Source organism: Neoarius graeffei, chromosome 2 (assembly GCF_027579695.1).
Source record: "Neoarius graeffei isolate fNeoGra1 chromosome 2, fNeoGra1.pri, whole genome shotgun sequence".
Taxonomy (NCBI): Eukaryota; Metazoa; Chordata; class Actinopteri; order Siluriformes; family Ariidae; genus Neoarius; species Neoarius graeffei.
The window spans coordinates 99448611-99520699 of record NC_083570.1 but is presented as its reverse complement, the minus strand read 5'-3'; the positions used below and the strand labels follow the sequence as shown (position 1 = coordinate 99520699).

The 72089-nt window shown below is 41.2% G+C and overlaps 1 protein-coding gene across 2 annotated transcripts; it reads left to right on the top strand.

Moving 5' to 3' along the window:
• The first annotated feature begins 23908 nt into the window (after positions 1 to 23908).
• Positions 23909 to 54961, top strand: zgc:92242 (uncharacterized protein LOC436899 homolog). 2 transcript variants are annotated; one of them, XM_060915279.1, is made up of 6 exons: positions 23909 to 23997; positions 27888 to 28284; positions 42185 to 42332; positions 43984 to 44074; positions 47742 to 47955; positions 54403 to 54961. In XM_060915279.1, the coding sequence occupies exons 2-6, from the start codon at positions 28107 to 28109 to the stop codon at positions 54561 to 54563; spliced, it is 792 nt and encodes a 263-aa protein (XP_060771262.1). In that variant the 5' UTR covers positions 23909 to 23997; positions 27888 to 28106; the 3' UTR covers positions 54564 to 54961. The 2 variants fall into 2 exon arrangements, with proteins under 2 accessions (XP_060771262.1, XP_060771261.1); XM_060915278.1 differs by having other exon boundaries at positions 23924 to 24001.
• Positions 54962 to 72089: the final 17128 nt, after the last annotated feature.

Genomic DNA, 72089 nt, shown 5'->3' with positions numbered 1-72089 from the left:
CAATGCAAAAATGTAATGTAATATTTGAAAGTACCCCAACACCAGGGTTGTTTCTAACTATACAATGTTAGGAGTATTTGTTTACGGCCCACAAACTACCAAAGCCCCTGCAAGTAAACAGGCTACTTTAATCTTTTAATAGGAACACCTCTACCCATGCTCATTCATGCCATTATCCAATCAGCCAATCATGCGGCAGCAAGACGACACAAACTCATGCACATGCGGCTCAAAAGCTTCAGTTAATGTTCACATCAAACACCAGAACGAGAAAAATGTGTCACCTCAGTGACTTTGACCTTAGCATGGTTGTTGGTTCCAGATGGGCTAGTTTTAGTGTTTCAGAAACTACTGAGCTCCTGGGATTCTCTAGTTTTTACACAGAATAGTGAGAACGCAAAACTCCAGCAAAAGGCAGTTCTGCGAGCAGAAATGCCTTGTTGATGTCAGAGGAGAATTGTGATACTGGTTCAAGCTAACAAGAACTCTACAGTAACTCAAATAATCATTCTTTATAACCATGGTGAGCAGAAATGAATCTTAGAACACACAACATGCTTAATCTTGAGGTGGATGGGCTACAATAGCAGTAGACAACATTGGCCTTCACTCCTGTCAACCAAGAACAGGAAGCTGAGACCACAGTGGGAACAGGATCACCATAACTGGACAGCTAGAAATTGAAAAAAGACCAGGCGATATACTATAGAGGCCTAATTAGACACAAATCTTATATCAGAGAGATTAAAGATTTGTGGCTAATTCATAAGTTAGGAAATAGTTATTTAAAAAAAAAAGCTACTCACCTGAAATGCTCATTTCTACTGTTTAGGCGATAATAATTAAAAAAAAAAAAAAACAGGGACTGTTACAGACTTGTCTGGAAGAGGACGCAAGTTTATTTTCCCACTATACGCAGTGAGGAGGAGAGTAAGAGAGGCAAAAAAAAATCCCCAAGGATCACAGTTGGTGAATTTACAGGAAAAAGTAAAATCTTGGAGTTTCCAAGTCTCCAAAACCACCATCAGACGCCACCTCCATGCCAACAGATTATTTGGAAGGTTTTACAGAAAAAAAGCCTTTTCTGTTAGTTAACCACAAACGTAAGCACCTGAGGTTTGTGAAACACTACGAAAACTTTGACTGGAACCGTGTTCTCTGGTCTGAGGGAACGAAAATGGAGCTTTTTGCCAGTAAACACTCAAGGTGGGTTTGGTGTGAAAAGAAGGAAGGCTATAATGAAAAGAACCCGATCCCAACTGTCAAATATGGTGGAAGCTTTGTGATGTTTAGGGGCTGTTTTCCTCCAAAGGCCCTGGAGACCTTGTGAGGGTCCATGGCATCATGGACTCCATTAAATACCAGGACATTTTAAATCAGAATCTGGCTGCCTCTGAGAGGAAACTAAAACTAGGTGGTCACTGGATCTTCCAGCAGAACAATGATCCGAAGCATATGTCCAAAATCAACACAAAAATGGTTCACTGAGCACTGAATCAGTCTTCTGCCCTGGCTGTCTCAGTCCCCTGACCTGAACCCCATCGAAGAGCTGAAGAGGAGAGAGCACAAGAGAGGGCCGAGGACCCTGGATGATCTGGAAAGATTGTGTAAAGAGGAATGGTCTCAGATGCCCTGCTCTGTATCTCCACCTTTATAAAATGTTATCGTAGAGACTCAGTGCTGTTTTACTGGCAAAAGGAGATTGTAGAAAGCAGTGGCGGCTGGTAGCCTTTCAAACAGGGGAGGCTGGTCGGTTACGATATTTCCAGATTTTAAAAGAAAAAAGAAAAAAACACATCAATTTTGCCCATACTCTTGCCTCTGATCTGGCTGATTGTTGGCAGGGTCGCAAACTGTGAAATAACAGGTTCTTTTGGCCCATTAGCCTACTGTCCAATATACATGATGGTGGTGTTGGGGAGGTATATTTTAACATTTTATATTTTAAAATTGTGGCATGTTGTTTAAAAATTGATCATTATTGAAAGCAGCTCTTTGTCAGGAACCTCAGCAGTAACAGCAGAGTGTTCTGGAATAGGCACAAGCACTGACCTTGGGGAGCCAAACATAGAGCTGGGTGCCACACATTTCATTCAATGACACTTTCCCTATATTTTACTTATTTTGACTGAGAAATGTTTTATTGACAATTTTGATAACCCTTCACTTTTAATCCAGGTCTGTAGTGTGAAATGTTCTCGGCTGTGTTTTTGTTTAAAAATGTTTTCCAAATTGTAGCTGTGTTTAATTCATATCCAGAAAAATATATATTCCAATATAATATACTCAGCATAAACATTTTAAATAGATTCTATATTTTTGGTCCATCCATGACATATTACTAAAGTAGCCTATTTACTGTTGTTGATGTGGGTCACTTGCTGTTAGCCAATTCACTTTCTCGTACCAGGAGAGCTGAAAGGAACGAGTATTATTCCCTACCTTTTATATTTGAAACGAGCTGTCAATCAAAGAAAATATCCGGCCGCTTTCACCAATCACCAGTCTCCTCGCGGAAACTATGTCCCTCCCACTGTGAGGCTCGGAGTCCGTGGGCAGGCATTTTCGCAGTATTTGTCCAATAACCGTCTTGCATTTTAAGATTGAAAAGCGCATAGCTCCCAAATGCCATTGAAGTCCATTGAGGCTGGGACTCCGTGGGACTCCGTGGGCGGGCGTTTTCGCAGTATTTGTCCAATAATTGTCTTGCATTTTGAGATTGAAAAGCGCATAGCTCCTAAAGGCCATTGAAGTCCACTGAGGCTGGGCTGCATTGCGCTGTCACGAGGGGGAAAAACTCACGCACACATTAGGCGAACTGGGGAAAGTTATAAGGGAATGATTTCGCACTGTAGTGGGTTGAGCACATATATTTCTATGATTCTGGATCTGAAATAGCAATGTTATAAGGTCGGCTATAACATAAGCCTAGCGCAATTCATCCTACACGATGTTCGTCATTTTTAGAGGAGGCTGAGCCTCCCTCGTTGTCTTAGAGCAATCGCCCGTGGTAGAAAGTATTAAATGCTGGGGTGACAATAATCATTGCATATATATTTTTATTGAAAATAATTTTCTTTTTCTCTGAAGAAATTTATTTCAATTAAAGGTTGGATTTTTCTCATTTTTTTCAGTGGAGATGAAGCAACTTCACCAAAGGTGGATTTGTTTCTAACCCTTTTTACTAATTTTTACACTGGGGGACAATAATTATGGAAGGCAGTGTATATTTTGTACTTTTTCCTGTTCTATGACTTTTGCAAGTTCTTTTGTTCTACTGTTTGTGCAGACAGTCTGAGGTATGCATACAAATGACCAGTGTTTAAACCAAAGATAGTCATCAGGAGCCTGTACATTTTCAGTGAATCCTCATCTCATCTCATTATCTCTAGCCGTTTTATCCTGTTCTACAGGGTCGCAGGCAAGCTGGAGCCTATCCCAGCTGACTACGGGCGAAAGGCGGGGTACACCCTGGACAAGTCGCCAGGTCATCACAGGGCTGACACATAGACACAGACAACCATTCACACTCAAATTCACACCTACGGTCAATTTAGAGTCACCAGTTAACCTAACCTGCATGTCTTTGGACTGTGGGGGAAACCGGAGCACCCGGAGGAAACCCACGCGGACACGGGGAGAACATGCAAACTCCGCACAGAAAGGCCCTCGTCGGCCACGGGGCTCAAACCCGGACCTTCTTGCTGTGAGGCGACAGCGCTAACCACTACACCACTGTGCCGCCCTCAGTGAATCCTATTTGTCTTATTTGTTTCATATCAGGAGTTAACCATGCTGGAATATAAGCCAATGGAAGACCAGAGTTAGGATCAGCATAAAGAAATTATTCTGACGTAATTTGAATACAGTAGTCAGTGTAAATGTGTTAAAATCCCTGACTGCCACGTTGCTCAATGACTGTGTTCCTGAATGTCGATAAGGAGTTTTCAACTCATGACAAAAATAGATTTTATCTGGAGCCAAATATAGAAACAAACACCTGCTGCGTACTGATATGTGGTCTGGAAACACACATGCGCACACTTTTTTTTTTTTTTTTTTGCACTGATGTCCTCACTTGTTAAGGGGTGTGTTCTTATTTCAAACGACATAAACACAATCATGTTAAGTTTGCAGTGTCTTTAATAATAATAATAATAATAATAATAATAATGTTTCTGTTTCCAGTGAAAAGCTAAATTTTAAACTTCCCCCTGAAACTTTTTGACCATTTCATTTTAAACTGCATTTAAAAGCCATAGCATTTCAAGGAAAAACCCCAAGAAGTCAGGTGATGTCGATTTCCAGCAAGCCATTTCTGCCTCAGAGCAACAACAGCACATTTTTAACATGCTTTCACCTCCCAGCCAACGTTTGCTGCATTCCACTAAGCCTTAAATGCCACAGTGTCACAGCTCAAAAAGCTGTATTGTTCTGAAAGGCTCTGACTAAGGCTTAATCGAGGCTAATTCATATCTGCCTCACACACAAGTCTACACAATGTTGGCATTATCAGTTTTTTGACATTTTAATTAAAAAGTATAAAACACTATCAAAGACAATGAGTCTGTATGTTTTGTTCCTCAAGGTACAATGTTAATTTATCCTCAAAGGTACAACATTGATCCTTACGGTCAAATTATATGCCATAATGATGTTCCACTAACTAAAGGCACAAAAAAAAAAAAAACTGACAAGCATTTGCACCATGATTATTTATTTATTTATATTTTAGCAAGGAATTTCTATTGACTTATTGCTGGGAGGCACGATTGTGTAGTGGTTAGCACTGTTGCCTCACAGCTAGAAGGTTCTGGGTAAGAGCCCAGTGGCCAACGAGAGCCTTTCTACAGTATGTGGAGTTTGCATGTTCTCCCTGTGTCTGCGTGGGTTTCCTCAATAGCTCATGCAGATTAGGTAAAATACCTAGCCACTGGGTTTGTACAAGACAGTGCATGCTTAGTGCCAGTCCCAACCCTGAATAGATTTGAAGGCCCAGTGTGAGCTGAACTGGTTATTGAGTTATTGTTGCATTGAATGCAATAAATGGTCCACTTCATAGCAGTATGAAAATGCTAAAGTAAGTTAATTATTAGTGTGCTTGCTCGAGCACACAGCAGCCGAAGGCAAGCACACTATTGTTCTTCTTAAGTTTACTTATTCTGCCTTATTCCGACACGTTTTTTGGATCCACTACTCTTCCTAGGGCGTTCAAGATAGAGACACTGTTCCAACTCTGAGACGTCTGGCCCGAAGTGGTGTAGTGTGCCTGTATACAGCTTTTGGATCAATGCGCCCGTTCTCTTGTTCATGTCGTTTTTCTTTTGTTTTTTTCCCATAGAGAATAAATAGGGCTCATGAATCGAATCGTCCTACTCGGACACGCTCCATCGCAGATGCACCAAACCTCATGTGATACTTCAGGCCAACTCCCCCGACACATACATGCAATCAGTTCTGACCCACACTCATATTTTTCCTTTCTTTGTGCTCATCCCTTTTTCCTCCATAGGCTTACATTGATTTTTGGCCCCATTGAAAATGAATGGTGTTTCAGGAGAAAAACGTTCACTCTCCATCAATTTTTTTAACCAAGTGACCAAACTTCAAGAAACTTCACTTGATGCCTCAGGCCAAGTCCTCGCACAGATCCATCCCCTCATCTGAGACCTGCACTCATCTTTTCTTTGGTTTTCACGCATCTCTTTTTACCTCCATAGGCTTCCATTGATTTTTGGCCCCATTCAAATGAATGGAGTTTTGCTCAGTAACACTTCACCACACATCCACCAAACTTCATACGGCACCTCAGGCCAAATCACCCATCACACACATGATATCGGTTCTGACCCACACTCGTCTTTGTCTTGCCTTTCATCCATCCATTTTTTCTCCATTTTGCCGCTAATCAATGGAAGCTTGACTGAGTCATTTTTCCTTTCCCCCATAGGGAAGGGAAAAATGCTGATGATGCATTTGGCAAGGATCTGCTCATTTGAGACTTTGACAGCAAATCAACTTCAACTCAATGGCCACTTTATTAGGAATACTTACACGCACGCACGATAGCAATTAGCATATAAGCATTCATGTGTTACCATGCTAGCTGTTAGCATGTTATCCATTACAATATCATGCCTGCTGTTAGCATGTTCACCATTAGCATGTTATCATGAGAGCTGTTAACATGTTAGGATTAGCATGCAGAGTTTGCATGTTTGCTGTTAGCGAGTTCACCTGAGCATGTTAGCATGCTAACTGTTAGCATGTTAGCTGTTAGCATGTCACCCTCAGCGTGTTCTCATCTCATCTCATTATCTCTAGCCGCTTTATCCTGGTCTACAGGGTCGCAGGCAAGCTGGAGCCTATCCCAGCTGACTACGGGCGAAAGGAGGGTACACCCTGGACAAGTCGCCAGGTCATCACAGGGCTGATACATAGACACAGACAACCATTCACACTCACATTCACACCTACGGTCAATTTAGAGTCACCAGTTAACCTAACCTGCATGTCTTTGGACTGTGGGGGAAACCGGAGCACCCAGAGGAAACCCACGCAGACACAGGGAGAACATGCAAACTCCACACAGAAAGGTCCTCGCCGGCCCCGGGGCTCGAACCCAGGACCTTCTTGCTGTGAGGCGACAGCGCTAACCACTACACCACCGTGCTGCCCCTCAGCGTGTTAGCATGCTAAAAGTTAACATACTATCCATTAGCATATTAGCCTGTTAGCTGTTAGCATATTAGCCTTAGTGTTAGAATTTTAACAAATAGCATGTTAATCATTAGCATGTTAGAATGCTAGCTGTTAGCATGTTATCTATTAGCATGTTAGCATTAACATGTTAACATGCTAGCTGGGCGGCACGGTGGTGTAGTGGTTAGCGCTGTCGCCTCACAGCAAGAAGGTCCTGGGTTCGAGCCCCGGGGCCGGCGAGGGCCTTTCTGTGTGGAGTTTGCATGTTCTCCCCGTGTCCGCGTGGGTTTCCTCTGGGTGCTCCGGTTTCCCCCACAGTCCAAAGACATGCAGGTTAGGTTAACTGGTGACTCTAAATTGACCGTAGGTGTGAATGTGAGTGTGAATGGTTGTCTGTGTCTATGTGTCAGCCCTGTGATGACCTGGTGACTTGTCCAGGGTGTACCCCGCCTTTCGCCCGTAGTCAGCTGGGATAGGCTCCAGCTTGCCTGCGACCCTGTAGAAGGATAAAGCGGCTAGAGATGATATGAGACATGCTAGCTTTTAGCATGTTAGTATGCTAACTGTTAGCATGTTAGTATGCTAACTGTTAGCATGCTAGTTGTTAGCATGTTGGCATTAGCATGTTGGCATGCTAGCATGATAGCTGTTCTGCTACAGCTCAGCAAGCACACTTTGCATTTTCTCTGTGGAACTGCAGTCTAGTTTAGCTTTTGTAATCGTTTTTGGATTCAGGTTCCCCCCTGGCTTTTAGTTTAGATCTTTATTCACAAGTGGAGGAATTCATCCATCCATCATCAATTATCCTATGCAGGGTTGCGGGCAAGTTGGAGTCTGTCCCAGCTGACTATGCACAAGAGGCGGGGTACACCCTGTGCCACCCTGGAGGGACTCCGAAGAAGCCATACCCCTTAAATTTCTATTAGTAAACCTGGATTTAAAACATCCTCAACAAGAATCAGAAGAATTTGCAAACAAAAATCAGAAAATGATAGAGGGAGGGAAGTAAATATCAATTTTGTTATCGTCCTTTCATTCTCTATACTACTTATCCACTGCGGGTTGCATGGAGCCAATCCCAGTTGACAACAGGTAAAAGGCAGGGTTCACCCTGGACAGGTCACCTATCCATCACAGAGCCAACATAGCCAGTTGAACTAATCTGCATGTCTTTGAACTGTGGGAGGAAACCAGAGCACCCAGAGGAAACCCACGCAGGCACGTTCTGTCTTGGGTCCACTGCTTTTTTCTTTATATATGTTACCTCTGGGTGATATTATTCGTAAGCATGGTATTAGTTTCCACTGTTATGCTGATGACACACAGTTGTATGTTTCTGCAAAACCTGATGAGAGACACCAGCTTAATAGAATTGAGGAATGTGTGAAGGACATTAGACACTGGATGCTTATTAATTTCCTTCTGCTTAACTCTGACAAGACTGAAGTACTTGTACTAGGACCTCATGCAGCTAGAAGTAAGTTTTCTGATTACACAGTAACTCTGGATGGCCTTTCTGTTTCTGCACGTGCAGCAGTAAAAGACCTCGGAGGGATTATTGACCCCAGTCTTTCATTCGAAACTCACATTGATAACATCACCTGGATAGCTTTCTTTCATCTCAGAAATATTGCTAAGATAACAAATTTAATGTCACTACATGACACGGAAAAACCAGTTCATGCTTTCGTTACCTCCAGGTTGGATTATTGTAATGCCTTACTGTCTGGATGTTCAAATAAGTGCATAAACAAGCTCCAGTTAGTTCAAAATGCAGCAGCAAGAGTCCTTAGTAGAACTAGAAAATATGACCACATCACCCCTGTCTTATCCACACTGCATTGGCTCTCAATCAAATTTTGTATTGATTATAAAATACTACTATTAACCTTTAAAGCACTGAATGGTCTCGCACCACAGTACCTCAGTGAACTTCTGGTCCTCTATGACCCGCCACACCTACTTAGGTCAAAAGGTGCAGGCTATCTGCTGGTACCTCGTATAGTGAAGGCTACATCAGGGGGCAGAGCCTTTTCTTACAAAGCCCCACAGTTATGGAACAGCCTTCCAACTAATGTTCGGGAATCAGAGACAGTCTCAGAGTTTAAGTCTAGGCTGAAAACATATCTGTTTAGTCAAGCCTTGTGTTAATGGTGTTTATGAGGTAAAGGTGTAGATCTGGAGCATACCTAACAACCTGTGTTCTCCCCCTCCCCCCCAAAAAAAATATGTCCCTCTGAGTTACATGTCAATCCTGGGATCGAGATGCTGACCTCTTCTGCTCCTCGGACCTGCCTGATCTATCCTGGTGCCCTGTGTCTGGTTGGAGTCTCATTACATCGCTCCTGTGGAGGATGGCCCCATGAGGATAGTTGAAAGTCACACCTGGAGGATGATCTGGACACTTACAGTAATGCTTTTATGGCTGAGGACTACAGTTGACTTGCTAACTTTGGGACTGCAGTTGTCATGAACAGTTTTGCACTCAAGTTTCCATCAATGAAGAGTTATAACATCAACAAAACTGACTTCATGTTAAAACTGTTAATGTTATAGCCATGTTGTCTGTTGTTACCCAAATGAGGATGGGTTCCCTTTTGAGTCTGGTTCCTCTCGAGGTTTCTTCCTCATGTTGTCTGAGGGAGCTTTTCCTTGCCACCGTCACCACAGGCTTGCTCATTGGGGATAAAATTAGCTCATGTTTTAAGTTGTTCAAATTCTGTAAAGCTGCTTTGCGACAATGTTTATTGTTAAAAGCGCTATACAAATAAACTTGACTTGACGTGGAGAACATGCAAACTCCACACGGAAAGGACCCCATCAACTTGAATCCAGAACCGTCTTTCTGTAAGGCAACAGTGCCAACCACTGTACCACCCAATTTTGTTACAGTATGATACTTAATATTGTATTTGAAGAACTTGTAAATGTGTTAACTTATTTGTTCCAAACCTATCTTTAATATGCATATAATTGTTTAATTTTTTGCTCTTGTTGATTTGGAGAAAGCTATCCACATAATGCTTAGAATCACTAGTTTGTCAATGTATCCATAGGTTACAGAAAGTGGTTCTCCAATGGTTCTTTTAATGGTTAATGGTTCTAGCTTTTTAAATAAGCTTATCATAGAACCTTTTCTGAAAGGGAAGCCCTTGTTTGGTTATAGGGTTCAATCAAGCAGTCAAGAGTTCCTCCAGAAATACATAATGCAAAGACTCCTTAAGTGCATTATATGAAAGCTTGTATTGTACACAGTAAACACCTCAAACATCCAAACCCTGCATGCAGAAGACAGAGAGAGAGAGAGATGTTTTCTTCTGTCGCTCTCCAAAAATGAAGTACGTTATTGTACCTTTAGGGGTACAACAGCTTGTCACTATAGCAGTACCCTCTAAGGTACTCATTTCTACTCTTATACTGCTTGGGAACATATATGTACCTTTTTGGCCCTAAAAAGGTACACATAGTTACCTTGAGGTCCAATAATGAGTCCTAGGGAGTACAATAGGGTAGACTGTAACTTTGGGAACATGAAGGGACTCCTACTGTACCCCTATTTCTGACCGTGTTGTTATTTCAGATTCTTTCACTCAGCAGTGTGTGTTGTGGCCTTGTCAGTTAAGTTATACGTGCTTTGTTCTTCGTACCATGCAACCAAATCACAATGTGTATTAATGATAAAGTGGTCATGTGACTCCTGTTTGGATTCTTTATCATTTTAAAACCCTGTTTACATTTGTGGGTGTATAAAAAGCATCTACTTTTGTCTTAGAGAGGGGAATAAATAAAAAAAACAACTGAGTCACATACAGCCTGGGTGTGTATGTGAAGTCTTAAAGGTATGCCAGCTTATGAAACACCATTAAACACAGCTACTGTGAGCAGGTGAGTCTTGCCAAACAGGTACTTTCCTTGCTCATAAGCCTTTTTAATTTAGCTGGATGGGAAGGCACCTACACTCAACCCAGGTTAGGACATTTCTTAATGACATTTCATTCCTCTTTCAATTACTTTAAAGGGCCAATTTTGTGTTTTTTTATATGAAAGTATGTCCCTTTACACACTCATCCAGAAGGGTAATTTTGCACAAGGCCATCTGTCTACAGCAGATAAAAATAAAATAAAATGTGTCTGGAAAAATCCCAAGGGAGTCTGGAGCCAGATTCATGACGTCACCTGCGGAAGCGCCAGCAGGCTGTGAGAGCTTGCACGGTTTCAGTGCACAGCCTGTGTAGACCAAGCGCTCCCATTTCTCTCTCATTGTCCGGTCTTTTGGAAAACAATGAGTACTAATCCCATCAAGATTGGTGTTGCTACACCCTCCTACGATACATCTGTTAACCATTTTAATAATGACGTGATAACGTTGAAGAAATTTGCAGAAAACCACCAGGTCGTTTTCTCATAAACAAAGCGCTGACGTAGGATTCAGAGGGAGGCGTCCTGCAGATGACGTCATGAAAATCAATGTTTGCCGGGAAATTCAAATGCCAAAGTTTTTTCAGAGGCAGATCAATTCGCCTCAAATGGCTTGATTTCAACTGAATTTTTCTGGTATTGCACAAGGTAAAAAAAATTGCAGAGAATGCAGAATGTTACAGATATTTGACCAAAGTTTAATATAAAATAAGAAAATTACATTGATCTTGCTCCTGAATTTACCCATGATATGCACTTTAATGAAGGCCATTTCCTGTTATTACTTGAATATTTAATTCTGCAATAAACACTCTCTTCCTGGAGAGTTTAGTTTCGGACATACAGTATCTAAAGTCCTTCCCACACCATGCCCTGGTCTTCCCAGTACTAACCAGGCTGTTAAGGCACATCGGGCTGCGCCAATCTCTGTTTCCATAGCCCTTGGCCTCTCGCCTATGCAGCTAGGGTTACAGTGGGGGGCTGGTCCTCTGGTAACCGCAAGAGTGTGACTTTTCACTCACATCTGTATTGCAGTGTGCCTTGCCAGACAGCAGTAGGTACCATTTTTATGATGGTCTTTTGGTATGACCTGACCGTGAGTAGAACTTGCAGTCTCCCGATTGAGAGGCAAACACGCTAACCACTAGGCCAGCTCACAGTATACAAATACAGTATACACAATAAAATTAATCAAGAACTTCTGAAAAATATATCATTTTCATTTATCTTCAGTAACCATTTTATTCTGGCCATGGTTGCAGTGGAGCTGGAGCATATCCCAGGAGCAATGGGCAGGAAATGGGAATACAGGCCAGTCCATCACAGGGCACCATGCACATGCATATTCACATCTAGAGGTAATTTAGTGTAGCCAATTCATGTACTGGCATGACTTTGAGAGGTGGGAGGAAACCAGAGAGCAATGATGAATACCTGGCTGAAAACTCGGAGAACATGCTAAATTCCAAACAGGCAGTAACCAGAGCTCAGGATTGAACCAAAGACCCTAGAGCTGCTTCCAAAGAAATCATCCATAACATCATGACCACTGACAAGTAAAGTGAATAACATTGATTATCTCATTACAGTGGCACCTGTAAAGGGGTGGGATATATTAGACAGCAAGAGAACAGTCAGTTCTTGAAGTTGATGTGTTGGAAGCAGGAAAAATGGGCAAGCATAAGGATCTGAGCAACTCTGACAAGGGCCAAATTGTGATGGCTAGATGGCTGGGTCTGAGCATCTCCAAAATTGCACATCTTGTGGGGTGTTCCTGGTATGCAGTGGTTAGTACCTACCAAAAGTGGTCCAAGGAAGAACAACCGGTGAACCGGCAACAGGGTCCTGGGTGTCGAAGGCTCACTGATTCACACAGGGCACGAAGGCTAGCTCATATGGTCCAGTCCCACAGAAGAGCCACTGTAGCACAAACTGATGAAAAGGTTAATGTTGACACCTTCCTGTTTTAGCCAGCATTAACTTTTTCATCAGTTTGTGTTACAGTAGTTCTTCTGTGGGATTGGACCATATAGGCTAGCCTGTGTGTCCCAAGCAAATTAATCAAGTGACAACTTCAATGGACAGGGCACCTTGGACGTATGGAGGACCATAGAATCTCTAAACAGCTATTCTATGGTGAACTAGCTTGTAGCAAGTGCAGAGTCAGAAGGCCCAGAAAGCGCTATAAAGATTCTGTGAAAGATTCTCTCAAGAAATGTGGCATCGCTGCCTGTGCTCTCGAGCTGAAAGCAGAAAACCGTCCACTGTGGAGAACCACCATCCGAAAGGGGGTATCCACTTTTGAAGAAAATCATACCAGATAAATCAGGCTCACTTAAGGAGAAAGGCACCAGAAACTGCTGACGCTCCCTTCAGATGCAGCATCTGCTCAAGGCCGTGTGCATCAGCTGCTGGCCTCGCCACCCACACTCGTGCAATCCACCAGTAGTCATTGTCAAAATTATGACGTGACATCCATGATGATACGGTATATATGCTATCCATGATTTTATATATCTTGTTAAATCTTGTTAAAATTAAATTAAAATTACATACTATATAGCATGGTGCCATCTTACAGCTCCAGGATTAATCCTCTGCTCAGGTTACCATTAATGATGAGTTACACATGTTCTCCCTGTGTCCACATGGGTTTCCTAGGGGTTCTCCAGTTTCTTCCTACTTTCCAAAAACATGCTATTCGGTGGACTGGCTAATTGTGTGAATGTTACGGACTTGTTGAATGTTAACTTGAGTATGCTGAGTCTAGATCTATAGGATTTTTATAACTGAATGGCCTTGAGTTAGAAACAATTTTAGAAGAAATAACAGGTGCACAGGGCTTTCACACTAACCTGATACAAAATGTTCTCCATACACATGGGAATGCTTTGTTGGCATCCAGGCTCCCCGTTTAACTGCAGCTCATTGTTTTTCTCGTCTTTCTGGGTTCGCCAGGAAGTGGTGGAAAGTTAAGCCAGGCTTATATCCACATCTGTTATTACATCCAAAAGCACTACAGGTCTCTGGCATTGTTCTTTTAGATGTAACTTCTACAAGTTTATCTGTAGATGTTGACTGAATTGGGCTTACTGTACAATCACTCACATACACTTGTGCTGGTCGCTAGCAAACACAAAGCTCATCAGGCAATATGGCTGCAAAAACAAATTTGCAGTTACAGTCACGTCATGTGAACCCTATAGTCCCAATTATTTGTGTTTCAGACCCAACCCCCAAATTTTCTCTTTCAACACACATCCTTATTTTCAGACACTCTTTCAGTCTGATCAGTAGAGCTTGAGGCTTAAAGGCAGTAGCTGTTTGGTAATGTATAGTGACCATCATTTGCCCAGAGAACTCAGTGTCAAACTCAACTCAGAGGATAGTCTGTGGACAGAACAAAAAAAGAGGAAAAAAATGTATGGAACAAAAAGAATGCAAAAAGAATGTAAAGTGAGAAATTGTATAATGAGACAGAGAAAGAAAGAAACGTGAAGGAAGACATCTTTCATTTTATAAACATTTTTGAGACATCCCCTTTTCTCTTTACAACAGTCTGTAAATGTCTGGGGACTGAGGAGACAAGTTGCTCAAGTTTAGGGATAGGAATGTTAACCCATTCTTGTCTAATGTAGGATTCTAGTTGCTCAACTGTCTTAGGTCTTTTTTGTCGTATCTTCCATTTTATGATGCGCCAAATGTTTTCTATGGGTGAAAGATCTGGACTGCAGGCTGGCCAGTTCAGTACCCGGACCCTTCTTCTATGCAGCCATGATGCTGTAATTGATGCAGTATGTGGTTTGGCATTGTCATGTTGGAAAATGCAAGGTCTTCCCCACAGGCGCAGATAGAGGGGGGGACGAGGGGGATTTGTCCCACCCAGATTTAAATTCAACTCGTTCGGTCCCCCCCACTTATAGGGAGGAAAAAACGTCTATGCTGTCTTTCTTTGCATAAGGCAAACCTCACAGAAAAATCAAAAGACTAATGACCATTCGGTTTATTGAGGTGCACAGCACCCACGTGCAATGAACCGGTGCTACAGGTGCTCTAGCCCCTGCCCCTTTTCTGTTTGCTATCCAAAGTGCCCTTTTCATAGGGACTGTTTTGTTGTTGTTGTTGTTGTTGTTGTTTTTTTAAATATTTGTAAAAGATAAGTTAGCTCCAACATCAATATTCTCTACAATTTGACAATAATATATGAAATTATAGATTTATAAAATAAAGTTTTTCTATGTAAACGCGGGCATCAATCTGTGACGTCATGCATTCAGTGAGCCTCCGTGCAGAAAGCGCATGCAGGCGGTTGACAGTGGGAGACAGTGCGAGGAACGGCATGGTAAGGTCACACTGAAAGTCTCCTTTCATTTCTTATCTGAACATGCAATATTGTGCAGCATAGAACACAACAGTAAATGCGTAGGGTTGTTTATCATTTAATGAAGCCGCCTAGGCTATATTTAAACCGTTTGCTCCATCCATTTCATTAACGTGGCAGATTCGGAAACTTTAGTTTGAACGACGGCGTTAATAACAATCTAGCAGCTTCGAAAACTTAAGGCTGAATGACGCCGTCCACAACATATTCTATCAAGACTATTATGTTATAGTAGCTTAGGTTAGTTGAGTTAAAACATAGGGAAACGTTTTCTAAATAAGTGAAAGCCTGCATTATGCAAAGATGCCAAGGAAAGAGAGGATAAAGAAGCAGAAAGAGAAGGAGCTGCGGGAGGCAGCAAAAGGCAGTGGATCTCTGTCCAGTTGGGTCAGAAAGAAAACTACAGGTCAAACTAATCTTCACTTCAGAATGAACAAGAACTATCTGACATGTCTTGTTACCAAGATCAACTATATTTTCATATTAATGCTTCAATAAATACATACAATAAATAAAATTTGTTCCAAGTGCCCTTTTTTGAATGTTGAGCCCCTGCCCCTCCAAAGGTCTTTGCATGGTCCTGGTGCACAGCAGTACATACAGTGGTGCTTGAAAGTTTGTGAACCCTTTAGAATTTTCTATATTTCTGCATAAATATGACCTAAAACATCATCAGATTTTCACACAAGTCCTAAAAGTAGATAAAAAGAACCCAGTTAAACAAATGAGACAAAAATATTATACTTGGTCATTTATTTATCGAGGAAAGTGATCCAATATTACATATCTGTGAGTGGCAAAAGTATGTGAACCTCTAGGATTAGCAGTTAATTTGAAGGTGAAATTAGAGTCAGGTGTTTTCAATCAATGGGATGACAATCAGGTGTGAGTGGGCACCCTGTTTTATTTAAAAAAACAGGGATATATTAAAGTCTGACCTTCACAACACATGTTTGTGGAAGTGTATCATGGCATGAACAAAGGAGATTTCTGAGGACCTCAGAAAAAGCGTTGTTGATGCTCATCAGGCTGGAAAAGGTTACAAAACCATCTCTAAAGAGTTTGGACTCCACCAATCCACAGTCAGACAGATTGTGTACAAGTAGAGGAAATTCAAGACCGTTGTTACCCTCCCCAGGAGTGGTCAACCAACAGATCACTCCAAGAGCAAGGCATGTAATAGTCGGCGAAGTCACAAAGGACCCCAGAGTAACTTCTAAGCAACTGAAGGCCTCTCTCACATCAGCTAATGTTACTGTTCATGAGTCCACCATCAGGAGAACACAGAACAACAATGGTGTGCATGGTAGGGCTGCAAGGAGAAAGCCACTGCTCTCCAAAAAGAACATTGCTGCCCATCTGCAGTTTGCTAAAGATCACATGGACAAGCCAGAAGGCTATTGGAAAAATGTTCTGTGGATGGATGAGACCAAAATAGAACTTTTTGGTTTAAATGAGAAGCGTTATGTTTGGAGAAAGGAAAACACTGCATTCCAGCATAAGACCCTTATCCCATCTGTGAAACATGGTGGTGATACTATCATGGTTTGGGCCTGTTTTGATGCATCTGGGCCAGGACAGCTTGCCATCATTGATGGAACAATGAATTCTGAATTATACCAGTGAATTCTAAAGGAAAATGTCAGGACATCTGTCCATTAACTGAATCTCAAGAGAAGGTGGGTCATGCAGCAAGACAACGACCCTAAGCACACAAGTTGTTCTACCAAAGAATGGTTAAAGAAGAATAAAGTTAATGTTTTGGAATGGCCAAGTCAAAGTCCTGACCTTAATCTAATCAAAATGTTGTGGAAGGACCTGAAGTGAGCAGTTCATGTGAGGAAACCCACCAACATCCCAGAATTGAAGCTGTTCTGTATGGAGGAATGGGCTAAAATTCCTCCAAGCCAGTGTGCAGGACTGATCAACAGTTACTGGAAATGTTTAGTTGCAGTTAATGCTGCACAAGGGGGTCACACCAGCTACTGAAAGCAAAGGTTCACATATTTTTGCCACTCACAGATATGTAATATTGGATCATTTTCCTCAATAAATAAATGGCCAAGTATAATATTTTTTGTCTCATTTGTTTAACTGGGTTCTCTTTATCTACTTTTAGGACTTGTGTGAAAATCTGATGATGTTTTAGGTCATATTTATGCAGAAATATAGAAAATTCTAAAGGGTTCACAAACTTTCAAGCACCACTGTACATAGTTGCAACTGCGCAGACTGCACAGGTTGCGAGCTCGAGCTTGGTTGCTATGGTTACCCACAACAAGTTTGACAGGCATATCGGGGACAGCTCCTAGTTCAGGACCCCAACACGGCATGATGAAGGGTGCCAAAAGGCAGAAAACGATTGCATCGTTTTTAAAAAAAAAAAAAAAGACTGTAAGTAAACTGTGCCTTACTTTATCATATCACCTTGCAATTTTTTGATAGTCTGTTCAAAGTAATGTTGTAGTGAAAGTAAAATCGTACGGAGTAGAGATGCCTTTCTGGTAGCCTCCTCCTTTCGGTGGTAGCCTGTAGATACAGTGCTCAGAAGGCAGTTTTAATGTTTAATCTGGCGTTCCCTGCCATAATTTCAGCGAGCATATTGTTTCATAAGGAAACTTTGCGAAGAGTTGTTGACTGACTGCCGCTCACGCAACACACAGGCATAGTTAGAAAGTCAGGATGCACTGGTTTACACTTTACACACACACACGTAGCCCAGCCTCTCGCTATGGTTAACAGTTGGAACTTAGCAGTTTTAAAACTAGTTTTGCAATTTCTGTGCGTGATGATAATGTGTAAACTTTGGATTTCCATAGGCTATGTTAAAATGTTATCATTGTCCTGGCCTGCAGGTAGTTCCTGTGATGGCAGTGAGGGAGGTGAAATAACATGTATACACACTACCGTTCAAAAGTTTGGGGTCACCCAGACAATTTTGTGTTTTCCATGAAAAGTCACACTTTTATTTCCCACCATAAGTTGTAAAATGAATAGAAAATATAGTCAAGACATTTTTCTGGCCATTTTGAGCATTTAATCGACCCCACAAATGTGATGCTCCAGAAACTCAATCTGCTCAAAGGAAGGTCAGTTTTATAGCTTCTCTAAAGAGCTCAACTGTTTTCAGCTGTGCTAACATGAGTGTACAAGGGTTTTCTAATCATCCATTAGCCTTCTGAGGCAATGAGCAAACACATTGTACCATTAGAACACTGGAGTGAGAGTTGCTGGAAATGGGCCTCTATACACCTATGGAGATATTGCACCAAAAACCACACATTTGCAGCTAGAATAGTCATTTACCACATTAGCAATGTATAGAGTGCATTTCTGATTAGTTTAAAGTGATCTTCATTGAAAAGAACAGTGCTTTTCTTTCAAAAATAAGCACATTTCAAAGTGACCCCAAACTTTTGAACGGTAGTGTGTGTGTATATATATATACACACACACACATACACACACACATATATATATATATATATATATATATATATATATATATATATATATATATATATATATTAGTGCTGTCAGGCGATTAAAATATTTAATCGCGATTAATGTAGCGACTGTCATAGTTAACTCGCGATTAATCGCAATTTAATCGCACATTTTTGTCACATGAAAAACCATTGCAATTCTCTTATCAGCATAAAAAAGTGAATGGGCTTGCTCACCGTTCGAACTACGGGGGTACTCGGGGGATCCGAGATCCCCTGAAACAGACATGAGATCCCTTGAAAACATGATTTGGGAAATGTTGGGGGGTCTCTAAAATATTGGCAAAATGATGTTTATTGACATAGCAATCGTGTGTAACGGGAAGCATTTGCATATCCGAAATGAGCACGCGATGGAGAGCCGCGCTCTGAGACAAGCGCAAGCACCCCCCAAGGGAAAAAAAGGGACCCCCCCGAAAATATCGGCATAGTTCGAACACTGGTTGTACCAATGTTTTTTTTTTATTGCAGAGCATAACACGTCTTGTCACAGCCACTGCAAAGTGGGGCTGGAGCCGCCGATGGGAAAACGAAACTTAAGCCGAGCACCGTGGCTCTTCGGGGGAGGGCAGAGGACTCTGGCTGTGCGGGGCGTGGCATCATGTCACAGAGCGTTAATCTCGCGATAAAAAAATTATCGCCGTTAAAACTGAGTCAAGTTAACGCGTTAATAACGCGACATTTTTGACAGCACTAATATATATATATATATATATATATACACACACAAAATGGAATCATTTGCTGACAGCTCAGTCCCCCCCAGTTCAAAAATCCTATCTGCGCCCCTGGTCTTCCCTGAAAGAGACGTCGTCTGGATGGGAGCATATGTTGCTCTAGAACCTGGATATACCTTTCAGCATTGATGGTCTCTTTCCAGATGTGTAAGCTGCCCATGCCACACGCACTAATGCAACCCCATACCATCAGAGATGCAGGCTTCTGAACTGAGCGCTGATAACAACTTGGGTCGTCCTTCTCCTCTTTAGTCCGAATGACACGGCGTCCCTGATTTCCATAAAGAACTTCAAATTTTGATTCGTCTGACCACAGAACAGTTTTCCACTTTGCCACAGTCCATTTTAAATGAGCCTTGGCCCAGAGAAGACGTCTGCGCTTCTGGATCATGTTTAGATACGGCTTCTTCTTTGAACCATAGAGTTTTAGCTGGCAACGGCGGATGGTACGGTGAATTGTGTTCACAGATAATGTTCTCTGGAAATATTCCTGAGCCCATTTTGTGATTTCCAATACAGAAGCATGCCTGTATGTGATGCAGTGCCGTCTAAGGGCCCGAAGATCACGGGCACCCAGTATGGTTTTCCGGCCTTGACCCTTACGCACAGAGATTCTTCCAGATTCTCTGAATCTTTTGATGATATTATGCACTGTAGATGATGATATGTTCAAACTCTTTGCAGTTTTACACTGTTGAACTCCTTTCTGATATTGCTCCACTATTTGTCGGCGCAGAATTAGGGGGATTGGTGATCCTCTTCCCAGCTTTACTTCTGAGAGCCGCTGCCACTCCAAAATGCTCTTTTTATACCCAGTCATGTTAATGACCTATTGCCAATTGACCTAATGAGTTGCAGTTTGGTCCTCCAGCTGTTCCTTTTTTGTACCTTTAACTTTTCCAACCTCTTATTGCCCCTGTCCCAACTTTTTTGAGATGTGTTGCTGTCATGAAATTTCAAATGAGCCAATATTTGGCATGAAATTTCAAAATGTCTCACTTTCGACATTCGATATGTTGTCTATGTTCTATTGTGAATACAATATCAGTTTTTGAGATTTGTAAATTATTGCATTCCGTTTTTATTTACAATTTGTACTTTGTCCCAACTTTTTTGGAATCGGGGTTGTATTTTGGAATAGTAAAACATGGTTGTATCTTGTGATAAGAGAATAAAATAAAATCAGAGTTATAACACAGCAAGGTTCTCCAGAAAATCTGAAGTAGCCAGGTAAAAAAACAAAAACTAGTAGGTGACTCTGGAATTTCCAGCAGCAAAGCTGCCACGGCACACCAAGGGCGTGCTAATGCAAGGGGGGTCTGGGGGCATGTCCCCCCCCCAGAAAATGTTGAAATTTAAATGCCTTCTGGTGGCTCCTGGTGCATTCTCAGCTAATAAATTACTAACCATTTCCCTGTAAAATACTTGCAAAATCTGTATGAAATTTACCTCCAGATGTGTGTGTGCTTGACTTTCTCAGTTCCCCTCTGTAGTACGCTGCCTGGCTCTGTGACATGGTGAGCTTGTTTGGTGCATGTGTAATTTACTTGATGTGCTTCAGGTGTGGTATTGTGTATTGTACAGTTTTAATTTCAGCATAAATGTTTGCACACAATTAGTTATTTGCACTTGCAGTTTATAAGTATGAAGCCTGAGCTAAGGGACCAGACATCTCTATGGGAACTGAAGCACTCCAGGTAGCTTCTGGATTTGAAAATAACAACTCTTAGATATGAAAATATTAATTACGATTTATATGTACAAACCTGCAGAAAACAGACTTTATATTTATTTGGCCCATGAAAGTTTTTGATTCTTCTTCGGTGGCATTTTGTGAAAACCGAGTGACATCACCTACAACAACCACCAACTGCGTCTTTACCATCTGCTACAGTGTGGTCACATGGTCCGGTTCAGCCAATCAAAGTGCAAGAATCGATCAACAAATATGGCGTCATTAGACCTGAGTTGAAGACAATTTTGTGGTGGAATAATTGGATTTGCAGCAAATTATGGGTAGTGGAGATGACATAAATCGCTTGAACATTGAAAGGTATTTTTTTTTCTGGGATCGAGTAGTCGCCGCAGACCATCTGTATAGGCGGAGAAAACTGCCGGTCACCGGCGCTTCTGGACATCTCTGATACAGATTAGTATAACAGAAAGGATCCTCAAGCTGTTAAAGGATATGAAAAATGTTGGAAGTAATTATAAAGCCAAAGGGTGGGCAAAGTTATTAGAGAATATCATTCATTCATCTTTAGCAATAATTTTATCCTGGTAAGAGTCACGGTGAAACTGAAGCCTGTGCCAGGAACTTGGGCTGTGGGGCAGGAATATACCCTGGATGAGACACTACTATGTTGCGCACACACACATTCACACCTGGGGCAATTTAGCATGGCCAGGTAACGTTGTTTTGGGAAGGGGGAGAAAACCAGAGAACCCAGAGAAAACCCACAGAGAGAGAGAGAGAGAGAGAAAGAGAAAGTAATCGGAGCTCAAGATCAAACCAGGGAACCAGTAAGGCCACAACACTCCCCTTTGTTTCACTGCCTACGGGGCAGCTTCCTGGAATCGATGTGTACTTTGGACTTGATCCAATTGCTTTACGGTAGGAAGAGAGCAGTTGATGCTAATAGAAAATTATTTCCTTCTTTCATTGCAGGTGATAATGAATTATTATGAATAGTTCACAGACAAATGTGGCCTATATATCATGTGTTTAAAAAAACAACAACAACAACAACCTGGAGCTTTGGAATGCTTTACTCACAAGATTTAGAAAAATAAATCTGACAATCGTTATACAGTGAATGGATATCAATATATTACTTGGAATGAATGTGTTCCAAATGGGTACAAATACAGTTATGAATAAGGGCCACAATATTGCTAGTTTTGTTGTTGTTGTTGATGATGATGATGGGGCACCTTGTTGAAACTAGAACCAGGACTAGGATCCTGCAGGATGAAACAAAAAGCTTATGCAAATGGAAGGTTTTTCCTGTCATGCAGGTGTGAGGGAGCCGTCAAATATGAAGTGCACAGGACAAACAAAGATCATGTTGGATTTACAGCATCCTTATTAACTGCTGGTCAGTCACAATGGTTTAAACTGGGCAAATGTTAATATTCTGGGATGAACAAATTTGATAGAGAGTATCAGGAGACAGTACAAACAAAAATAATATGTATGTGAGCAGGACATGAACTTGGGTGATGTAGCTGAGGTTGAGGAACTGTGAGAGCCAGAATTCACACACACAGCATGGTGATAGGGCTGCCATTCCTGCTTTTGTTGTTTTTTTTTTTTCGTTTTTTTTTCCCCAGCATTTCCTGGCGCATAGTGGTTGGGGTCATATTTAATAATAATACTTTTTAAAAACTTTAGGTTTAGACCACACCAAATTCAGTTTTGAATCTGAAATCAGATACAGACAGTGTCATTGCGTTACACACTGAATACATTGAAATAGCAATGGCGAGGTGCAAGCTAATTTTCCTACTCAACACACACAAACATGACACAAGAGCAATACCGACCTAATTTAAACAAATAAAACAAAATGTAATTTAAAAATAAGTAATTCATTAATTCATCTAACAGATCTGCCATGACCTTTCCAGAACCAAGTGGTCAATGAAGATTAATATAAAATACAAATTAATAATCGGAAACAAGACAAAGTATTACTCTGTATGAAAGTAGGATGTAAATAGACAGTAGGAATGGGGGAATTAATTGGACTAGAGTCCATTTAGGAACCTGATAGCGATGTACAATACAACTACTTTTCATTCATTTGATCAGAATGGAGCTCATGAACATTGGGAACATTGGGAACAAGGAAGAAATACATCCCGAACGGGACACTAGTCCATTGCAGAGCACCATCCAAACACTCCTCGAGACAAGACAAGAAGCCTTTATTAATCACATGCACAATCAAGCACAGTGAAATTCGTCCTCTGCATTTAACCCATCTGAAGCAGTGAACACACACGTACACACAAGTGAGCAGTGGGTAACTATGTTACAGTGCCCAGGGAGTTAGGTGCCTTGCTCAAGGGCACTTCATCCCAACCTTCAGGCCATGGCTGCCCCATGCTAACCTAACCACGTGTCTTTGAACTGTGGGGGAAACCCACGCAAACACAGGGAGAACATGCAAACTCCACACAGAAAGGCCCCAGTTGGCCACTGGGCTCGAACCCAGAACCTTCTTGCTGTGAGGCGACAGTAGTAACCACTACACCACTGTGCCACCCCAAGCTGCACACCCCACTCCTTCAAACCCTGGGGCAATTTAGATGAGTCAGTCCTTTTATTGGTGTGTTTTTGGGAGGTGGGAGGAAACTAGAGAATCATGAGGAAAACCACAAAAACATAGGGAGAACATACAAACAATAACCTGGGCTGAGGATTGATCTCTGGAGCCATGGGGAGGCAATTCTTCTGTTCCGCCATTTAATAAGAATAAAGCATATTTCATAAAATTATAATACAACTCAAAGTATAAACTGAAAAAACACCACCAAGAAACCTCTAAGTACCGTAGGGAGGAGACACTGTGTGTGTGTGTGTGTAAGTGTAAGAAAGGAGACTGGAAGGAGGAACAAAGGGGAATGCTGTGATGTCATTCCACACCACACCACTCATACAAAGGCGTGAGGGAGTGAAATACACATACACACTAATCTACTCTTGCACAGACCAACTCCTGTTGACTCTGTTCCTCTTATGCTGGATGTGAGTATGTGTTTGCTTTCTTCTCTCTTTGCAAAAAGAAAAAACAAAACGTATGAGGTTATCAGTCTTTTCTTTGTCTTTGTTGGATAAACCAAAGGTCCTTTTTCTTTGGTATGCATTCATGAACGTTTCAGTCTTGCTGGAGTCCATTGTTTGTCTCAGCTGAAAGTTTCTGCATGTTGCACAGCTTTTCCTGCTTGGCTTTGGGATTAAAACGTTGAATTTGTACGGTGGTTGTCCCAGACATGATGTTAAGTTCATGTAAATGTAAGACATCAACAAAAGTTGTGGTGTTGCACTTTAAATAGGTTTGTTGAAGACTTGGTGAAACTCTCACTAAGGAGGATCTACGTGAAGTTTATTTATTAAGAGGCCTTTTGAAAAGGTGTGAAGCTTTTCTGGTATGTGAAACTATCAATAAAGAGTCCGAACAACTGAAAATGGAGACTGCAGGAGGATTCTGAAAACTGTGCAAACCAGACCAGCAACTATCCAGTGGATGAATGGATAATGGGTGATGAGTAAATAAAGTGGTTGAGTGAGAGAAAAGAGAGGCTCACCAGCAGCTGAGGGGCACCGAGAAAGGACAGAAAGTGGACTGTATTATTAAAACAGACTGGCTTTTGTCACCACACAGAGATCAGCAAAAGCAGCTGGGATCATATGAACCAGAGGTCATAGTCACAAATCCAACATAATCTCTACATGAATACTTCTTTCTTTTAACTGTCTAGTGTCCGTTTTAACCTGTATTCACAGTTAGCTAAACACCCAAGGGCATCTTTTATTTTTAGCCTTTGTGGTTGAAGGTCTGAAGAGATTTTGAGTCATTATTTTGCAAACCAAACTGTCACTTTAGGCTTGGGAGAAGAGAAGGGGAAAAAAAAAAATCAAGCTAGCAACATGAAAGCTAAACATCTTTTATCTAATAGCTCGCATCCTTGAGTAGCATTACTCTATAATCTTCGCAAGACGGATAAATCAACAGCTTAGCCCAAACCTCCAAATGAGCAAGTCAAAACAAGACAAGATTTGACTAACAATTTCATCTTGTGCCCTTTAAGCATTGACGTGAACACCACTGCCAAAATGTTAGCAAGCTATAAAACACAAAGCTAGCTGGACTAGCTGTTCAGGATGCTTGAACTAAAGTGCACAGAACTCATTTTAATCTACAGTTTAAATGAGTTTGACTTGCTTTGTGAGTCCATATTAATTCAGTGACGTTGCAGGGCTCTGAGACAATACTAACAAAGATATCTAAATATGCACAAAACAAATAGTATGGCCTCTTCTTCATAGCAGGACTTTTAGTAGTCACCTGGACAGTCCAGATACTTGACTAACACTAATGGCTAACAATGAACACAAGGAAATACCCAAATATTTTTCTCTCCTCAAGTAAAAGGAAGTATTAACCCGTGTTGAGTCATACTCCAACTTGAGGAACTGTTGTTTGTTTTGCTGTCATTTTGTTTAATAGATTAAGGACAGATTAAAATAATCTTTGTTTTAGCTGCCAGAGAACACCCTACACGTTTAACTATATAGCTATATCCTGTAGGGTTTTAAGCTGTCGTTCATTTCCGCATATATTCCCCTCTATGATTAGTAAAAAGGGTTGGAAACAAATCCACTTTCTGATGTTGCTTCACCTTACTTGGAGAAAACCGAGCAGGGCATCTGAGACCATTCCATTTTACACAATCTTTCCAGATCATCCAGGGTCCTCGGCCCTCTCTTGTGCTCTCTCTCTCTCTTTTCTTCAGCTCTTCGATGGGGTTCAGGTGGTCAGGGGACTGAGACAGCCAGGGCAGAAGACTGATTCTGTGCTCAGTGAACCATTTTTGTGTTGATTTTGGACACATGCTTCAGATCTTTGTCCTGCTGGAAGATCCAGTGACCACCCAGTTTTAGTTTCCTCTCGGAGGCAGCCAGATTCTGATTTAAAATGTCCTGGTATTTAATGGAGTCCATGATACCATGGACCCTAACAAGGTCTCCAGGGACTTTGGAGGAAAAAGAGCCCCGAAACATCACAGAACTTCCACCATATTTGACAGTTGGGATTGGGTTCTTTTCATTACTACCATCCTTCTTTTTACACCAAACCCACCTTGAGTGTTTATTGGCAAAAAGCTCCAATTTTGTTCCATCAGACCAGAGAACACGGTTCCAGTCAAAGTTGTTGTAGCGTTTCACAAACTTCAGGTGCTTATGTTTGTGGTTAACTGACAAGAGGCTTTTTTTCTGGAAAGCCTTCCAAATAATCTGTTGGTATGGAGATGGTGGTTTTGGAGACCTGGATACCCCAGGATTTTACTTTTTTCCTGTAATTCACCAACTGTGATCCTTGGGTTGTTTTTTTTTTGCCTTTCTTACCCTCCTCCTCATTGTAAAACTTGGGTCCTCTTCTAAGCAAGTCTGTAACAGTTCCAGTTGGTGTCCACTTTTTTTTTTTTTAAATTATTATTGCCCTAACAGTAGAAATGGGCATTTCAGGCAAGTAGCTGGTGTTTTTTTTTTTTTTTTTTTTTTCCTTTTCGAACCATTCCCTGATTTATGAATTAGGCACAAATCTTTAATCTCTCTTAGATACAAGATTTGTGCCTAATTAGGGCACTATAGTATATCGCCTGGTCTTTTTTCAATCTCCAGCTGTCCAGTTATGGTGATCCTGTTCCCACTGTGGCCTCAGCTTCCTGTTCTTGGTTGACAGGAGTGAAGGCTAATGTTGTCTGCTGCTATTGTAGCCCATCCACCTCAAGATTAAGCATGTTGTGTATTCTGAGATACTTTTCTGCTCACCATGGTTATAAAGTGATTATCTGAGTTACTGTAGAGTTCTTGTTAGCTTGAACCAGTATCACAATTCTCCTTTGACCTCTGACATCAACAAGGCATTTCTGCTCGCAGAACTGTCTTTCGCTGGAGTTTTGCGTTTTCTCACTATTCTGTGTAAAAACTAGAGAATCCCAGGAGCTCAGTAGTTTCTGAAACACTAAAACTAGCCCATCTGGAACCAACAACCATGCTAAGGTCAAAGTCACTGAGGTGACACATTTTTCTCATTCTGGTGTTTGATGTGAACATTAACTGAAGCTTTTGAGCCGCATGTGCATGAGTTTGTGTCGTCTTGCTGCCGCATGATTGGCTGAGTGGATAATGGCATGAATGAGCATGGGTAGAGGTGTTCCTATTATTAAAGATTAAAGTAGCCTGTTTACTTGCAGGGCCTTTGGTGGTTTGGGGGCCTTAAACAAGCACTCCTAACATTTTATAGTTAGAAACAACCCTGGTGTTGGGGTACTTTCAAATATTACATTACATTTTTGCATTGCTCGCGATGGTGTTTGATTTTAAAAGCTGTGTACAAAGGGTGTGAGTTGGAGGTTTGGAGTTTTGCTGTTGGGTTGATTTTATAAATGGGATGGTTGCTTTTATCAACTCCTGGTGGAACGGCAGAGTGGTGCAGCCTGTCCACGGGTTCAGTCCTGAGTACGAGTGGGTTTCCTCTGTTTTCTTCCTACCTCCTAGAAACTTCCTGGTAGTTAGATTAGTGACTCTAAATGGCCCATAGTTATGGGTGTGTGTATGGTACTATCCAAGGTGTATTCCCTCTTCCTGCACAGTGTTCCTGGGATCCACCATGAGCCTGACCAGGATAAAGTAGTTCCTGTAGATGGATGAATAAACAACTTTGATTCATTGTAACACGATTACGCTAATCTGTGGCATTTTGTCCACAAAGACGCCATTCTTATTTATTAATTAAAACTGTTCCATCATGAGTTAAACCAGGAGGGAAGAAAGAAATGGAAGCCTGCTAAATAACACTAGTGTTATTAATTTCTCTTCCCCATCTTGTTTTTCTCGCTGTCTTTTTTCAGAAAACACTCCAGTAGACGGTGGTTGTGGTGTGTGTATGAGGAATGAGCAGAACCAAAACAATTGAAGCCAGCTGCAGGAGAATCGGAGTCATTCTCTCCTGAGAAGAGGAAACAGAAGAGGAAAAACCCAAACAATCGTGTTCACAAGAGTGCTTCCTGTTTACCTGCAAACCTGCGCACTCGTGTTTCCTGACACTTTGTACCAGGTCCCACTCCAATATGCTGCAGCAAATTCTTGCAAACATGTACATCGACCCGGACATCCTGGAGGCGCTGAATGAGGAGCAGAAGAAGACGCTCTTCCTGAAGATGAGAGAAGAGCAAGTGCGCCGCTGGAAGGAGAGAGAGGAGAAGGAGGAGAAGGAAGGAAGGATGGAGAAGCCCCGACCAAAGAAAGGTGAGGATTTTCTCACAATGTCCCAACCATCAGAATGTTTTGAAGTATGGCCTTCCAAACTATCAGCTTTGCTTTAGATAACCTTCAGAAAGGGGTCAGTGGGATAACGTTCTTGTATTTTGGATTCGCTGCTTATCTGAGAACATTAGATCCGAGAGCATGATTAGAACCTTACACAAAGCGAAATGTGTATTGAGACTCAGCAGAACATCACATCCCCCATGTATCAGATGTAAAGCAGAGCATCACTGAGTGCTTGTCTCTTCATGCCCAGTATGATCTAAAAGGAAATGAGATTTATTTTTTCAATCTTGTTTTATTGACCTCAGTATGATGTTGGAATTCATTAGCAGCTCTCGGGCATTCTCCAGGTGTTTTCCCCACACGTTTTCCTTGACTTATTGTATACTAGGATATCAGTTCATATACCATGAGTAGAGAAAAACAAAATGGCAGCGTGCATCAAGTCATATCTATCACTTTATCAAGTATTTAAAAGAAACAGAAATAGCTAAAGGGGCGACACGGTGGTGTAGTGGTTAGCGCTGTCGCCTCACAGCAAGAAGGTCCGGGTTCGAGCCCCGTGGCCGGTGAGGGCCTTTCTGTGCGGAGTTTGCATGTTCTCCCCGTGTCCGCGTGGGTTTCCTCCGGGTGCTCCGGTTTCCCCCACAGTCCAAAGACATGCAGGTTAAGTTAACTGGTGACTCCAAATTGACTGAGAGTGTGAATGGTTGTCTGTGTCTATGTGTCAGCCCTGTGATGACCTGGCGACTTGTCCAGGGTGTACCCCGCCTTTCGCCCGTAGTCAGCTGGGATAGGCTCCAGCTTGCCTGCGACCCTGTAGAACAGGATAAAGCGGCTAGAGATGATATAAGATGAGAAATAGCTAAAAGAATATAGTCGTGTGTCGTCCGTTTCCCCCCCCCCCCTCAAAAAAAACCCTCCTGTTTCACACTCCAGCCCAGTCAGTGGCGATAATGCACCTTTAAAGTAGACAGCCTTTCGATTTCATAAAAGCTGTGAAATTTAGCTCCCTCTGAAATTTGGTCATTGTGATATACAGTACTGTATGTTTATTATACTGTATGTGTATGTATAATATCTCACAAAATATTAGTTCATTCTGTGGCTGGAAAGTTATTTAATTTGAGGGGATTCCCGAGCAAATAATGTGTATGAAATCACTTGCTTTGCGCAGTCAAGCAGACAGAGGAAGTCCGTGTGTACATGCGCAGGTTTACCTTTCGGCATCGGCATTGTCGTCTTCTCTTGGGTTTTACAGCAGCTGGCATCCACAGGTTTACCTTTGACCATGCACTGATCGTACCATCATTCTGTCGTTAAATGAACAGCTGATCACACCGAGGTGTTCGCTGAGCGTCAATATTTATTAGTTTGTTCCTGCGTTTCCTTTCCTTCGTATATAACAATGTCTTCTCACTTTCCATTACTGTAGTTGGTCTTTCACATTTCATTCTCACACTCGCGTCCTCCATTTTTCTCTCCTATTTCAAATTTGTATCCCACAATGCCTTGCGCAAACAGGGAAAGCCCACCACGTCATTCATGATGTAGTTTCTTGTATTGCGTCACGGTGAAGCAGGAAAAAATAGCGGAGAATTTAGGGCCATGTGGCTCTAAATTCATTAATTGTTCTATTTTAAAAAAACGAATAAAATTGGAAGTCTGCGATTCAAATTCAGGAGCTTTCGGTCCACTAAACAAAAATAATTGTGTGTCGGGAAAATTCTTTTTATGACCTACACTTGAAAAATCTGAAAGGCGGTCTAGCTTTAAATTGGTTTGCCAACTGCCAAAAAACCCTAAGGAAGAAGAAATCGGCAGAGCATGTCACTGAACCAACCGAGGAGGAAATAAAAATTCTACTCGAAAACAAAACCCCCAAAAATACAAAAAGCACAACAAAATACGGAATACAAGTATTTGATGGTAAGAACGTAGCTTTTATTTTTCTATTATTGTAGCCTTTTTCACAAATTGCTACTGTTATTTTGCCGGTTTGTTTATGTTCTAAGTGGAAATTATTTTGTCGGAAGTTTATATTTATCAAATTTGCTAAAAATGCTCAGTTTCTCAAAATCCAGTGAATGTGGATAGAATAAAACAATTATTCCGTTCAATCTCATCGTACATGGCGTCTAGCCAACTCGGGGCTATGCGCCTCATCAGCTATCAGCTCATGTACGACTCAATTTCATGGAATAACTGTTATATAAAAATAAATGCTAGCAGTTATTGCCTGTGGGAGAGAGAAGACATAGTAGTTATTGCCCGTCACTGAGGAGATGCAGACTTGGCCCTAGCGGAAGTGTCTGGCAAGGATCTCTGATTGCGAGGTCTCATACAATCAAAACTCTCAGGCGAGTGGGGGAGGGGATTCCTCGCCGAGGCTGCATGCAGTGTGTTAGCGTGAGCATGTAGCCTATGGGAAATGAGTGTGTTGGATTAGCACTAATCCTGTGTTTTGGAAAATTGAAAATGTTGTCTTGGGGCCCCTCTGGGGTGTCACCAATCCATGTGCAAAGTATGGAGTATGTGCGTCCATACAGACAGCATTTCTTTATTAGTATAGATAGATAGATATGGCTGAGTGCTTGGGGTTTTGTATACGGTTAGGACAAAATATTTAGTGTGTTAGATTTCATAGAAGGGTGGCACGGTGGTGTAGTGGTTAGCGCTGTCGCCTCACAGCAAGAAGGTCCGGGTTCGAGCCCCGTGGCCGGCGAGGGCCTTTCTGTGCGGAGTTTGCATGTTCTCCCCGTGTCCGCGTGGGTTTCCTCCGGGTGCTCCGGTTTCCCCCACAGTCCAAAGACATGCAGGTTAGGTTAACTGGTGACTCTAAATTGACTGTGAGTGTGAATGGTTGTCTGTGTCTATGTGTCAGCCCTGTGATGACCTGGCGACTTGTCCAGGGTGTACCCCGCCTTTCGCCCGTAGTCAGCTGGGATAGGCTCCAGCTTGCCTGCGACCCTGTAGAAGGATAAAGCGGCTAGAGATGATGAGATGAGATGAGATTTCATAGACATTCCTTCATTATCTCAAGTCAAAGAAGTGATCATATAATGTGTGTAAATACAACAGCAAAAACATTCGAAATATCAATTACAATGCCATCAACATTTAGGTATACTTTGAAAAAGCTTTTGGATTCTCACATGCATGTTTTTCACACATTTTGAAAACAGTTTTTTTTTTTTTTTTTTTCATGCCCTGAAATTGCACGTGACTTTTTTTTTTAAATTTAACAATCCAGCAAGTGATTTTAATTAGACAATACTAAACCTCTTTGGTAAAGTTTTTACTTGGGTAAATGTTTTCCCCGTAATTGCATGTTATCTTTGGTCTTTATACGGTAACTGAACTCCTTTCGAATTCCATTCGAGCTATTCGTAACTCTGTCACACTCCGGCACTCGGTCTGTTTGCATGCCAAGCGTAGATACGTAAATAGTTTTTGACACCTGGTGCAGCTTAGAGGTTTAAAATGTTCTAATACTGTATTTCTCTCGAACAAGACAGTACTGTGAGCATTTAGCTTGGAGGACATGAAGGGAGCACGATGAAATGTGAAGCATCTCGCTTGCAGAATATCTTGAGGGACTTTGGGGACATGGTTCTCCAGGAAGGAAACATGTCCCATGTTAGATGTGTATAATGGAAGGAATCTGGCACGTCCACATTCTCTGCCCTGCTGATTTTGTATACGAAAACTGTTGACTGTTCCTGTCTATAGAATCAAGTATATTTATTGACTTGTGGTCTAAAAGTGTCACAACAAACAGATTTTTTGTGTTTCTTATATAATCCTGTGGTTTGTGCCTTTTTTCTACTGGACAAAGCTTGGGTTGAGGCGCTTCCTCTGTATAGTTTTGTTGAGCTCACGCTTCACGTCATTGGGTGTGTTGCTGAATATAGTGCCCTTTATCTCTGTCTTTTTTTTTTTTTAATTATTGTTGTTGTTATTAGTCAGAGTCTGTCTGTAAAACATGCTTTTCTTAGTTCAGACTATGCGTCAGCTCCACATCCGTGGTCTGAGCTGTCACTTACTCAGCATCAGGTATGAAATCTGACCTGGTTGAACACACTGTTGGTGTTTCTTTTGGGTCACGACTTATGTACACAGTCACACAAACTGGAGTTTGCACCTGTCCTATTCCACAAAGCCCAAACTACCCCTTAGACCTACAAATCCAAATAGAACAACATTCTCCATGAATACATCGTAAATTTTGAACAAGAAAACTGAACACTTTTTGCTGTTTTGTGTTATGAGAGAAATCTGGACGATCTCTTTTCTGCTTAAGTGTAAGAAAGATTACCTAGTCGATGGTCTCCGTCTCTCTGCCTGGATGTTATGTACCTTTGTCTTTATGCCTCAGGGTGAAATACATTAACAGCTGCTCAAGCACATAAACGAGTTCTGTGTGTTTAGACTCACTGACCCAATCAACAGCATACGTGTGCACGTGCCCTTATTATCCAAAAGTACAGCAGACCTGCCCTTCACGGGCACTACTTGTGTGTTTACAAATTGCCTAAGTGTAACAGTGGGCATGCGCGTAGCAATTTGACCCATGTACACTCCAAAAAATATATATAATAATTCAACCCAAATTGCAGGCAAAAAAAAAAAACTTAGAAAGGAAAATGTGCAAGCAAGCAACATCAAAAAAGAAGAAAATGAGCAAATTGAAATGATTGTTTTTATTAAACTGTAAGTTAGCGTGTTAGTTATGGCCAGGTTCTTGCCCAAACTGATAATCACAGCATCAGTTTTTCTTTGGCTAATCAGACACAAGGTACACCACCACTCTTGCCAGAGTAGTTGGGGGTTAGGCACCTTGCTCAAGGGCACTTGAGCTAGTCCTGCTGGTATAGGGAATTGAACTAGCAACCTTTTGGTCCCAAAGCTGTTTCGCTAACCATTTGGCCATGGCTCCTGTCAAAATTAGCATGACTTGTATGTTATGATGGTATTCAAATCAGGTTTATATTACTATGAAAAAGTGAGTAATTTACAGAGAAGTGAATGGCATTTGGAGATTTTATTTACCATCGCAGTCAGAACTTATCTCGAGGATGCGTCACAACATTATAACTAATAAACTAAAAGGGCATTCAGTAGTGTGTGTATACCTCCACCAATCCACACATAATCAAGATCAAAATAAAATCACTTGAAGCTAGGATAATACTAAAGCCGGACAGCAAATTTCATCCAAATCCATTCACTACTTTTTGAGTTGCTTTGGGAACAGCCAAACAAATCCCTGGATCCGCATACATATCTGGTTCCGGTATCCACATGCATATTCGGATTTGCATCAAAATGTAATCAATTGTTCCTTGGCCCGTGCCTCATCTTTCCACCAAACTTCATCCAAATCTGTTCACTACTTTGAGTTGTGTTGGGAAAAGGCAAAAAAAAAATCTAGATCCACATACGTATTCAGATTTGCATCAAAATCTAATGAATTGTTCCTTGACCCATGTTCCACCTTTCCACCAAATTTCATCAAAATCCATTCATAATTTTTTTTTTTTTTGAGTTAGATTGGGAACAGACAAACAAACTGAGGCAAAAACTTAACCCCCTCCAACAAAATTGATGGAGATAATGAAATGGAATGAAAAATATAATCTTCCTGACCTTTCTAGATGCTGTGTAGTGCTTTTTTTTTTTTTTTGTGGCTACTGCCTCATAGTAGCAAAGTGAGGCAGTAGCCACTATGTCATCGTGTTGTAAGAATGAGTGTAACAATGGCACACTGCATATATGCATAAGCATTACAATCACCAGAACGGCGAATCATGATCTCGCGATACGAACAGTTGATCTTGCGTTATCATAGGTACACAAGAACAAGTGGTGAAGCCACTGTTATTGTGTTGTAAGAATGAGTGTAATAGCGAAACTTTGTAACCAATCAGCACTTATCCTGATCAAGTTCGATTACCTGTTCTACTTCTTGATAAACTTTGGAACCAATCAGAAACTAAATAAGAGAAACCTCGTTATAACTTTGTAGCATTGGAAGATAATTGGCAGATAAAAAGCTAAATGAAATTCGCCTCGTGGTTGACCAAGGCTACTGATTTCGAAATCAAGTAAGTGGTGTTTATTTTAAGAAAATTTACCTTTTGATTATCACAGCTTTTGTTTGGTCCTTCTGAAAGGGCAAATGAAAGGTTTGGTAAGGGTTGTTTTGAGCTTTTTGGCAGATGTATTTATATTGAAAAGCCGATATCAAACTTCTGCTATTCACTTTTTAATTTTAAGTCAAGTCAAATTTATTTGTATAGCGCTTTTAACAATAAACATTGTCGCAAAGCAGCTTTACAGAATTTGAACGACTTAAAACATGAGCTAATTTTATCCCTAATCTATCCCCAATGAGCAAGCCTGTGGCGACGGTGGCAAGGAAAAACTCCCTCAGACGACATGAGGAAGAAACCTCGAGAGGAACCAGACTCAAAAGGGAACCCATCCTCATTTGGGCAACAACAGACAGCCTGACTATAATATTAACAGTTTTAACATGAAGTCAGTTTCGTTGATGTTATAAGCTCTTCATTGATGGAAACTTGAGTGCAAAACTGTTCATGACAACTGCAATCCTAAAGTTAGCAAGTCAACTGTAGTCCTCATATATTTTATTTTTTTAGTCTTTACACTACACTTGTGAAACAAAATGTGCTCATTAGTACTAAATAATGCTTCTAAGACAATTCATGAACAAGTGCTTTCTTACTAATTTGAAAATAGATCTAGTTCACAGCGCTGCATTTTGAACAAAACACAGTTAGCAAAATTGGTAACCAAAATACTCCAAGCCCTGATGCTGCTCACAGCTTGGTGATGCTTGCAAGAGATGAGGCGAGTATCATTGATAACATGTATATATGTGATATTTACTGTATGGACATGGGATCAGAAAACTATTTTATTTATAAGCAGTAGCCACATGGCGGCATGGTGGTGTAGTGGTTAGCGCTGTCGCCTCACAGCAAGAAGGTCCGGGTTCGAGCCCCGTGGCCGGCAAGGGCCTTTCTGTGTGGAGTTTGCATGTTCTCCCTGTGTCCGCGTGGGTTTCCTCCGGGTGCTCCGGTTTCCCCCACAGTCCAAAAACATGCAGGTTAGGTTAACTGGTGACTCTAAATTGACCGTAGGTGTGAATGGTTGTCTGTGTATGTGTCAGCCCTGTGATGACCTGGCGACTTGTCCAGGGTGTACCCCGCCTTTCGCCCGTAGTCAGCTGGGATAGGCTCCAGCTTGCCTGCGACCCTGTAGACCAGGATAAAGCGGCTAGAGATAATGAGATGAGATATATAAATTTATTTATTTATTTTTTAATACATCTATCCACAGAGTTGCTAGTGTATTTGGTGAATCTAACTTGTAGATACTCATTGGCTGTTTTGCCAGTTAAACCAACCATTATAGTACACACTGAAGTAGGAGTGGCCCTTTTTTTTTTTTTTTTTTTTTTAAATTCAATACCAACATCAGGGCTCTGATTATAGACTGGTACTTGATACAGATGTCCTCTTCGTACCTGAATTGACTGACTCTCCCCAATCCAAAAGGGCCATACTGGCTCCTGTACTTATCCCATTTGGTAGATGTACTTGATTAAATGTCCAGTGAGTGTAACTACATGGCAGATGTACCCAATCATTGGTGTGCATTCAGAATGAAGCAAGCTGGTTTGTGTTTGAAATCCTACACACCTGTATTTATGGCACCGTTTCCAGCAGATGTTTGTTTTTAACTTTGCTGATTTGTTTCCATGGCACATATTTTGCGTGTGCTTTCTGCCTCGATGAATTTCTTGCATCTAAAGACTTGTTTTGAAAAATTGTTTGCAGGTCCATGTTCTCTTGCATTTGCATGACTAGTATGCTGTTGAGATGGAATATTTGATGCTGAACAATAGTTATGAGAATTAATGGCATGTATTCTTATCCCCACCCCATCCATCTATCTATTCATCACTCTCTCTTCTCGGTATGGCCATGTCACCTGGAGAACCAGGTTTCTGTCGTAACAGAAATACTTATCGTCTTATCTCCAGCTTGCAAGAATTCTCCCCTGACGTGACCGAGCGCTCACTGCCCATCCCTCTCTAAACCTGGCCTTGTATCGTGGAACGCTGCTTTTGTTTTATGCTTTGTTAAGCTCCATAATGGCCCTGATGTTGTGAAGTTACCTTACCCTTTAGAGCATTGTTATGTAAACACGACCATGGACATGATCATTAATCACGTGACGTATGTTCAGACACTGATGTTACTTTGTGCGCAATATGATGCGTTTATGTCACGCTGGCAAATGGAGAAGGATAACCTGAGCATTATTGAAAAGAAACGTGTAGATTACATACACTTCCAGGCTTCCTTCACCACCCTGTGTGTTAAAGTTAAGTTGAATTTTCATTGTTATCCTTTTACATACACAGATGGAGGAATAAAATACAGTTTGGGTAATTTTTTTTTAATTCATGCAGGGTCACAAATCTGTAAATAACCAACATTAAACAATGGAAAATCACATTAAAGGTGCCATGTGTAAATTTTAAGTGCCTCTAAACCTATAATACTCAGAATTTAAAGGTACCTTAATGCAAACCTGAGATGTTGGTTGATTTTAGTTTCATCTTCACATATGTATAGAGTGATATGTTTTGGCTACATCATGTATTCAAACATTCAACATCTGTAGAGTGTATCGTCAAAAAAAGACAGTAAAATTAAATAACTAAAAGCAACATTAAGTGGTTTAACGTTAAAAATTCTGCAGATATATGATACTCCATTATTTAAAAAAAAAAAAAGCAACATCTGTTAAGTCTGCAGTTTAGTGACCGTTCTCAGAAAATAAACTTAATTATTTTTTTCGCGGTCCGGTTTCCATCAAATCCTGTGCTCTGATTGGCTGATGAGCGGGTCCATATCCTACGATACGGACCTCTGGCGACTTGCTTGTTCACAACAACAAAAAACATGGTAGCATTTTTTTGTCAACATTTTTTTTTTAAAATAAGATTTATAAGATTATCAAAAATCTTATACATTTTTCCCAGCATTTCTCAGGAGAATAGCATTAATTTTACAGCATGGATAGCGATAATGACAGTGTTCACAGCGAAAGCGAGTTTTACTACCCTGAGGAAGAAGAAATAAAACATTTCAGGAGAAAGCTAAAAACCTGTAACTGTTGCTAACACCGAGCAAAAACGTGTCTGAATCCTGAATGACTCAATTTTGTATAAATAGGGGACTACATAGGTGGCAAAATGTATTTTTTTTTCCCCTGCCATGGAAGTGCACTTGTATACCGAGGAGGAAGCAATTTGCATTACAGCCGTGAATGAGGATTCAAAATAGCGGCTCAGCTCGGTTTTCCCTTTCGGGCGCTCTCATTTTCTGTTAAAATTTGGTAAAGAAAAAAATAAATATATTATTTGCCAGCTTAAGGCCGGTCCGTATGGTGAAATACCGTGACCTCGGCCTTGAATACTGACCTCGGCCCAGAGGGCCTCGCTCAGTACTTTCAAGACCTCGGTCACGGTATTTCACCATACGGATACGGACCTCTAGACCTATTATACCAATAATTTGAAATGTACCTGTGACTTTTTGGTATAATAGAGCTGCCTAGTTTCTTGTTTTGCCTTCCGTTTACTTTTTTTCTCGCCCAGAAACAGGCTCCACCCCTAGTTTCATCTCCGTATACATTTTGTTGTCCCTTAAGAGGGAAAAAGTACATGTAGTTTGATTAAAAGCAGTGGGGTCGGTTGGGTAAAGATGAATGCTTGTCGGTGTTATTACAGTTCCAGTTCACCTTACCGTCAGCAGAGGTTTTAAATATTCCAGGACTGTAGTAATATTGATTATGGAGAATAGAACATGATCGATAGGCGTGGCTGTAAATATAAATAAAGGTGTGGGTGAAGGAGTGCTTGAATTTGTGTGCATTTTGAAGAAGGACGCTTAATTTCCACCTTCACAAATCAGAAGTGAAGGTATGCTCTGAATATGAAACCTGAGCGATGAGGTCTGTAGTTGAGCTGAATGACTGACTGACTCGCTGTTCCACAGTGGAAATGTACAGGAATATAGAATACCTGCTCAGAGTGGTGTTGCTAAACCCCTCCTGCCGAAAATCACTCTCATGAGTCTCTCTGTTTTAAATCAAGACATGCTCATCTCATCTCATTATCTCTAGCCGCTTTATCCTTCTACAGGGTCGCAGGCAAGCTAGAGCCTATCCCAGCTGACTACGGGCGAGAGGCGGGGTACACCCTGGACAAGTCGCCAGGTCATCACAGGGCTGACACATAGACACAGACAACCATTCACATTCACACCTACGGTCAATTTAGAGTCACCAGTTAACCTAACCTGCATGTCTTTGGACTGTGGGGGGAAACCGGAGGAAACCCACGCGGACACGGGGAGAACATGCAAACTCCACACAGAAAGGCCCTTGCCGGCCCCGGGGCTCGAACCCAGGACCTTCTTGCTGTGAGGCGACAGCGCTAACCACTACACCACTGTGCCGCCCCTCAAGACATGCTGTTAATTATAATTATCATTAGATTTTTTGCCACTGCATGGTTTTTTTTTTTTTTGAGTATCTGTATGTGATAGCAGCTGTAAGCCACATACGACGAGATTGAGTGGAATAACAGTTTTATTCTATCCACATTCACTGGATTTTGAGAAACGGAACATTTTTATTTTTGCAAATTCGATAAATAAAAACTTTATACAAAACGTCCGACAAAATAATTTCCACTTAGAATGTAAACAAATCGGCAAAATAACAGGAGCAATTTGTGAAAAATGTGATAATTCTTGAAAAATAAGATGCGTTGTTCGCATCAAATACTTTTTTTTTTATGGGGGGTGTTTTGAGTAGTTTTTTTACTTCTTCATCCTTGGTTGGTTCAGCAACACACTCTGCCATTTTGTTTTTCTCTACTCATGGTATGTGAGCTGATATCCTAGTAGTAGAGTAGCCAATCAGAGCGCACAATTACTCATATCCGGTTAATGTGTGTAATATATTAATAAATAAATATTACACACACACACACACACACACACACACAATTCCAAAAAAGTTGGCTTGCTGTGTAAACTGTAAAGAAAAACAGAATGCAATAATTTGCAAATCATCGAAACCCTATATTTCATTGAAAATAGTAAAAAGATAACGGCAAATGTTGAAGCTGAGAAATTTTGGTTTTTGAAAAATATATGCTCATTTTGAATTTGATGTCAGCAACACGCTTTAAAAAAGTTGGGACAGGGGCATGTTTACCACTGTGTTGCATCACCTCTACTTTTAACAACACTCTGTAAACGTTTGGGAACTGAGGAGACCAAATGCTGTAGTTTTGAAAGAGAAATGTTGTCCCATTCTTGCCTGATATACAATTTCAGTTGCTCAACAGTTCGGGGTCTCCTTTGTTGTATTTTGCACTTCATAATGTGCCAAATGTTTTAAATGGGAGACAGGTCTGGATTGCAGGCAGGCCAGTTTAGCACCTTGACTCTTTTACTATGGAGTCATGCGGTTTTAATATGTGCAGAAAGCAGTTTGGCATTGTCTTGCTGAAAGAAGGAAGGCCTTCCCTGAAAAAGATTTTGTCTGGATGGCAGCATATTGCTCCTGAAACGTGTATATATCATTCAGCATTAATGATGCCTTCCCAGATGTACAAGCTACCCATGTCATGTGCACTAATGCACCCTCATACCATCACAGATGCTGGCTTTTGAACTGTGCACTGATAACAAGCTGGATGGTCCCTCTCCTCTTCAGCCTGGAGGATGTGGTGTCCATGATTTCTAAATAGAATTTCTACTTTTGATTCATCAGACCTCGAGACAATTTTCCACTTTGCCTCAGTCCATCTTAAAAGAGCTCAGGTCAAGGGAGGTTGACAGTGTTTCTGGATATTGTTTATATCTGGTTTTAACTTGCATTTGTGGATGCAGTAATAAACTGTTTTCACAGACGATGGTTTCCTCAAGCATTCCTGACCCCATGCAGTGATTTCCAATGCAGGCATGTGTCTGCTTTTAATGCAGTGTCTCCTGAGGGCCTGAAGATCACAGGCATCCAATGTCAGTTTTCTGCCTTGTCTCTTGTCTACAGAGATTTCTCCAGATTCTCTGAATCTTTTTATGATATGGACCATAGATGATGTGATCCCCAAATTCTTTGCAATTTTACACTGAGGAATGTTATTCTTAAATTGTTGCACTTTTTGCCCATGCAGTTTTTCACTGAGTGGTGAACCCATCCCCGTCTTTACTTCTGAGAGATTCAGCCTCTCTGGGATGTTCTTCCCCAATCATGTTACTGACCTGTTGCCAATTAACCAAATTATTATTGTTTTTTTATTATTACACAACTTTTTCAGTCTTTTGCTGCCCCTGTCCCAACTTTTTTGAAATGTGTTGCTGACATCAATGTCAAAGTGAGCATATATTTTTCAAAAAACAATGAAATTTCTCAGTTTCAACATTTGATATGTTGTCTTTGTACTGTTTTCAATGAAATATAGGGTTTCCATGATTTTGTAAATCGTCATATTCTGTATTTATTTTAGTTATCAATATTTTTAGCATTGTAAGAGCCAAACTTTGTTTTGGATAATGTTAATAAACTAATAAGAAAGACTCCAAATATGAAGACCTCTTATATGTAAATGAATCCATACTTACCCAAGTCCATGCAGTACCAATATAGTTTAAAACTATGCTGTTATGATGATGATTTTACTCTGAGGGGCCCTTTGGAGTCTCCAGTCCCAGCACTTTGTATGATTTCAGGCCAGGATTTGCCCCGCTACATATCCTCAAGGATAAGTTGATGCAAGATGGCTGTACCCAATATGCTGGCCATCTCTAAAACTGGGCATGTTTGGGGTGTTTCCTCCTCATTTTATACTGCAGTACTCACTGATCAGTTGAATACAAGTTAAAAGTAGATTGGTGATTGATCGATCGACTTGGAAAGGATTGTAAAGAGGATCACAAACATGTACAATAGAGGAGGGGTGTTAAAACTATTGGACCAATGCAGGTGGTGCCTGTAGTTTTTGTTTGTTTGTTTGTTTGTTTGTTTGTTTTTAAATAAGTAAATATGTGTTTGTGTTTGTCACAAATGGTTGTGACTATCAGAAAGAAATGTACCTGGAATACAAATTCAAGTTGGCAGATTTCAGAGAAGATATTCGTTTGTGTCACACTGCCCTCTGGTGGTGACTCTGTGCTTTTACTTTTTTCTTTTTTCCCTTCCTTCTTATCATCTCATCTCATCTCATTATCTGTAGCCGCTTTATCCTGTTCTACAGGGTCGCAGGCAAGCTGGAGCCTATCCCAGCTGACTACGGGCGAAAGGCGGGGTACACCCTGGACAAGTCGCCAGGTCATCACAGGGCTGACACATAGACACAGACAACCATTCACACTCACATTCACACCTACAGTCAATTTAGAGTCACCAGTTAACCTAACCTGCATGTCTTTGGACTGTGGGGGAAACCGGAGCACCCGGAGGAAACCCACGGGGAGAACATGCAAACTCCACACAGAAAGGCCCTCGCCGGCCACAGGGCTCAAATCCGGACCTTCTTGCTGTGAGGCGACAGCGCTAACCACTACACCACTATGTCGCTCCCTTCTTATCATATTTCTTTTAATTAGCTACCACCTAACATGTACACAACACACATTAAACAAACACAAGACATCAGATTAATCACATGGGTGACAATGAGGTGTGGTGTAAAGGTGTGTATCTGATATACTAAGGTATGATGGGTCCTTTTTTTTAATTATATCTCTCCCTTTTTTTTCAGCCACTTTTAAGAAAGTGAGTTGGCTGCTGGGACGAGATGGAGACGTGCATGTGTGTGTTATTGGTGAGACAGATGAGTTCAAATCGTCCAAACTCCTCCTGTCTGACCTCAGGGGAAAAAATGAGAACAACTTCAGCACCACTAACAGGTACGGAGTCCCTCGGGAGGTAAAACAGAGGTCCGGAAAACATCAGGCTACACCTCTCATTATAACAAGTGTACAATAGTGATGATGAGGAGGTTATTTTAGTCCTGTAAGTTTCATCCCATTGTTCATGTGGATGGCATGTAATTCAGAGGTTCATGAATCTGAATGGTTGAAGGACTGGTTTTATTCCAGCTAATTGTGGAGAAAGAACGAGGTGGTGGTGGTTGGAAGGAAAAATGTTATCTGTGCTTCTTTTGTGTTGTAGCTAAGAACTTATAGTGGTAGCAAGTATGTCTTTTATGTTTAACAAAAAAAAAGTTCAAATGTTCACATCATTGCTTCAAATGATGTTGCGTAAGTTTTACTTAATTAAATATAATGAAGTAATTTTAAAATCAAAACAGCACACACTGTGTCCAAAGGATCATTATTCAACAGAAGATGAATAATATACATAAAAATAGTATGGTTTTATTCCAATGTTTTCATAAAGGTGTTTGCTGGACAAATCCCTTAAGTGCTAAATAAAGCTCTAAAGTGCAAAACTGTCTCGGTTTAAAATAGCAGGCCATTATAATACATCAAATGTCATTAAAAAAGAGCCAAAATAAAATTATTAATGCCTAATGCTGCTGCTGACTTTTATTTGTTTGAAAACTTCTGTTTTAAAAACCATTTTGTCTTTTGACTATTTTACAAATGTACCGTATGCTTAAAGTAGAAATGTGTTCTTATCCGCTTATTATCTATGACTTTTCTAATAAAATTCTGACATTAAACTTGGGCAGCATGGCCTAGAGGAGGGAATGATGCCAGACCGGGGGGGGAGGGATGGACGGATGGACAGACAGACGGCGAGAGAGATGGACGGACAGACAGAGAAAGATGGACAGATGGAGGGTGAGAGAAATGGACAGAGTGTGAGAGAGACAGATGGAGATTGAGGGACAGAGAGAGAGAGAGACACAGCGAGCGAGACGGTGAGATACGGACAGAGAGAGCAAGACAGAGACAGACAGACAGACACACACACACAGAGAAAGGGAGACTGAGTGAGACAGGGAGAGACAGATCGACACACCGAAAGAGAGGGAGAGAGCGCAAGATGATGAGAGAGGGAGTAAGACAGTGAGAGACAGATGGAGAGTGCGAGAGAGGGAGGCAGAGCAAGTGAGACAGTGAGAGATGGGGGAGAGAGAGAGAGAGACACACACACAGCGAGAGAGACAAACAGAGACACACACACGGGGGGGGAGAGAGAGAGAGAAGCACATACAGAGGGGGAGAGAGAGAGAGAGACACATACCGTATGGGGGGGGGAGAGAGAGAGACAGACAGACAGAGATTTATTACTTGTCCAAGATGGCTGTCCTGTAATGTTTCAGCAACTTTGGCTCCTAAATCATATCAGCGTGTCTGAAGAATTGGATTTGAAGCAGATGTTTACAGAAAAAATTTTTGGTGGGAGAGACTTCCTCACTTTAACCACATTCTGTACTGTAGCTACAGACTAACTAAAGGAGGACACACTAGTCAGGTCCTGGTTGATCAAACACATCTGTGGGAGGAGGAGAATGGTGTAAATGAGATTTTGTTCCTTTTGAAGTTTGGGCGGTGATGATCTCTCACAGCCGTGTTCTTCTCTGAACAGAACGCCGACTATTGGACGTCTCCAGAGCAGCTTGGACAACCGAGTCATCCAGCAGGACGGCAGTAAGTCTGGGATTCAGCTACTGCTCAACGTGAGTATGAGTCATGTGCAAGTACAGTACACCAGTTCGGTGTAGTTTAATTCAACTTCCTCTACAGTACCAGTCAAAAGTTTGTACACCCCTATTCATTCATATTCATAGGTTTTTCTACATTGTAGCACAAAACTGAAGACCTCAAAACTATGAAAGAACATATGGGGTAAACAAAAACAAATTAGGTTTCATATTTTAGATTCTTCAAAGTATCCAGCGTTTACCTTGATGACGCTTTGCACACTATCGGGATTATCTTAACCAGCTTCATGAGGGGGCGGCACGGTGGTGTAGTGGTTAACGCTGTCGCCTCACAGCAAGAAGGTCCGGGTTCGAGCCCCATGGCCGGCGAGGGCCTTTCTGTGTAGAGTTTGCATGTTCTCCCCGTGTCCACGTGGGTTTCCTCCGGGTGCTCCGGTTTCCCCCACAGTCCAAAGACATGCAGGTTAGGTTAACTGGTGACTCTAAATTGACCGTAGGTGTGAATGTGAGTGTGAATGGTTGTCTGTGTCTATGTGTCAGCCCTGTGATGACCTGGCGACTTGTCCAGGGTGTACCCCATCTTTCGCTCGTAGTCAGCTGGGATAGGCTCCAGCTTGCCTGCGACCCTGTAGAACAGGATAAAGCGGCTAGAGATAATGAGATGAATGAACTTCATGAGGTCGTCACCTGGAATGCTTTTCAATTAACAGGTGCCTCGTCAAAAAGTAATTAGTGGATGAGCTTCTTGCCTTCTTAATGTGTGAACAGTAAATAATAAATAACAGTACAGTAAATAGCCCTATTCCACAACTGTAGTAATCCATATTATGTTAAGAACCGCCCAAGTACACTACCATTCAAAAGTTTAGGGTCACTTTGAAATGTGCTTATTTTTGAAAGAAAAGCACTGTTCTTTTCAATGAAGCTCACTTTAAACTAATCAGAAATCCACTCTATACATTGCTAATGTGGTAAATGACTATTCTAGCTGCAAATGTCTGGTTTTTGGTGCAATATCTCCATAGGTGTATAGAGGCCCATTTCCAGCAACTCTCACTCCAGTGTTCTAATGGTACAATGTGTTTGCTCATTGCCTCAGAAGGCTAATGGATGATTAGAAAACCCTTGTACAATCATGTTAGCACAGCTGAAAACAGTTTAGCTCTTTAGAGAAGCTATAAAACTGACCTTCCTTTGAGCAGATTGAGTTTCTGGAGCATCACATTTGTGGGGTCGATTAAATGCTCAAAATGGCCAGAAAAATGTCTTGACTATATTTTCTATTCATTTTGCAACTTATGGTGGGAAATAAAAGTGTGACTTTTCATGGAAAACACAAAATTGTCTGGGTGTCCCCAAACTTTTGAACGGTAGTGTAAGTAAAGAGATACGACATCCATCATTACTTTAAGGCGTGAAGATTTTTTTTTTTTTTCAAATGAATAAAAATAAAGAAAAAATGCAAAATAGAGTAAGGTGTGTCCAAAGCTTTGACTCGTCCTGTATATTTCAGCCTTGTGGCTTTTGTTTGTTTGTTTAATTCTGAGTAATTGTCATTCTCATGTTCAGCAAACATTTTAGATAAACAGCAATTTAAATTAATGTGATTTTTATAGTATTCTTCTTCTTAAACATATTGAGAGTTATTTGACTGTATGATATGAAAGGGATATTAGCTGGAGGTCAAGATTCTGAAGCTTGTGTCCAGAAACGTGTACAAAATCTAATCCTAGCCTTTGGACGAAGTATCTGAGGCTGAAATGACATTTAATATGCTTATGTACGCGGTCTTGTTTATGCACAAAGTAGAGGTTTACAATATGACAAAAATGTAACTATAAGTGAAAAGTTTTTCCAAGATGTAAAACATATACTACCAGTGATGTGATGTATTTATTCATTTAACATTTTTTTTAAATGTAACGATTGAGGAGGGAAAGAAAAAGGAAATATATTTAATTTAGAAAATGTATTTAACATCCAATTTGAAGTTGAGGCAGTGTTCTAGAAGTACTAAGTGTACATCATGACATAATTTATTGCAAAATCCCAGAGATGGACAAAGTACCTAAGTTTATAACTTAAGTCAAAGTACAGATCACACTGGTTAAATGTTACTCCAATAAGTTGTCCAGTCAAATTTTTACTTAAGTTAAAGTACTTGCTTTTAAAAATACTTAAGTATTAAAAGTACATTTTCTGTCAACGCACTGTTGTATTATTGCCACAACGCTTACAAAACCTAATGCCGTTACCAAAGACAGAAATGTGAATTCACAAAATGAACGCATGCTGTGCATCATGGTGGTTTAACGTTAAGCTAGCTAGTCAGTGAAGCGCCACCTGACATGCTAGCAAACTCTTTTTCAAACTCGAAATCATATTGGGTAGCTAACGCTACTAGAAAAAGATTTCTACATTTTGTTTATTTGGCAAGATTATGCTAAAACATATTTCTGAAAAGACTTCAGATAAGTTAACGTTATTCATGTTAGCACAACTCCATTTTTACATGCTAACTAACAGTGTCCAAGTTAACTAGCTATGTGTTAGTGTTAGCCGTGGACAAGGCTACGGCAACTTGGCAGGAAAATCTCATCTCATCTCATTATCTCTAGCCGCTTTATCCTTCTACAGGGTCGCAGGCAAGCTGGAGCCTATCCCAGCTGACTACGGGCGAAAGGCGGGGTACACCCTGGACAAGTCGCCAGGTCATCACAGGGCTGGCACATAGACACAGACAACCATTCACACTCACATTCACACCTACGGTCAATTTAGAGTCACCAGTTAACCTAACCTGCATGTCTTTGGACTGTGGGGGAAACCGGAGCACCCGGAGGAAACCCACGCGGACACGGGGAGAACATGCAAACTCCACACAGAAAGGCCCTCGCCGGCCCCGGGGCTCGAACCCAGGACCTTCTTGCTGTGAGGCAACAGCGCTAACCACTACACCACCGTGCCGCCCCGCGGGAAAATCTATAGAAAGTTATTTGACTAACCAGACTGCACAGCTATTGCAATGTTATCGCTAGCTCTGAAAGCACGTGATGTGGTTCGTTTTAAAGCAAACATTTAAAAACGAAATGAATCTTTAATCCTTTCAGAAAACTGAAACATGGGTTCTAGGTATGGGCCTGGGTGTGTGCGCATTCCCTAGAAGAACTGCCTCCTTCCATTCTGCCATCAACTGATCGTGTTAAATAATGATGCTGAGAAATCATTGGTCTTAATTTTATCCAGTCTATGAACGTGACGTGACCCTAGTGATTTACTAATTGGCTGTCTCAGTGTCACCTGCGAAAAAACCATCACGTTAAAGAAAAGAAACAAACATCCACTTTCAAAGCTGCTTCATAGTAACGAGTAATGAGGACCTTGATAGAAATCTAGTGGAGTGAAAAGTACGATATTTTTGTCTTTCAAATGTAGTTAAGTTAGTCATAAGTTTCCCCAAAAAAATATACTCAAGTAAAGTACAGATACTCAAAAAGTGTACTTAAGTACACTTGTACTTTGTTACTGTCCACTTCTGCAAAATCCTAATCACTAAACCACAAAGCCAGACACGAAATAAAAATAATTTGTTTAATCATGAGTTTGAACTGTACATGTTTGATATTTCATCTTTGTACTCTCTCTGTATGTATCTAATTCCTGTATATGGTTACATTTACAGAAAGCAGAAGACATGAACCACTCCATCACTCTTCCAGACCTCCAGAAACACAACATCAGTCACTTCACAGAGGAGCTGAAGAACCAAAAGGCCGACTCTTCAAATTTGAGAACGACCACATCGTACAGGATGGACAGGGAGCCATCTGTCGTGGTGAGACTGAACCAGTTCGACTTGCAGAAAAGCACCGTGGAGCAAGAGCCACACGAAAGAGGTAAATAAACGAGTGCAAAATGAAAAACTCTGAATGGAACAGGAGGGGACGGTTAGATACGAAGCTCATGGGACAAAGAACGGCCTTGTTCGTTAACACGCGAGCGTTACGCAAGACACCGTGCAGTGAGTCTATTCATTCATAGTCAGTAATGTAACCTGATTATGGTCATGTGGATCAAATTTTGTTTGCTATTTTTGCAAAATAGAAGTAACCATCAGGAATGAGATCACCCCCCCCCCCCCCCCCCCAATACAGTAAATGCACACCTCTACCCTAAATACCACCGTTTCCTAGTCCACCATAGCATCACCAATTAAAATTTGTAGACTAATAGACTGAAATTAATAGATTAAATATAATAATAATAATAATAATAATAATAATAATAATGGTTTCTTTTATGAATGTGCTTGAAATAGTCATACACGGAAGTAAACACCTTTGTGCTGAGGTGTAGAGCTGGTGCTTTATTGGTGTATCAAGAAACGATTGCTATCTAGTGGCTATGTAGTGGAACTGCATCTGAGAGATCAGTATTTTACTACACCATCAGAAATAGGGCTATGGTAGGAGTCCATTTCTGTCCCCCAAGGTACAGTCTATACTAATGTACCCCCTAGGGCTCGTTATTAGACCTCAAGGTAACTATATGCCACCCTTAGTCACACATCCAAGGCCCAGGTTCTTAATCACTGATGTTTTATTGCACCGACAAACATAAACACCATAGAACGAGACAAGATAAATATAAAGCATACGATCAATCTAGGGGCGGCATGGTGGAGTAGTGGTTAGCACTGTCGCCTCACAGCAAGAAGGTCCGGGTTCGAGCCCTGTGGCCGGCGAGGGCCTTTCTGTGTGGAGTTTGCATGTTCTCCCCGTGTCCGCATGGGTTTCCTCCGGGTGCTCCGGTTTCCCCCACAGTCTAAATTGACCGTAGGTGTGAATGTGAGTGTGAATGGTTGTCTGTGTCAGCCCTGTGATGACCTGGCGACTTGTCCAGGGTGTACCCCGCCTTTCACCCGTAGTCAGCTGGGATAGGCTCCAGCTTGCCTGAGACCCTGCAGAATAGGATAAAGCGGCTACAGATAATGAGATGAGATGAGCTCAAGACACCACATAGTGGAAAAAGTATTGAAAAGCTTTGTGAGTGCAAATACAAACTATGTGTACCTTTTTAGGGCCAAAAAGGTACATGTGTTCCCAAGAAGGATATAAAGGGTACAGATAAATAAGTACCTTAGAAGGTACTGCTCTAGTAACAAGCCGATGTACCCCAAAAGGTACAGTAATGTACTTTATTTTCTGAAAATGTAGCCATCCTTTTTAGCAATGAGAAGTAGTACAGTAGTTCTCCAACAGCACACGTTTTTTTTTTTCTCATGAGAATGAGGGAAAAAAAACTGCTGTTGGAGAACTACTACTTCTTGTACTTCAAAATCTACCTATAACACCTACCCTAAATATCAATAAAAGGTTTTCTTTTTAATTAAGGTTGATTTATCTAAATTGCATGTAATAAAGCAGGGTTCTGAATGAGAAGCACTCCCCTACCTGTATCCTAAATCCTCAGAGATACCAAACAACTGATCTCAGAGCAGGTTCTAACTGCATCTTGCATTCCTTTTCCTCAACTGGGTGTGATCCTGCTCTAAGACCGTAGACAGTGCTTCCTTTAATAGAGCTCATACACTCCATACATAAGTAGGTAGTCGAGTTCATCTGTTTGCTATGTTGTGCAACTGATCCCGGCCCACGACTGTGACCCTAGGAGACACCACAGTGCATGCTCTCCCAAAATATTCCTTTAGTTTCCTGTTTAATAATTTCACTGTCGCAGAAACATGGAAACTGGTATCTCCTGATTTATACACAGATACAAAGAACCAGGGAGTATCGATTTTGAATGTGTGTGTGTATAAATATGGCAAGGTTTTGCAGCATAACATGGTGCAACAGTGTTATTGGCAACATTAAAATACTCAGGGATGTACAGTGCCCTCCATAAGTACTGGTACCCCTTGTAAAGATTAGTTTAAAAGGGTTCGAAACAAATCCACCTTTTGGTAATGTTGCTTCACTTCGCACTGAAAAAATGAGAGAAAATCCAACTTTTTAATTGAAATGCATTTATTCAGACAAGAACAAATCCCTCATCAAAAAAGTGCCGTTATTATTGGCACCCCTGCATTTGATACTATGTACACCCTCCCTTTAGCAGTAAAACAGCACCGAGTCTCTCCTATAACCTTGTATAAGGTTGGAGATACAGAGCAGGGCATCTTTACACAATCTCTCCAGGTTATCCAGGGTCCTCGGCCCTCTCTTGTGCTCTCTCTCTCCTCTTCAGGTTTTCAGTGGGGTTCAGGTCAGGGGAATGAGAAACAAACCCATGGCAGAAGCTTGATTCTGTTTGGGTGTGTGTGTGTGTGTGTGTGTGTGTGTGTGTGTGTGTATGAATGTACTGATTATCAGGCTGCTTTTATATTAAAGTGAACAAAACCAGAAACTTGTAAAGTCTGCTGAACTGCTGGAAGAACTCTGGTCAGGTTACTTCAGTATCAGACTTTTATTTTTTGTGTGTGTGTAAAATATAAAAAAGCATGTCTGCGCACATTACAACTTGACCAGTCTGGATAATTTTACCTTCATTTAGAGCAGGAGAACATCAGCTGGAGAGAGGGAGAGAGACTTGCTCTGTAGTCTCCATGGCGACAGCCTAACACAATCGCAGGGTCACGGCTGCAGAGAACAGACACACATTAAGAGGAAGTACAGATCAAAGGGCAGATGCAGATCGAGACAGTGAGAGACCAGGAGAGAGACAGAAAACAGAGAGAGAGACACGTATGTGTGTGAGACAGAGAGTGAAGCGAGAGTAGCGGGTGAAGGAGAGCTGTAGGGTGCACTGTGTTAGCTGGGAGAAAACGAACCATTCATGAGAGAGAGAGAGACACACACACACCGAGAGAGAGACAGGGAGAGAGAAAGACAGACATGGGGGGGACACCGAGAGAGAGAGAGAGACATAGACAGACATGGGGGGGGGACACATGTGCATGCGCACAGAGACGCACGTGGGGGGCACACAGACAGACATGGGGAGGGGGACAGACGGACACGCACACAGAGACACAGACATGGGGAGGGGGGGAAGAGAGAGAGACAGACATGGGGGGAGAGAGAGAGAGAGACACAGACATTGGGGGGAGAGACAGACATGGGGGGGGGAGTGAGCGAGAAAAACACACACGTACACACGGGTGAGAGAGAGACATGGGGGGAGACACAGAGGGGCATGGGGAAGGGGGAAGAGAGAGACGTGCATGGAGAGAGACAGATGGGGGACACATGGGGGGAGAGAGAGAGAGAGACATACACAGACAGACATGGGGGGACACACAAAGAGAGCGAGACAGACATGGGGGGCAGACACACATGCGCGTGCACACAGAGAGAGAGAGAGAGAGAGAGAGAGAGAGACACATGGGGGGGACACACAGACAGACCTGGGGGGGGAGAAAGAGAGAGAGACAGATACGCGCACAGAGCAAGAGAGAGACCCAGACATATGGGGGGGGCAAGAGACAGACACACATGGGGGGGAGACAGACATGCACACAGCGAGAGAGAGACATGGACATGGGGGGAGAAAGAGACAGACAGACACACATGAGGAAAAGAGACAGACAGATGGGGAGGAGAGGAATGGAAAGAAAGACAGGGAGCGAGAGTTAACTCTAGGCTCTAAGCCTTCAGGGAGAAGGTAAAAATACAGTCCATCCCTTCATCCGGCTGCTCCTCCGAATCTGAACAGCATTTGCCTCGATCCCATTCTCATCCGTCTGCCTCATCATTCCATTCTATTCCATTTGATTTTGGTTTAAAGATTTTATTAATGACCCTTTAGCCTTTGTTATACTCTTGGCCAGTACCAATTACGAAACTTTTCTTTAGTCTCCATACTATAGCTTACCTTATTGGATTGCTTTTTAAACACTTGTTCATCTATGATGGAGAAACTTTATCAGACCAGTGGGTTCTGTTTGAGCACACGGAGTTAGCTAATATAGCTAATATAAGGGAAAGACAAAGCGAGAGCAATACACGCACAAGAAAGCTAGCTGTTTTGGTTTTTCTTTTTAACCTCCCATCTACCACTAGAAACTGGCATTTTATTAAAATAAATTAAAAGAAATGTACAGCTAGTTGGTACTGCTTGTTTAATTATGGAATGCACAGAAATGAAAAATTGATGGAAGCTACTTTTTGGTGTCCGGTGTCTCCTTAAATAATGATAGTCAAGGACTGTATGACAACTTCATAATTCCTCTTGTAAGAATGTTAGCCTGGGTAACTAGTCTGTTGTTTTTTGCTAGCTGTGTTAGCTAACTGATGAGAGTTAAGTTGGTTAACTAGCGACAATGCTAATTATGAATCATCAGTTAATGTTGTAGCATCAAACCCAGTCAGTCCCAATAAAATGGAGCTAAACAGCTAAACTTGTCCAGTAAAAATACATCCAACTTCATAGGGAACATTTTATTAGCATTTCAAATGTGTTTAAATTTTATTTTAAAGAATCAGTTACGGTTGTGCTTGAAAGTTTGTGAATCCTTTAGAATTTTCTATTTTTCTGCATAAATATGACCTAAAACACCATCAGATTTTCACACAAGTCCTAAAAGTAGATAAAGAGAGCCCAGTTAACAAATGAGACAAAAATATTATACTTGGTCATTTATTTATTGAGGAAAATGATCCAATATTACATATCTGTGAGTGGCAAAAGTATGTGAACCTTTGCTTTCAGTATCTGGTGTGACCCCCTTGTGCAGCAATAACTGCAACTAAACGTTTCCGGTAACTGTTGATCAGTCCTCCACACCGGCTTGGAGGAATTTTAGCCCATTCCTCTGTACAGAACAGTTTCAACTCGGGGATGTTGGTGGGTTTCCTCACATGAACTGCTCACTTCAGGTCCTTCCACAACATTTCAATTGGATTAAGGTCAGGACTTTGACTTGGCCATTCCAAAACATTAACTTTATTCTTCTTTAACCATTCTTTGATAGAACGACTTGTGTGCTTAGTGTCGTTGTCTTGCTGCATGACCCACCTTCTCTTGAGACTCAGTTCATGGACAGATGTCCTGACATTTTCCTTTAGAGTTCGCTAGTATTACTCAGAATTCATTGTTCCATCAATGATGGCAAGCCGTCCTGGCCCAGATGCAGCAAAACAGGCCCAAACCATGATACTACCACCACCATGTTTGACAGATGGGATAAGGTTCTTATGCTGGAATGCAGTGTTTTCCTTTCTCCAAACATAACACTTCTCATTTAAACCAAAAAGTTCTATGTTGGTCTCATCCGTCCACAAAATATTTTCCAATAGCCTTCTAGCTTGTCCACATGATCTTTAGCAAACTGCAGATGAGCAGCAATATTCTTTTTGGAGAGCAGTGGCTTTCTCCTTGCAGCCCTGCCATGCACACCATTGTTGTTCAGTGTTCTCCTGATGGTGGACTCATGAACATTAACATTAGCCAATGTGAGAGAGGCCTTCAGTTGCTTAGAAGTTACGCTGGGGTCCTTTGTGACCTCGCCAACTATTACACGCCTTGCTCTTGGAGTGATCTTTATTGGTCGACCACTCCTGGGGAGGGTAACAATGGTCTTGAATTTCCTCCATTTGTACACAATCTATCTGACTGTGGATTGGTGGAGTCCAAACTCTTTCGAGATGGTTTTGTAACCTTTTCCCAGACTGATGAGCATCAAGAACACTTTTTTTCTGAGGTCCTCAGAAATCTCCTTTGTTCTTGCCATGATACACTTCCACAAACATGTGTTGTGAAGATCAGACTTTGATAGATCCCTGTTCTTTAAATAAAACAGGGTGTCCACTCTCACCTGATTGTCATTGTCATTGATTGAAAACACCTGACTCTAATTTCACCTTCAAATTAACTGCTAATCATAGGGGTTCACATACTTTTGTCACTCAGAGATATGTAATATTGGCTCATTTTCCTCAATAAATAAATGACCAAGTATAATATTTTTGTCTCATTTGTTTAACTGGGTTCTCTTTATCTACTTTTAGGACTTGTGTGAAAATCTGATGATGTTTTAGGTCCTATTTGTGCAGAAATATAGAAAATTCTAAAGGGTTCACAAACTTTCAAGCACCACTGTATTTTATCCATCCTGAATTGCACCTGAGGAGGAAAAACTGTACATAGTGACTCCTCAGCTGGTCTGTGTTCTGGTCATAAATGCTTTCTACAACAGAGGAGATTTACAGCCAATAAAAACAGCTTATCATTACAAGACTAGGAAAGATGATTGAATGTTTGGGTGAGCCTGAGGTTGAGGTTAACCCATGTCATTTCCTAAGTTTTATTAACACACATTCTCTCTCGGTCTTTCTCTGCAGGAGTGGTAAATGAACAAGGACTCAGCTCTCCCTTCGGAAGCCGTGTGGCTCAGCTCAGGATGAACTTTAACACACCGACCACTAAAGTCCCCTCACCGTGCACCAAACCCCCCATCCCCACCAAACCAGCTCATCTACTGACGGCTACCTCCGTCAGATAAACATCACATGCAGAGTAAAACAAACGACACTTCATCAACACCAGCTGTGGGTTCTCCATAATCTACCATTAGCATACCTGTAAATAAATGATGCAGAGAAAAGGACTCCAGCACCACCACACATGGGACTTCTTCCTTCAGCTGGTTGTACAGATATAAAGCAAACTGTGGTGTCCGAGAGAATGAAATAAAAGTACTGTATATGAAATCAATCACTCCGCTTCATCAAGTCAGTATGCACAGCCTGGACTTGTATAAAAATCAATCTCGCACTGTTTTTAATCCAGTGAATGAAGGCCAAAGATGTTTCTAGATGTTTTCTACTTATCAAATGTGCTTTGTAAATAAGACTACACTGTATCAAAAATGCAAATAAAACTTCTTGGGTTTCAAAGTTACATGTTTCATATATCTATAGCCATCACAGCAGAGGGGAACGAAAATATATCATGCTTTTAAAGGTGCAGTCCTTAGTATCACAACAATGCAATTTTGCAATGCATGTTGGAAAAATTAGTCACAAAAGAACATTTATGGTTCATTTGGTGGTCGTGAGGGGTGTTTTTTTTTTTTTTTTTTTTTTTTAAAGCAAGTGCTTCTATTGCCAAATGTTCACCACCACAATATGTACATCTTTAGCACCTAACAATATGACTATATTATATGGACACAAGTGTTTAACTGGGAAATACACTACTCGTATCTTTTGTAGGTGGAATTGGGATTAATTAAATTATAAATTATGTAATAATTGATAATTGAATTAATCAATTTATAATTAAAGATCAGTCTCATAAAATCTTAAATTATTAATCTTAATATTCACCGTGAATGGTTACATTCAAGATTAATGGTAGCTCTGCATTAGATGGGAAACCCAGTTGTATACAAAAGCTAAATTTGAAGGAAAAAGGAGTTCTAAATAGTTGACCTTGTGAATAAACAACAGGAACAAGTAAAATGTAATTCAATTTGATTAGCTTTTATTTGTCTACTACTCACTAATAAGAATCTCACAAAATACATTCAATGTCGGGCAAAGGTAATAACAAGGCACAACAATGGAACAATTACACCTGGGCCATAGGTTTGGGGCAGGAGAGAGGGGGAGAGAGAGAGAAAGAGAGAGATAGGAAAAGAGAATCCCTTGTGTGTGCGTGTGAGACTAGGGAAAGCCGATGCATGCGTGTGTGTGTATCTGTGGGCAGATGCTAACGACTAGCCACTCTAGCAATGCTTAAGCAAAATGGCGGTCAGTGCCTAGATGTCGTAAACTAGGTGACGTATCACAGGTAGCTCAATGAGGGAGGTACCAAAATGGCGTCGGGCAATATGGCGCCTGCAGGCCTAGTCGAGAACACAAGCCTACCAGCTAGCGTATCACCCTGAGGTAGCTAGCAATGAGTTGCTAATGAGAATCTGGCCACGTTACAGCTGGATCCAAACACTGTGCTTAACAACAATTTCCAACAGACTATCTAGGCAAAGAACTCAACGCGAGGGAGAGAGAGAGATAGAGAGAGGGGAAGAGTAATAGGTGTTGGATGGAGAGGACTAGGCCTTGTAGTGGTCCAGCCTCGGGGCTTAAAATAACAAACTTGTCGCTGCGCTGCTAATCAGATAGGGAAGCTAGCAATGGAGTTAAGGAAAGACATAAATATGCAAGATACCCTGTTTAACAAGTTCAAAGAAAAACAGAACCAAAACAAACAATAAAAGACACCTTCCGTGTCTGAGCGGGTATGCTAAACAGCTCAAAGCTTAAACATGACCCTAACAACCATCTGAATAAGCTACAAATTACTAAAATTTGCCCAAGTGCCTACTCAATGCGATGGAAGTTCGTTCTCCGATGTCCGCGCTGAGGGTCGCGGTCCGAGGAGAGGAGGTTAGCGGCGAGTTGCGTCCAACCGCGGCTAAACGAAGCAGGGAGATGGAGGCCTAGCTGGTCCACGGTGCTTCGGGAGAAACCTCCGGTGATGCGTCGACGAGAAAAAGGCTGAGAGGAGCGAAGCTGTCCGCAAATGCCTTTTAGCGTGGAAAACTACTTAACTGTAGTTAAACTTTGCAAAGGTTTAGAATCAAAACCACTATATCACTGAAACCTAGCGGGTCGTTCAAAAGTTCGGCCGAAACTAATTTGAACAGGCTGTTCTCAGACAATAGCGGTTAGTCTCAACACTGTAGCGAGCGTGTCTATAGTCCTTCCGACCACTCCAGTAGTCAGAACATGAGAGAGTGAATCGAGGCGCTCTCGATACAGTTAAAGTAGTTCCACTTTACGTCACATCCGGGTGGAGCGCGCAAGGAATTGTGGGATCGTTATGGGGTGCTGGCAAGTTACCAACACTTTCATACGAGCTACATCCGGGACATGGAGGACCAAAACCGTGACCTCAATCTCTGTCGCTCATGAGGAAATTAATGAATTGTTTTGATAAATTTGGGTACTTTGTGAGCGTGTCTATATAATAAAAAGAAAATCAGACACTAGCTTGAAGATATGAAGTTTATCTTCTCGTGTTGAAAAAACCTTGCATTTTTCAGACAAAATACATCAGAGATCTGAGTGACCTATTTAAATAATATTGGCTGGCGTTGAGTGGTATAGCAGATATATTCCATTCACCTCGCATGATACTGAACAAGTCAAAGACGAGTTCAATATCATGCTAGCTGAATGGAATATATCTGATATACCACAAAAAAGCCATTATAATAATAATACATATTACTTTTGGGTGTTCAACACGTCTTTTCTCTTTCAAAATTCTCTCAAAATCTCCCACATTTAACAAAGCAAACCTGGCAGCAATGTTTGTTTACAAATTGTTGCAGGCGCTCGCGGGGCGGCACGGTGGTGTAGTGATTAGGGCTGTCGCCTCACAGCAAGAAGGTCCAGGTTCGAGCCTCGTGGCCGGCAAGGGCCTTTCTGTGCGGAGTTTGCATGTTCTCCCCGTGTCCGCGTGGGTTTCCTCCGGGTGCTCCGGTTTCCCCCACAGTCCAAAGACATGCAGGTTAGGTTAACTGGTGACTCTAAATTGACCATAGGTGTGAATGTGAGTGTGAATGGTTGTCTGTGTCTATGTGTCAGCCCTGTGATGACCTGGCGACTTGTCCAGGGTGTACCCCGCCTTTCGCCCGTAGTCAGCTGGGATAGGCTCCAGCTTGCCTGCGACCCTGTAGAACAGGATAAAGTGGCTACAGATGATGAGATGAGACAGTCACTCACTAGCACGGAAGTTTTACATCTCCGAAGTGTGATGTCATGTTGTCTTGACAACCATGCAATATCGTAAACCGTATTCAACACTCATTCCCCATTGGGTAGAGTGACGTAATACACATAGGATAAGCGATATGCTAACAATATTGCATGCTATGAAACCCGCTAGAAGGGAATTTAACATTTTTTTCCATAGAAAAAGTGTTCTGTATGTATAAGAATTCCTAATATTTCACTCTGATGACGTCACTCCCAGTGTTTTCCCACTGACTAGATGTATGTTTTCAAAATGGCAAACTGGTTCAAAATTAAAATTCTTTTGATTAACTTGCATGGTTTTTTTTGTTTTGTTTTGGGGTTTTTTTGTGGATGTGTCCATGTAATATAAAGAACATTACATGGTGGTGTGAAGATATGAAGTTTATCTTCTCTTGTTGAAAAATATCACTCGTTCGCTTCACTCATTCCTGATATATCCCTTCACCATTCGAAGATGGACTTCATATCTTCATGCCACAATGTAATGTCCTCTATATAATTTGATGATACTTCCTCGGATAGTCTCAGGACTGCAATTTCTACGAACAGTTTGCACTCTCATCTCATTCATTGAACAGTTAAGACAATCAGTTCAGTACAATAGACTTGAAGTTAAAACTATAATGAATTTTGAAATGAATTCAGATGTTTCTGTTGACACAAGTAGCACTTTGACTATACAAGACATGGTTATAGAAGCAAAATTATTTATAATCGTATTATCCGGTGTCACCCAGATGAGGATGGGTTCCCTTTTGAGCCTGGTTCCTCTCAAGGTTTCTTGATGTTGTCTCAGGGAGTTTTTTTCCTTGCCACTGTTGTTTCAGGCTTGCTCATTAGCGATAAATTCAATTTATATGTTTCTGTAAAGCTGTTAAAAGTGCTATACAAAAAAAAAATTTGAATGGAATTTGTTTTACATCTCAAAGTTTGCACCACAGAATACAACCACTTGTTAAGGAGAAAATGTCTCATCTCATTCATCTCATTATCTCTAGCCGCTTTATCCTGTTCTACAGGGTCGCAGGCAAGCTGGAGCCTATCCCAGCTGACTACAGGCGAAAGGCGGGGTACACCCTGGACAAGTCGCCAGGTCATCACAGGGCTGACACATAGACACAGACAACCATTCACACTCACAGTCAATTTAGAGTCACCAGTTAACCTAACCTGCATGTCTTTGGACTGTGGGGGAAACCAGAGCACCTGGAGGAAACCCACACGGACACGGGGAGAACATGCAAACTCCACACAGAAAGGCCCTCGCCGGCCACGGGGCTCGAACCCGGACCTTCTTGCTGTGAGGCGACAGCGCTAACCACTACACCACTGTGGCGCCCAGGAGAAAATGTATATTCACTTATTTACTTTTTATCCCTTCTGATTACCTCCACCAACTTTGTTGGAGGAGGTTATGTTTTCGCGTCTGTTTGTTTGACTTCCCAATGTTACTTAAAATCTAGTGAATAGATTTTGATGAAATTTTGAGGAAAGGTGAGCCATGGGCCAAGGAGCAACTGATTAAATTTTGATGCAAATTCGAATATGTGGCTTGGCAGAGGTATGAAATCTCTACCAAGTGCCCTTCTACTTTACCTTGGAAAAACAATAACTAATATAGTTTTATAAAATAAGGTAGAGACAGAAAACAAATATGGATTTGGAATTTTATTTTATTACATAGTCCAAAAAAATAGTGTGGAAAGACCAGAACATACGTGTAACATTCAAGAAATAATGATTGTAAAGAACTTTATTTGCAGGTAGCTGACTCAAGAATTCATGCCTGTAGATGTTAAAAAATAAAACTCTTAACATGACATATCTTCTATACACTCACCAGCCACTTTAATAGGAATTTATTCTTGATTCTAAGATTCCTGTTCTTGGCTGGCAAGAGTGGAACCCAATGTGGTCTTCTGTTGTTGCATGCTGAGATGCTCACCACGGTTGTAAAGAGTGATTACATGAGTTATGATATCCTTATAGCAGCTCAAACCACCTCAAATCTGTCCATTTTCCTCTGACCTCTCATCAACAAGGTGTTTGTTTCCACCCACAGAACTGTCACTCACTCAACTCAGTGTTTTTTTTTTTTTCGCACCATTCTGTGTAAACTCTAGGACTGCTGTGCAGAGCATTTTTTAGCATAGTTACATGGTTAACATAGTCAATGCCAAACCAGCTTCACTGGGAGACCAAATTTTAAACTAAGTTATATCTTATCATTTGGTTCAATCAGTTGCAATTAATTAACCAAGTACCATGCACTGTAAAAAAAAATATTTGAGAATACTTGAAATTTCAAGGCAACCATCTGCATTAAGAATTTTATGTTTTGCCAATGATGTGCCCATGATAATCCAAACTATGATAAAACTGTTATCTTTATTAAGAATTCTTAATTAAGTCAATTTTCAATTCCTCATTCTGCCAACATAGATTTCTCTTTTTGCTGAACAGTGGCATTCACAGTAGTGCAAAAAGGCAATTGAGGTTATCACAATTTTTTTTTTTAGATTTTTTGGGGGCTTTTTTCACCTCTATTTGGATAGGACAGCGTAGAGACAGGAAATGAGCGGGAGAGAGAGAGACAGGGAGGGATTGGGAAATGACCTCGGGTCGGAACCGAACCGGGGTCCCCAGATTTATGGTATGGCGCCTTATCCACCTGAGCCACGACACCCCCGAGGTTATCACAATTTATCATTAAACTATACATGCCTTTTTTCATTGTTCTACACAATTACAAAAATTTTTAAAACCCACATAATGGGTATGGCGTCGTGGCTCAGGTGGATAAGGCACCATACCATAAATCGGGGGACCCAGGTTCGATTCCGACCCGAGGTCATTTCCCGATCTCTCCCTGTTCCTCTCTCCCGCTCATTTCCTGTCTTTACACTGTCCTATCCAAATAAAGGTGAAAAAAGTCTGATTGCCTTTTTGTACTACTGTGAATGCCACTGTTCAGCAAAAAGAGAAATCTATGTTGGCAGAATGAGGAATTGAAAATTGACTTAATTAAGAATTCTTAATAAAGATAACAGTTTTATCATAGTTTGGATTATCATGGGCACATCATTGGCAAAACATAAAATTCTTAATGCAGACTGTTGCCTTGAAATTTCAAGTATTCTCAACTATTCTTTTTTTACAGTGTGTAAGTATACATTTAACAAGGAAAACGAAGATCTATGTTATAAGATATACACGCAAGATCATGTTGGTTAAGAAAAGCAAAACTAAAATTTGGTTACTGAGATGGCTGATGTCAGAATCCGATGTCATTACTGTGTAACTTTGAGTGTCTTTGACATAACATTTGTGCTTGGTAATTGCTCTTGATAGCTGTGTAGTCACTGTAGTGTGCTTGTCTGTATGGTGATTGGTGAACCATTTTGCATCACAGAATATGCTGCAGCGGTGCAGCTGCATGGACTCTGGGGCCTGTGATTCACGGGTGATTGCTCTAAGACAATGAGGGAGGCTCAGCCTCCTCTAAAAATGACGAACAGCTTTCAATATCAAAATGCAAGACGGTTATTGGACAAATACTGCGAAAACGCCCACCCACTGGACTCCCAGCCTCACATGGGAGGGACATGGCAGTTTCCGCGAGGAGACTGGTGATTGGTGAAAGCGGCCAGATATTTTCTTTGATTGACAGCTCGTTTCAAATATAGACAGGCAGTGGTGAATCTCAGTTCAGTCCCATGCGGATTCGCAAGTGCTGTGGTGTATTGTAAGAGATCAGCTTACATTTCGATTTCATTCATTACATATGGTTTCTACCAGCTTTTTCAGTTTGTATATATTTTCATTGTAAATAAAGTGTAAATATAGTGTTGTCAAGTTTGCTATCTTAGTTCCAGAAATTTCGTTTATTTGAGTGACTGAACTTGAACTTGAGGGGGCTAGTCAGCTAGCAAGAAAGCTGCGCACGGATGCCAAGCATTGCTGATTTAATTTTGGCGAAGCCATTTGCCAGTCTTCCTTTCAAGGAAAAAATTTAAATTAAAGAGCAGGGTAGACCAACGCCTCAAATTGACTTGGTGAAAAAGGTAGGGAATAATACTCGTTCCTTTCAGCTCTCCTGGTACGAGAAAGTGAATTGGCTAACAGCAAGTGACCCACATCAACAATAGTAAATAGGCTACTTTAGTAATATGTCATGGATGGACCAAAAATATAGAATCTATTTAAAATGTTTATGCTGAGTATATTATATTGGAATATATATTTTTCTGGATATGAATTAAACACAGCTACAATTTGGAAAACATTTTTAAACAAAAACCCAGCCGAGAACATTTCACACTACAAGACCTGGATTAAAAGTGAAGGGTTATCAAAATTGTCAATAAAACATTTCTCAGTCAAAATAAGTAAATTATAGGGAAAGTGTCATTGAATGAAATGTGTGGCACCCAGCTCTATGTTTGGCTCCCCAAGGTCAGTGCTTGCGCCTATTCCAGAACACTCTGCTGTTACTGCTGAGGTTCCTGACAAAGAGCTGCTTTCGATAATGATCAATTTTTAAACAACATGCCACAATTTTAAAATATAAAATGTTAAAATATATCCCCCCCAACACCACCATCATGTATATTGGACAGTAGGCTAATGGGCCAAAAGAACCTGTTATTTCACAGTTTGTGACCCTGCCAACAATCAGCCAGATCAGAGGCAAGAGTATGGGCAAAATTGATGTGTTTTTTCTTTTAAAATCTGGAAATATCGTAACCAACCAGCCTCCCCTGTTTGAAAGACTACCAGCCGCCACTGCTGTGATTGTATTGCCCAGACCAGTTGGTCTCCTAGTGGAAAATCCTTAAAAAATGCTCTGCTGTTGTGTGTGAAAACCCCAGGAGATCAGCAGTTTCTGAAATACTCAAACCAGTCCATCTGGCTCAAACCAACACCCATGCCACAGTGAAAGAAAGTCTCACTTTGAGATCGCAATTTTTCCCATTCTGATGTTTGAAGTGAACATTAACTGAAGCTCTTGATTTGTATCTGCATGATTTGATGCATTGTGCATCAAGGGATTGGCTGATTAGAGAACTCCATCAAACAGCAGGTGGATGGGTCTTCCTAATAAAGTGGCTGGTAAGTGTATGTGTACATTTGTCACAGGGGTTAAGTCTATTTGAGGTGACTGGAGGGACCAATATCATCAAAATATCCAGGAACTGTTAGAGCATTAAGCATTGGTGTTTTCTTCAGCAGGTGGTCTGTGGAATCACGAAGTGTTTTGTCTTCAAATTTAATTATCAAACTTGTTTGAAAATTATATCAAGCTTATGATTAAGCTTAAGATTTTCACTGTGAGTGCTCTGTCCTGGTGGACTTTGTGAGTTCGCTCTGGAAAACTTGCCTCCAGCTTCCTTAGCCTCTGTCTGATTGCCTGGCAGTCTGGCCTCTGGCACTGTGCACTTGGATTGGATGCTGTGGCAGGTCTCGCCCTGGTGGATGTTACAGGTGGTAAAGTAAGATCAAGGCAGCTCACCATGGCTGGGACAGGACTGGTCGCCCGAAGCATGGCAAGCTGCATCAAGACTAGTTCCTTCTTTGCTCGGATCATATAGAGTGCCAGGTCATCTGCCTCGTAAAAACAGATTTTTTTGATCGAGTTGTTAAAGTTTGGGTTTTTACACAACAGGAATAAATAAGTAACACACTTATTGTTGCATCATTATATACTGTTGCATTGTGTTTGTCCAGGCCAGTTATAGACATCTTATAGCACCCAGGCACCTGGCAATTGAAGATACTGATAATGCTATAAAGAAGTTACTGCAGAGTTAAATTGTCTTAATTTCATCTGATAAATGTTCATCACAATCTGTTTGAACTACTTTACCAGCCAGAAGTCAAGCACAGAGGATTGGATGTTCCTGAGGGTTCGAAGCCTTGTGAAAAAAAAAAAAAACAGGTGCTGAGAAAGATTGACAATACATGTTGTCAAATATTCCACACTTCTGTTGTCTACAATGCTGATTCTAAAAAATAAAAAAAGTCAGTACGTTGTGTAAAATATAAATAAAAACAGAATGCAATGATTTGCGATTTGCAAATCATTTTCAATATCATCAATTAAATACAATGACAAGATATTTAATGTTCAAACTGATGTTTTTTTGTAAATATACACTCATTCTGAATTTGATACCTGAAACAACTTCTTCTGGCTGCTCCCGATTAGGGGTCGCCACAGCGGATCTTTCGTCTCCATTGCTCCCTGTCTTCCGCATCCATCTCTACCACACCTGCCACTTTCATGTCCTCCCTCACCACATCCATGTATCTCCTCTTCGGCCTTCCTCATTTTCGTGTGCCTGACAGCTCCATCCTCAACACTCTCCTTCCAACATGCTCTGCATCTCTTCTCAGGATGTGTCCGTACTGTACCATCTCAGTCTCATCTCTCTTAGCTTAATTCCCAAGCTCTCCACATGTGCTGTCCCTCTGATGTACTCGTTCCTTATCCTGTCCAACCTCATCATTCCCATCGCAAACCTTAACATCCTCAACTCCACCACCTCCAACTTTGCCTCCTGTCTCTTCGTTAAGGGTACGGTCTCCAATCCATACATCACAGCTGGTCTCACTGCTGTCTTATACATCTTACCTTTCACTTTTGCTGGGACTTTCCTATCACAAATGACTCCCGAAATCCTTCTCCAGCTGCTCCACCCTGCCTGCACTCTCTTTCTCACCTCACTATCGCAGCCCCCATTTTCCTGCACAGTTGACCCCAGGTACTTGAATTCAGCAACTTTCTTTACGTCTACTCCTTGCATCTTTGCTACACTCTCATCCCCATTCTCATTGATGCACATGTATTCTGTTTTGCTACTGCTCACCTTCATTCCTCTTCGTTCCAATGCATCCCTCCATCTCTCCAAACCCAACTCAACCTCCTTTCTACTTTCACCACATATCACAATATCATCCACAAACATCATGTTCCACGGTGACTCTTGCCTCACTTCATCTGTCAAGCTATCCATCACTACACGGAGTGCAGAATTATTAGGCAAGTTGTATTTTTGAGGATTAGTTTTATTATTGAACAACAACTATGTTCTCAATCAAACAAAAAGACTCATAAATATCAAAGCTGAATATGTATGGAAGTTAGAGTGGGGTGTTTTTAGTTTTGGCCATTTTAGGAGAATATGTATGTGTTCAGGTAACTTTCACTGTGCAGAATTATTAGGCAACTTAATAAAAACCAAATATGTAGCCATTTCACTTATTTATTTTCACCAGGTACACTGATATGACAACTCCAGATTTGCAAATAAACATATCTGACATTCAAACACAAAACAAAAACAAATCAGTGACCAATATAGCCACCCTTCTTCATGAGGACACTCAAAAGCCTTCCATCCATAGATTCTGTCAATTTCTTTATCTGTTCACGACCAACATTGTGTGCAGCAGCAACCACGGCCTCCCAGACGCTGTTCAGAGAGGTGTACTGTTTTCCCTCTTTGTAGACCTCACGTTTTATAATGGACCACAGGTTCTCTATGGGGTTTAGGTCAGGTGAACAAGGGGGCCATGTCATTATTTTTTTCACCTTTCAGACCTTTACTGGCTAGCCATGCAGTGGAGTATTTGGACGCATGAGATGGAGCGTTATCCTGCATGAAAATCATGTTCTTCTTGAAAGATGCTGACTTTTTCCTATACCACTGCTTGAAGGTTTCTTCCAGGAACTGGCAGTAGGTCTGGGAGTTGAGTTTGAGTCCATCCTCAACTCGAAAAGGTCCAACAAGCTCGTCTTTGATGATACCAGCCCATAGCAGTACTCCACCTCCACCTTGCTGGCGTCTGAGTCGGAGTGGAGCTCTGTGCCCATTACTGATCCAGCCACAGGCCCATCCATCTGGCCCATCAAGAGTCACTCTCATCTCATCAGACCACAGCACCTTAGAAAAATCAGTCTTAAGATATTTCTTGGCCCAGTCTTGACGTTTTATCTTGTGTGCCTTACTCAGTGGTGGTCGTTTTTCAGCCTTCCTTACCTTGGCCATGTCCCTCAGTATTGCACACCTTGTACTCTTTGACACTCCAGGAATGTTGCAACTCTGGAATATGGCAGAACTGGATGCTAATGGCTGCTTGTTAGCTTCACGCTTGATTTTCCGCAGATCATGTGCAGTTATTTTGCGCCTTTTTTTTCCCACATGCTTCTTTCGACCCTGTTGACTATTTGCAATGAAACGCTTGATTGTTCGGTGATCACGTTTCAACATCTTCGCAATTTCAAGAGTGCTGCATCCGTCTGCAAGACATCTCACAATTTTATACTTTTCAAAGTCTGTCAGATCTCTCTTCTGACCCATTTTGCCAGAGGAAAAGAGGTTGCCTAATAATTATGCACACCTGATATAGGGTGTTGATGTCATTAGACCACACCCCCTCTCATTACACAGATGCACAGCACCTGATATACTTAATTGGTAGTAGGCTTTCAAGCCTAAACAGCTTGGAGTGGGACAACATGCATTAAAAGGATGTTGTGGTCAAAATACTCACTTGCCTAATAATTCTGCACTCAGTGTATAGCAAACAAGAAAGGACTCAAAGCAGATCCTTGATGGAGTCCCACCTTCACCTTGAACCATTCAGTCGTTCCAACTGCACACCTCACTGCTGTTTCACTGTTCTCATACATGTCTTGCACCACTCTAATGTACTTCTCATTCACTCCACACTTTCTCATACAGTACCATAACTCATCTCTCAGCACTCTATCGTATGCCTTCTCCAGGTCTACAAACACACAATGTAGCTTTCTCTGGCCTTCCCTGTACTTCTCCATTAAAATTCTTAAAGCAAAAATTGCATCCGACGTGCTTTTCCTTGGCATGAGCCCGTACTGCTGTTCACAGATTGCGACCTCTCTTCTCACTCTCGCCTCCAATACCCTTTCCCATAACTTCATGGTGTGGCTCATCAATTTTATTCCTCTGTAATTACTGCAGCTCTGTACATCTCCCTTATTCTTGTATATTGGGATTAGCACACTCTCACTTCATTTGGCATTTTCTCATTCTCTAGGATCTTATTAAACAATCTCGTTAGGAACTCCACAGCCGTCTCACCCAAACATCTCCAAGCCTCAATCGGGATACCATCTGGTCCGACTGCTTTCCCAGTCTTCATTCTTTTCATGGCTGTCCTCACCTCATCCTTACTAACCAACTCTGCTTCCTGATTTGCTGTCTCCAACGAATCTGACCTTTTCTCTCTTGGATTCTCCTCATTTAATAAATCCTCAAAGTACTCTTTCCACCTTCTTAATACACTCTCTTTGTCAGCACATTTCCATTTACATCTTTCTTCACTCATACCTGCTGTACATCCCTCACTTCCCTGTTTCTCTGCCTAGCTAGTCTATACAGGTCTTTCTCTCCTTCTTTGGTCTCCAGTCTTTCATACAACTCCTGGTATGCATCTGCTTTCACCTTCGCTACCACTCTTTTTGCCTTCTGTCTTGTCTCTCTGTATAACCGCCTGCCTGCTTTCCTCATCTCTCTGAACATCCCAATTCTTCTTTGCTAGCCTCTTCTCTTTTATAATTTCCTGCACTTCTTTGTTCCACCACGTCTCCTTGTCTTCCTTCCTCCTTCCCGATGACCACCCTAGCACCTTCCTTGCTGCCTCTCTTACTAGTATAGCAGTAGTATCCCAATCTTCTGGCAGACTTCCATTATCACTCAATGCTCATCTCATTTCTTCCCTAAACTCCTTCTGATGATCAACCTCTTTTAGTTTCCACCACTTAATCTTCAGGTCCACTAGTTCACACTTCCTCTTTTTCACTTTCAAGCTCATCCTGCACACAACCACTCGATGTTGTCTCGCTACACTCTCCCCTGCCATTACTTTACAGTCTCCAATCTCCTTCAGGTTACCCCTTCTGCAGAGTATGTAGTCCACCTGTGTAGATCTTCCTCCACTCTTAAACGTCACCCTGTGCTGCTCTTTCTTCTCGAAGTATGTATTGACTATTGCCAAATTCATCCTCTTTGAAAAATCAACCACCATTTGCCCTTCCACATTTCTCTCTCTTACACCATATCTGCCCATCACATCCTCATCTCCTCTGTTTCCCTTGCCAACATGTCCATTGAAATCTGCTCCTATCAGCACGCGCTCCTCCCTCAGTATACTTTCTACCACTTCATCCATTCTCAGAAAGACTCTTTCTCTTCATTCTCGCATCCAGTCTGTGGGGCATACGCACACACAACATTGATTACCACTCCTTGAATCTCCAACTTCATGCCTATCACTCTATCTGACACCCTCTTCACATCAATCACACTGTTGACCAACTCTCCCCTCAAAACAATACCAACACCATTTCTCTTTCCATCAACTCCATAATAAAACAACTTGCATCCACTTCCAATGTTCTTGGCCTTGCTTCCTTTCCACCTCGTCTCCTGCACACACAAAATGTCCAGCTTCCTTCTTTCCATCATACCTGCTAACTCTCTTGCTCTGCCAGTCAATGTTCCCACATTCAGTGTTCCTACCCTCAATTCTAAGCTCCTTCCCTTCCATCTTTCATGCTCTCTCCTAACACGCCTCCTCCCCTCTTTCTCCTTCTCCGTTTTGACGCAACAGTAGCATACTTTCCACCGGCACCCTGTTGACCAACAGTACTGGAGGCGGTCGTTGTTAACCCGGGCCCCGACCGATCTGGTATGGTATTTCTTTTTTCAGTTCGCATGTTAGATTTGGCACAGTTTTATGCTGGATGCCCTTCCTGACGCAACCCTCTCCAATTTATCCGGGCTTGGGACCGGCGCCAAGAGTACGCTTATGTACCCCCAGTGGCTGGATTAATTTGATACCTGAAACAAGTTCCAAAAAAGCTGGGACAGGGGTATGTTTACCACTGTGTTATCTCATGTGTGGGTGGTTTTGTTTGTTTGTTTGTTTGTTTGTTTGTTTTTAAATGATACTCAGTAAGTGTTTGGGAACTGAGGACATTAATTGTTGAAGTTTTGAAAGTGAACTTCTTTCCCATTCTTGCTTGATATACAACTTTAGTTGCTTAACAGTCCAGGGTGTCCAATGTCATATTTTGCGCTTCATAATGCATCACACATTTTCAATGGGAGGCAGGCAGGCAGGCCAGTTTAGCACCTGCACTCTTATCACAAAGCCACACTGCTGTAACACATCCAGAATGTGGCTTGGCAATGTCTTTGTGGAAAAAGCAAAGACGTCCCTGAAAAAGCCATTATCTGGATGGTAGTATAAGTTGTTCCAAAAGCTGTATGTACCTTTCATCCTTAATGGTGCCATCACAAATGCTGACTTTTGAACTTTGTGCTGGTAACAATCTGGATAGTCTTTATTCTCTTTGGCCTGGAGGACACAACATTCATGATTTCCAAAAACAATTTGAAATGTGGACTCGTCAGACCATAGCACACTTTTCTGCTTTGCGTCAGTTAATCTCAGATGACCTCAGGCTTCGAGAATTCAGTAGTTTTTCTTGATGATGATGTATGGCTTTTGCTTTACATTTGTAGATGCAGTGATGAACTGTGTTCACCGACAACGGTTTTCCAAAGTGTTCCTGAGCCCATGTAGTAATGTCACTTTTTAATGCAGTGCCACCTGAGAGATCAAAGCTGACTGGTGTTCATTTTTGACCTTTCCCTTTATGTGTAGAGATTTCTCTGGATTCTCTGAATCTTTTAATGATACAGTATTATGGATTGTTGAAGGTGAAATACCTAAATTCCTTGCAACTGTATGTTGAGAAACATTGTTCTTAAATTGTTGGACTATTTGCCCATGAAGTTTTCCACAAAGTGATGAACCTCTCCCCATCCTTGCTGGTGAACGACTAAGCCTTTCCAATTACCAATTAACCTGTTTACCTGTAGAATGTTCCAAACAGGTGTTTTTTCTTTCTTTTTTTTAACATTTCACAACTTTCCCCATTTTTTGTTGCCCCGCCCCAACTTTTTTGGAACATGTCGCAGGCATCGAATTCTTAATGAGTGTACATTTACAAAAAAAAAAACCCAATACAATTTATCAGTTTGAACATTAAATATGTTGTCTTTGGATTGTATTCAATTGAATATAGGTCAAAAAGGATTTGCAAATCATTACATTCTGTTTTTATTTACGGTTTACACAGCATCCCATTCTTTTTTGGAACTGGATGGCATTTGCTGTTTGATTAGTTAAAGAAAGCACAATGAATTTTTCAATTATTTGAAAAGTACACTTACAACAGACATACTCATACAGAGTCTGGGTTTGTTCTGTCACCAAACTGCCCTTCATCACCATTTTGTTCTGGTATATTCTGTTAGTGTCTATTATTCCATCATTGTCCTCACAATACTATATTTTTAAATATGCTGTTAGCAAAAAATACAGTCAGCAAAAGGGAATGATTGGTTCTATTTTCAGGAAATGCTAATATAAATAATTATGAAACATATGGGCCACTTTTTCCATGGAATAAAAACATGTATTCTATTCCCGGTTTATTGATAGCATGCAATATTGTTAGCATATTGCTTATCCTACATGTATTACGCCACTCTACCCAATGGAAAATGAGCATGCAATATTGTTACAATATTGCACATTGTCAAAACAACATGACGTCACATGACGGAGACGTTAAACTTCTGCACTAGCGAGTGACAGTGACAATTTGTAAACAAACATGACCACCAGATTTGCTTCGATAAAGATGAACGATTCTGAGAGAATTTTGGCTGCAGGGTCACTCCATTGTGTGTAGCTGTTGATACTGATTTTAAAAGTAACTAAGTAAATTACACGGGGAAAATAATAATAAGAAGAATATTCGGCTTGACTGCACGAGCATTGGCCTTCGTTAACACTACACCGACTGGAAGGTAACTGGACTGCCACGCTAACAGCACTGAGTCATGACTAAGCTGGTTTTGGCCTTCACTAATGCTCCTGCTCAATGCTACACTGGCTGGAAGGTAACTGGACTGCCGTGCTAACAGCACAGAGTCACAGGTACTGTAAGCTCGCATTGGCCTTCAAGAATGCTGATATGAAGAGAGTATGTATAATAATAATAATAATAATAGCTTTTTTTCATGGTCTAACAGATATATTCCATTCTGCTAGCTGAATGGAATATATCTGATAGACCATGAAAAAAAGCCAGCCAATATTATTTAAATTTTACCCACCATGATTTAAGTTTTCCAATTAAACATCTGAAAAAACTATCTTTCCTATAATATATATATATATAATTTGATAACTTTTTCAAATAAATGGCAGCTGTGTAAAGATTATTAGTACTCTTAAAAATATTTAATAATAAATACAAGCCAAATGTTTTCCTTGGATTGACTGATTTGATTTAGTAAGTAAGTAAGCTTCCAGATATTATATCTGTACAGTTCTTGTTTCCATGGGGTACATATATATGGTATAAGGTTGCTCACATGCAAAAATTCCTTTGTCATCCGTTAGCATGGGGAAAAACCAAAACACAAAAGAGACAGATGTTTATGAACCTGGAAACGGGTATTTTAAAAAATGCACAAGCAGTTAAAAGCACCATTAAGCACATATGATAGGGCTACGATTTAAAATCCTTCTAATGATGACATCATCATCTTCCAGCTTGTCCCACTTATTGTGTGGGGTCGCTGCCATGCCTTGGCCTGTCATATTAATTGGAACATAGTTTTACTGCTGTGACCCTCCCATTTCTGGGCTTGGGACCAACACCAAATGGTGATTGGGTTCCATTCACACACACACATTCACACCTATGGGCAATTTAGAGTACCCAGTAACCTAACTGCATGTCTTTGGACTGTGGGGGAAACTGGAGCACCCAGAGGAAACTCACACAGATACAGGGAGAACATGCAAAGTCCACACAGAAAGGCCTCTGTCAGCAACTAGGCTTGAACTCAGAACCTTCTTGCTGTGAGGTGACAGTGCTAACCACTACACCACCGTGCCACCCCTAATGATGGCATCATGGAAGTACAAAAAATATTTCTGCACATCTCTCCATATATATCAAGCTTTAGCCCTAAATACAGAAAGCAACACAGACATGTTACAAAGAAACCAAAAGGTGTGTTTTATGATGGCCGACTTAATGGTGTGAAGTAAAGAGGGACATCCTTAAAATGACACAGACAAGAGTACAAGATCCTCTACAAGTAGTATGTCTCACCTGTAATGTTGTA

What these genes read in the sequence shown, in the direction of transcription:
- zgc:92242 (XM_060915279.1), top strand. Translation starts at nt 28,107, where the DNA reads ATGCTGCAGCAAATTCTTGCAAACATGTACATCGACCCGGACATCCTG. An exon ending in GGATTCAGCTACTGCTCAAC is followed by an intron (nt 44,075 to 47,741) that starts GTGAGTATGAGT and finishes TTACATTTACAG; the next exon opens with AAAGCAGAAGACATGAACCA. An exon ending in GCAAGAGCCACACGAAAGAG is followed by an intron (nt 47,956 to 54,402) that starts GTAAATAAACGA and finishes CTTTCTCTGCAG; the next exon opens with GAGTGGTAAATGAACAAGGA.